General features: G+C 40.0%; 1 protein-coding gene across 3 annotated transcripts; it reads left to right on the plus strand.

Annotated features, from left to right (window-relative positions):
• The first annotated feature begins 7,066 nt into the window (after positions 1 to 7,066).
• On the plus strand, positions 7,067 to 60,054 carry SAMD3 (sterile alpha motif domain containing 3). 3 transcript variants are annotated; one of them, XM_044249040.1, is made up of 10 exons: positions 7,067 to 7,511; positions 8,166 to 8,355; positions 11,424 to 11,531; positions 28,651 to 28,839; positions 29,092 to 29,176; positions 34,728 to 34,895; positions 53,349 to 53,549; positions 58,355 to 58,526; positions 59,262 to 59,344; positions 59,570 to 60,054. In XM_044249040.1, exons 1-10 carry the CDS (start codon positions 7,433 to 7,435, stop codon positions 59,852 to 59,854), a joined length of 1,560 nt encoding a protein of 519 aa, XP_044104975.1. In that variant the 5' UTR covers positions 7,067 to 7,432; the 3' UTR covers positions 59,855 to 60,054. The 3 variants fall into 3 exon arrangements, with proteins under 3 accessions (XP_044104975.1, XP_044104982.1, XP_044104992.1); XM_044249047.1 differs by having other exon boundaries at positions 28,654 to 28,839; XM_044249057.1 differs by lacking the exon at positions 7,067 to 7,511 and adding an exon at positions 7,940 to 8,001.
• The last annotated feature ends 894 nt before the right edge of the window (positions 60,055 to 60,948 follow it).

The raw sequence follows: 60,948 nt of genomic DNA on the forward strand, positions 1-60,948 counted from the left end.
AGGACTCGACCCCAGGACCTTGGGATCATGACCTGAGCTGAAGGTGGATGTTTAACCGACTGAGCCACCTAGGTGCTCCAAGAATCTGGAATTTCAATGAGATATTCCATTTTTAAAATAAAATAATTAAAACCACTTATGTGGCTGGATATGGCCTAGTGCTTGCTCTTTTGATCTTCTGGTACAGAATTGGTGGATTGATGCCTCTCCAGCAATGATCCATAAATATCACTTTTTATCTTTTATCTTTAAAACCCTAACTTTTGGGATGCCTGGGTAGCTCAGTTTTTAGACATCTGCCTTCAGCTCAGGTCATGATCCCAGGGTGCTGGGATGGAACCCGGCATTAGGCTTCCTGCTCCACGGAAAACTTGCTTCTCCCTCTCCCACTCTCCCTGCTTGTGTTCCCTCTCTCACTGTGTCTCTCCCTGTCAAATAAATAAATAAAATCTTTCCCAAAAAAATGCTATTAAAAGAAATAAAAAAAGAAAACCCTAACTTTCCCAAAAATAAAATTTGTTTTCTAATTTGTTACCCTCAAAATTTTCTCAATGAAAAAGTCTGAGAGTAACAAATTAGAAAACAAAATGCATTAATTCTGTCAAACCAAGGAAACCACTTTTCCCTTTTGGTGCATGTTTTCCCTGTTGTTAGTTCTATTTCTATTTAATTCTATTTCTATTTCATACTCCTAAAACATTAAAGCATATTATAAGCTTATTTTCACTTAATGATATTTCATGGCTATTTCTCTGTATTGCTATTTTTCTAAAACACTATCTTTAATTACTGCATAATAATGCATTTTAAATATAAGTTACCATAATTCAGTACTCAATTTCTATTTATGGAAACCTCCAGTCCAATTTCTTTGCCATTCTAGCTATTGCTAGAGTTCCCATCTTTGTGTTCTTTGGTAATGTCCTTAGGGTAAATTCTTAGAAATGTTATGTTAGGGTCAACTGTAAGAGTTTTTTGATGATTTTTCACTTATCTCAGTAGCCCTTGAAATTGGAGAGATTGGCATTCAAAGCAACTCTTTTCCTTACGAGCTACAGGACTTTAGGTGAATTATGTCTATGAACTTTAGCATCCTCATCTATGGAATGGGAATAATACAACAGAATAAGTTGTAGCAATTTATACTTCCCTCAGCAATATGTAGGAGAAAATTAGACCTCACATTCTTGCTAAACTTTTTTTTAAAATTTTCACCTTTTCCAATAGAGTAGATGAAAATGGAATTTAATCATTTTTATGACAAAGAATGTTGAGCAGATTTAAAATTTCCTTCATGAATTGCCCATTCCTATTTTTTATTGGTGTATTTAACTTTTTAAAAACATTTTTATTTAAGCTCCAGTTAGTTAGCATACAGTGTAATGTTAGTTTCAGGTGTACAATTTAGTGATTCAATACTTCCCTACAAAACATTATATTCCTTATATTTTATGTATGTATACATAAATATTTTTCCCTCTTAGTAGTCAAATCTATCAATCTTTTATTTTGATTTTAAAATCTTATTTTAGATTATTTTATGTCTTTTGTATTTAATTTTTATATTTAATACTTTAGCTCATCTGAGGAATTTAGTTTATAGGTGTTATGAGGTAGTGTCCCAACAAAATCTGTTGAATAATCCCTTCTCTCATTAGCAATTTGAATCAACATTTTTTTAATACTTCCATATGTATTTTTCTGTTTCCAGATTTCTATTCTGTTTCAGTGATCTGTCCTATTTTGCCCCAGTACCGCGCTTTTACATTTCTTATAATTTTATCGGACTTTTGAACATCTGGGAAAGCAAATCCTTTGCCAAGAATTTCTCTTTTTGCCCATTTGTCCTTCCAGATGAACATGAGTACCATAGTTAAGTAAAAACATAAAACAGTGTTTGAATTCACGAATGGGAATTCATAGATTAATTCTGAAAAAATTGACAGCTTCAGACGATCAAGACTCTCAGATACACGTTCAGCTTCTGATAAAAATTAACACCATGGCTCACAGGATTCTTTGGCAAGAACCCAGAGAATTGCAGTCTGCGTTGTTGACCCATTACTCTGACAGTCAAGTAGGCAGAAGCAAGAATGAACCATAAGTTTGATTCAGACACCAAAAGATCGGGGTGTTTGTGACTCAAGAGTCCCAAAAGTCCTGGGACCCTCACCCATTGCTATTGTTTTCATTAGTTTGAGTAACCTCCCAGATAAATTGCTCTTAGTTTCTTTACAAATGTAGAAATATAAAGTTTAAGTTACAATTACTATGTTCCCCACTTCTCCTCTCCCTCAGATTTCTTGGGGGTGGTGTGGATTACAGATGCCTCTGGTAAGTTTTGCTGGGCACAAGAAACCCAGAAAGACTTAGTAATTTTCAGAAAATCAAGATTTTAGCCGGTAAATTCAACCATTAGAAATTACTGATCTGATGTGCTTTTGGGTAGATTGGAAGGGGAGATGAACCATGAGAGACTATGGACTCTGAAAAACAATCTGAGGGGTTTGAAGTGGCGGGGGGGGGTGGGAGGTTGGGGTACCAGGTGGTGGGTATTATAGAGGGCACAGCTTGCATGGAGCACTGGGTGTGGTGAAAAAATAATGAATACTGTTTTTCTGAAAATAAATAAATTGGGAAAAAAAAAAAGAAATTACTGATCTGAGAGTCCTGTAGGTACAAAAACGTCAATTTCATATGGTTCTGCTTAATGTCTCTTGAGATCTACACAGTTAGCTGACACCAAGCCAAGGAAACACATCAACATAAACCACAAACAAACAAACAAACAAAAGCCTGTGTAACTGTGTAGATCCCAGTCTGTTTTTGTCAGAGATTTATGGAAAAATTAAAAATTTTATTTCCATAATTTTTTTTGAAGTTTTATTTATTTATTTCAGAGAAAGACAGAGCTCAGGTGGGACAGAGAGAGAGGATTCCAAACAGACTCCGCACTGAGTGCAGAGCTGAGGTGGGGCTCGATCTCGGCACCCTGAGATCATGACCTGAGCTGAAACCAAGAGTGGGGCGCTTAAGTAACTGCGCCATCCAGGTGCCCCTATTTCCATAATTTTTTGAGAGATAATATAAACATCTGTCTTTTTAAAATGAAGGAAAATTGGTGTATGTAGGAATGTTTAGAAAAGCTAAACCCTTCCTTGTCATACACAATTTACTTCAAGAAAGAACACCCTTTCCTGTAATTTATCTTGCTCGGCTTTATAAATAATCCCTCAAAAGCATGGAATAAGCGACCAAGTCAAAGACTTCCCCAAGCTGACGTGTATGCGTAAGCTGGGGTACAGGATTCCCAGCTCTTCAGTGATCTTTCAGAGCCTGTCTGCTCTGGCCACTCCAGACCGTCCTGTGCACCTACAGGTCCTCAAACATGACTTGTTTTTTGCTGGCTTTTTACTTTTAGTGTGTTCTGTTGATTCCCCTTCTCTGCCTCTTTCACTATATGAACTGTATTTTTTTTTTTTTTTAAGATTTATTTATTTATTTCACAGACAGAGATCACAAGTTAGACAGAGATCGCAAATAGGCAGAGAGGCAGGCAGAGAAAGAGGGGGAAGCAGGCTCCCTGCCGAACAGAGAGCCCCATGCGGGGCTAAATCCTGGGATCATGACCTGAGCCGAAGGCAGAGGCTCTAACCCACTAAGCCACCCAGGAGCCCCTGAACTGTATTTTTTGTGCAGATTCCAACTTAAGATCCATTCAATCCTTTTCCAGGAGAGTGGGGAAATCCAGCCCAGAGTGCTTTTTACAGCACCCGTCATATATTATATTCCGCTTATGAAGACGTCTTGTGTTCTTGGTAAGGCTTCTAGCTTTTTATCACCATTCACCTAGCTCTGAGCTACCTATGCAGCAGACTTTTTTTTTTGACAGAGAGAGATCACAAGCAGGCAGAGAGGCAGGCAGAGAGAGAGAGAAGGAAGCAGGCTCCCGGCTGAGCAGAGAGCCCGATGTGGGGCTCGATCCCAGGACCCTGCGATCATGACCTGAGCTGAAGGCAGCGGCTTAACCCACTGAGCCACCCAGGCGCCCCCGCAGCAGACATTTTGATGACAAAGGCGGGCAAGGTATTCTAGTTAAGTATTCCAGTTTTTATACCTTCTGGTGGGTGATGGTTGGAATGAACAATGCCCCAAAGTGGATGACGTGATTCACTTCACTTTAGTATAATGATGTCATCGCTTCCTGCGGTAGCAAGGCTGCTCCCGACAGAACTGCCTGGACTTTGCTCCATGTGACTACCATATACCTGATTTTTTTGTACCAATCCCTTCCTTCTTTTTCGCTAATAGGATTTGATCTTTCGCTAAATGGCTTCTTCCTTCAAGTACACCCATGGTAAGAGATGTCCTTTGCCATCTTTTGCAGGGAAGCAAAGGGGCCTTGGTCCAGGAGAGGATTTAATGCCCCGGCAAAGCTTTTAAAAATCCTTCCATTGCCTCAGCTTTGGGATGGGAAAAGAAAAAGAAAAATGCGAACAGCAAGAAAAGTGAAAAGATGTTTTCATATTTTAAAAAATTATTTATTATTTATTTTTAAAAAAGATTTTATTTATTCATTTGATAGAAAAAGACACAGCAAGAGAGGGAACACAAATGGGGGGAGTTGGAGAGGGAGAAGTAGGCTTCCCACAGAGCAGGGAGCTGATGCAGGGCTCAATCCCAAGACCTTGGGATCATGGCATGAACCAAAGGCTGAGGTTTAATGACTGAGCCACCCAGGCGCCCCTCATATTTTTCTTTAAAAGTGCTTATTTGTGGTTGATGGTGTTATATGCCACATCACCCTTGAAAGATTATAAACCACATTCATGGCAGCTGGTACTATCTTCCTTTTTGGAGCTTTAACAAATTTATTAAATAAAATTTGCCCTCAAGCTGCTTTAGGTGAAATCTTATCTCTTCCTGGCTTTAATTAGATGTGATCCTTTAATATTTACTACAAATTTATTTTATTAAAGCACAATCTAATCGAATAATGAAAATGCTTTGGCTGGGGTATTCACACAACATTCTTATGTCATTCGTCATTCTCTCTTTATTATTGTGCCTTAAAATATTTAGGGATCATACTTGCTCTCACATTTCAAAATTACTTCAGATGTTTCTAAAACTGCTGGATACGCGGTAAAGCTGCTGGATACATATTCTCTCATTTGACATGTCTTCTGTTCCTGAATGAAGTTTAAGGTCATAAGTCATATATCCATTATTTATGTGAGAGGAAGATGCAGGGTTGCTGCTTAAAGATGTTACCTTGTCTTGGAAGTGATATTATTTTATTTTCTCAAATACTCAGAAAAACTAATGGCCAGAACTACACTTCTTTAATCTGATTATGTACGTATGAAGTTATAATTTGATAACCGTTTTGTTTTTTCTGGAAGTAGAATTAGGTAAATATCTGGGAGTTTAAAAATACGAGATGGTTTCCAAGTACTCACTTTATTTTCAAATTTCCTTTTATCCATTGATGGCCTCAGGGCAGTATCTTCTGCTCTGCATACCTTTTAATCTTGGAGTTTAGAGTATTGTGAGTTTTTTTTTCTTTTCTTTTCTATTATTTTTTTAAAGTCTTATTTTTCACAAGGAAGCCAGAAGTGTGACAGGAAGGTGTGATTTTTAATTTACACCAGAGTCTTGCAAATAATGACTTTTCACACGGTGCTATTGCAGCTTAGCCTAAGGGAGGAGTTCTGTGGCTACTGTTGTCTTAGCAAATTAAATCCACTGCTGTAATTCAACAAGCCAGTCTTCTGTATTTAACCCTTGTTTTCAGTTTTGCAGCTTGGTGTTTGTGAATGCATATGAGAATGTAGCTTATTACTTTGAAGTGGACTTGTTCTCGAGGAAATGGATTTTGAAGACCGCTATCTTCTCAGATGGTTGCAGTCTGAAAGGTAAACATGTTTCCTTCCCCACCACGCCAACTGTGATGCTGGAAATTCTAACAGACTCAAATCCGCAAAAACAACAAAAAAATACAATAACAATAATTTTGAGAACTTCTGGCAATAAAATTTAAATACACTATCTAATAAATATCTGTATCTTTCCTTATGGTTCCATTTCTTTAAGAGTAGCTTTGTGCTGTTTTCATAGAAGAGTCAGCATCTCAATGAACAAGTAAATCTGCATTGTTTAAAGGATGAAAAAGAAAGTAATGCTAAAAGATGAAAATGTTTTGTTTTGTTTTGTTTTTTTTCAGTTCCTCCCTGGTCCATTTAAAGTAATTTGGATGGAATTATAAAAAGCAGGGACTGAGATACTAAGAGAAATTTTAAAAATTACTGAAATTGATATGCTTTTTTTTAAAAAAAATATATTTATTTATTTGTCAGAGAGAGAGAGAGAGAGAGAGAGAGAGAGCATAAGCAGCGGGAGCAGCAGGCTCCCTGCAGAGCAAAGAGCCCCATGTGGGACTTGATCCCAGGACCCTGGGATCATGACCTGAGCTTAAGACAGATGCTTAACGAACTGAGCCAGCGAGGCATCCTGAAATTGGTACACCTGTTAAAATTTTCTGAGCAGTTGCAGAAGAATAATGGCATGTAAAAATAACTGAATAGTTGAAGAACATATCTTGCCAGCTTTGTATACACATCGTTCACTTAACAATTATTAACATATTTATCTTACTATTTTAAATTTGTCCAACTCAATTCTTTTAAAGTTTTCAATGTGCTTCTTTTTCCTAGTTACATTACCAATCATAATGCTGTTTAATAAAGTTCTAGGACTAAATAGAATATAAAGAGTATTAACAGAAGGAAGGAAAGAAACATTCAGATTCTCTTGAGAAATCTGGTTGGTACTTCATCCCCTTGTTAAACCAAAGTAATCAGGAGGACAAGCTGTCTTTCCTAGCTGGGAGCCACAAGGGGTTAAACAGTCTTGGTTTACTAAGTATCTCCTCGGGCTTTTATCTGATCCTTCCTCCCTTCCTCCCCTGCCCACCCCTTTTGTAAATGTCAACCACTTCCTGATGAGCCTAGTAGTGGTGAATTTCACACCTTTCTTTTCTTTGTGAGGAGACCTGGGTGTTAATGGTACAGGATTGGGTACCATTATACCGCTTTGGCGGGCTGTTAGTAAAGCTGAGGGATACCTGTGGAAAAAAATTCGGAGAAGGTGAAGACATTCGAGAACTAGGAAATAGGTAATAGGTTCCAACTGGTCTCATTTTTTAAAAGAGTATTTGTTTTATTAGCAACTTTTAGATGTGTATTCAGGAAAGAGTAATCTTAAAGAAGCTTTGTGCTGAGAGTCTCAAAGTGTCTGGCAAAGGGAGGAGCTGAGATTAGAGAGCTGATTGGGGAAAAAAACAAAAAATAAAAGAACAACAATCCCAGAGAAAAACGGAAGAATCCTTCTCTGACCTCTCATTCTACAGGTGTATTTACAGGACACAGCCATGGAAACCTGGTCAGTTGATCAGGTCTGCAGTTGGTTGGTGGAGAAAAACTTAGGAGAGCTAGTTCATAGGTTTCAAGGTGAGTTGTTTACACTTTGAAAAAATATTAACAGGGCAGCCTATCTAATGAGTGTCCTCTGTTACTGGTAATTCGTTACTCTTGTTGCCTAATGCATGCGAATGTGGGTGTGGAGTTGCTACTTTGGGGAACTTCCCTTTCTTTACTGATTGTACCTAACATCCAGAGGAGGATGTAATATTCGAAAAAGAAATTGAAATAAAGCCAAGTAGGAAGAGCTAGCCAAAATACACCTTGGCTATTGGCATTTGATATCGCTTTTGTCCTTAAAGAATGCAGCTTGTGCTCTGATCAGTGTTGGATTTACAAGTATTGGATATTACCTGGGAGTTACTATTAAGAAGGATTTTCAGAGAAACCTTTTTTCTTATAAAAACAGTGCCTCTTACAGAGAATAATCAGAAGTGGGGAGGCTCCCTGGGGAAGCAAAAAGTTTCTTTGTGACTCAACGTTCTGATACTTTCCTAGGAGCAGACAGCTGTTGGGAATGGTAAGGTGTCAGTGTTCTTTCTTTGTCAAAGAGAGATAATTTTGTAACTTCAGAGGGTAAATTTAGATGATCCTTTTAACACCAGAAGTGACTTTGCCTGTTTAGAGTGTTGTGTGTTTGGACTGGACAAGCATGTGGAGACTTTTTTTTTTTCTTTTTCCCAGAGGAAGAAGTAAGTGGGGCCGCTCTTCTAGCTCTTAATGATCGGATGGTTCAGCAATTGGTGAAGAAAATTGGGCATCAGGCTGTTCTGATGGATTTAATTAAAAAATATAAGCAGAAGAGTCAAAGACTGGAGCCCCTTGGGAGCCTTAGAGAAACAGCCCCCCTCGCTCAAGCAGGAGCAGCCCGGGAGTAAGTCTGCTCTTGAATGACCTTAGTTTTGATGCTGTGCTTTCTCGATGTGGACTAGAGCATGACATGTGGGGGTTAAAAATGTTTTGAAAACTGTGACCATTTTCAGCAAATTTGTAGGCACAGTATTTCTAGTATCTTCGTTAAGGACACTTTTGCAAAGTTTCATGAGTCAATCTACATCTTTTCTTTTCTTTTTTCAATACACTGCTTTTTGAACAATGACCCCAGTTGTTAGGGAAGTCCCGTGAACTGGGAGTTCCTACATAGAAAGCTCTGTAGCAGGCGGTTGGAGTGTACGTAGAACACAAGTGCAAAGGGACTCCTGCAGTTTGGGGTTTTTTAAAATCAGGTTTTAGGAAAGGCATCTTTTACTGTTCCTTTGCTTTTCCCCAGAACTGTTTATTTATTCATGTGTTTATTTGCCAAGAATTTCTTATAGTGAGTAATTTATATTCTCCTCTAGAGGCTTTCGCAGTATCATTTGCTGAAGACTCTTGCCACAATGAGTTTTCTAATTTCTCAGGGGGTATTCTTCGAATCCTGAATGCTATGATCACATCCCACAGAAATCATGTCGAAGAATTGGTGGTGCCTTTGAGATTCAGGGATGGTTTTGGTTTTTTGTTTGTTTGTTTGTTTGTTTGTTTTTGGTTGTTTTTGTTTTTATCACTGACTTCTGCAATGGAAAGAAGTGATAGCTGGAGTTACCAAATTAAAATGTTCACTTTACAAATCTATATGCCCCAGGATCATTTCAAACATTCTGACTTGGTTTTTCTGTATTTGAGACTTTTTGCCAAGTTTCAAAGGTTAAATAATTGCCACAGATCTATTATTCATTAATTTTTAAAGTAAGATTATGGTGTTTGATGATATCTATTCTGTGTCTTTGGTTTTTCAGCTTAAATCTGTAATAATTGCTGCCTTGCTCTGTGATAAGCAATGCAAGGTTAAAGAGACTTGGCCTCAGTAATTTAATTTCTAGGATATTTGGGTATTTAGAACACAGAGTGGGGCAGGTGGTCTCGAAGGAGTGGTCCGTGATTGCTCTGAAGATTCTACCCTCTGATTTATTTCAAGGATTTCTCCTAAACATTGTTTTGACATATCTGTGTAAAAATCACACTCTTCAATATGTGACTTCTGATGCAGTTCCCATAGCATGCTTTTACGCCATTCCAGCAAAGGGTGGGTGTGAACCTTAAAGTAATTTCCTGGCATTCTTGGATAGGTTAGACTTCTAAGTTGGAAGTTCCCTTCAGTTGACTGGAATCTTGATATTGCCTGAGGCACAGCTTGGAAGAAAACAGACAGCCTTGTTTCCACTGCGGATCAATTTACAGTGTTCTCCAGTAAATGAGAACTAGCTGGACTGCCAGGAAATCTGGGCTGCATTCCTGGTTCTACGACTGCCTTGGATTGATTATGTTAAATGTTGACATTCCTGTTGCTTCATCTGTAGGTTGCGAAAAGTGATACAGTACCTAACTTTAATGTTAATTCACACTGATGTTGGTTGTATCATAAGCTTTGAGAAAATCTTTCCTCCTTCAAAGCAGTCTCATGTTAAATTCGAAGCTTTGTTACCCTGGTAAAGAAAGCCATTTTCAAGTGTAGCCAAGACTTGAAACAGTGGTAATCCAGGAACTGATGAGTGGGGACTTTTCACTCCAGTGGTAAAGAGCTTAATCACTTAAAGGACTGGTTAAATTAATCTGGTACAAAGCCACAGTTGCAGGTGGGGTTATTGGTTATACTTGGTTTAAGCTCTTATTGGCTATATTTGCTTATTATCAAATAATATGTTGTTCTGTGACAAATATATTGTTGCATGCTATTTAATTAAACCCTTTCAGGAAGTGCTTACTAAAGCTAGGAAACTGGGCGTAGTAACCAGAACCCTGAAGCTAGGTTTCAAAACACTTGATTTCAAACCTTTCTTCTGATGATAGCTACTCATCTAACCTTGGAGATTTGCTTGGCTTTTTTTAGTTTCAACTGCAAAATGAAGTAGGTAGACTAAACGATGCTTAAGACTCCTTCTAAAGAGTCGATAATGGCGTTCTGGATCAGAGATTGCAGATGGGGTTCGACTCGAGTGCAGACTTCTTTTAATGGCTAATGATTGCCCAGTATGTTCTTTTGAAAAGTATTTGTAGGCCACATCTGGCCAGAGTATTTGGCATCCTATTTGGACTTGAGCAAATCACAGGAACGTGTAATAGGTGGGAGTATTTGCAGTTGCTTTTCCGTTGCTGTTGTTGCTGCAGCTGGTAGAGAAATCAAAGAAAGTCAGAAGACTGAGGTCAACTCCTGGCACCGCTACTGAGGAGCCTGAGGCTGTGAGCAACTTGCTTTTCCTTCCGGGCTTCAGCCATACCAGCTGTAAAGGGGGGCAGTTAGTGGACTGTGGTTCTAAGGGTATTGGATACCACAGAGAAGAGACATTCCCCCCTCCCAAAATAATGGCAGGGACTGGAGAAGGAATCTGATGTAGAGCTAATCACTTTGTTTCTTTGGCAGAATAGGGATACTAACCAATAAAGATAACATTTTAAAATATATTTTATTTATTTATTTGAGAGGGAGACAGTGAAAGAGAGCATGTGAGGGGTGAAGGTCAGAGGGAGAAGCAGACTCCCCGCAGAGTGGGAAGCCCCATGTGGGACTCGATCCCAGGACTCCGGGATCATGACCTGAACCAAAGGCAGTTGCTTAACCAACTGAGCCACCCTGGCACCCTAAAGATAACATTCTGTTATCACCATCATTTCAAAGAAGAAAGGATTGCCATAACACCATTTATAATATGACCGATTGGAGCAAATAGCATGGTGAGCAGGTATCAGTCTGCATCCTGGCATGTAGGAACCACTGTGTGAGATGATTCCAGAGTGTCCTTTCTTTTCTGTTCTCTTAGTTGTAACCTCAACATGGAGCTGGAAGGTAGACACAGATTATGGTGTCACTGTGGGCTGTCTTCTACCCTCAGGGCAGCCATGGGAGTCAACAGCTGTGGCTCCTGTTGAACAGGTCCTAACCTAACTCTTCTTTCTTGGTGACAGGGATGAACGATTCCCTAGTCCAGCCAACTGTGGGCAGCAGACACCATCTTTCTATGCAGCTGAAAACCTTGAAAATGGACTAATCGACCAAAGAGTACTGAAACAGAGGTAGGGTTGCTGACTTCTAAACATTTTAAAGCTGAATGATAATATTTGTCTCTATTTTTTATGAGATGTCCTATGTTTAAATGCATTTCTAAAGCAGGAACCTTTTGTTTTACCAGAAGGGAATCTTTAATCAAGTGATGAAGAGATTTGGTAAAAGATGGACATAAAAACTTGTGATCTTTATATTGGAAAAGTGAAGTTTGGAGATGATAGTAAGCATCTTTCAAGTACATGTCAAGGAGAAAGAGGATTCCTCTGTCATAAACTGGGATGATTGGCCGTAGCCACAAAAATGTCATTTATTCAGGGAATAATGCCCCATAGAGTATGCTTTTGTGGTGTCTTTGCTTTTGTTTAGAATTTTGTCATTGTAGTTGATTTAAGTTGGCAGTTCTGATGGAGATGCTGCTTTGGCAAATATTTCTTTGTATTTCTACACTGGATTTTACGTGGTGTAGTATTTCCATATATGGGCTACATTGGAACAAAGGGAAACCATAAACTTAGAGAATTAGACCCAGGAATATGAAAGTCAGACAAAGCCTCAAGGGCAGATGTAGGTAAGATGTGGTACAGAGTCATGGCGGCTTACTGGCGTTCCCCGGCCACTTGGCCTGTGTGGTTTGTGCATCCGCCATGATGCTTATGGTTTTCAGTCACCCACCAACAAATGTTTTTCTTTAAATGTCCTATCATTGAAAGGAGAGACGTCAACTCGCATAGGAGAATAATCAGGCAATAGTCAAGCTGGCAGGGGTGGGGGTGGAAGGGAAGAGTCAAGCTGGGGAGTGGGGGAGCTTTATAGTTTCCATTCAGCTTTCACATTATCATCTCATTCAGTCCACATCAGTCCTGCAAGGCGAGCATTATTCTCTCTGTTTGATAAATGAGTGAAGCTGAGACTTAGACAAGATCAGGCGTGTTCAGGGTGGTATGGTCGTAGACGAAACTGAGACTCAGAAAAGTCCAAAGGCTTCTGGCTAGTTTTCCTGAATATGTCATTCTCACTTTAGGCAGGATCTACTGCCTTCAGGGGAGGGTCTCAGGGGACCGTGGGCAGTAGCCTCAGGGCCCAGCAACCCCTCAAAGTCAGGAAAAAGCTGCACCTTTGATCAGGAGCTATTCCAAAATAGGCTTTGGCTCTGGACTGTCCTCCCTGTCCTCTTTCTTTCTTCACCATCTTCAACCTTGCACCCCACCCCTGGGCACAAAGACCCCAGCTCCTGAAGATCTCTCGGTAGTAGAGCCCATCTTCCTTGATACCATTGCCTTCTGCTTGGGGAGGTGAACAAGAACGTGGATGGCAATGACAAGGTGAGATGTAGCCCCAATGGTCTTCCTGGTCTGAACTATGGTTCAGGAGATGTTATTTTAATGAAGGCTTCATTTCCCTGCTTTCTGCCCATGGGTGCTTGTGGATTTCGAGTGTTTTCCTTTGATAGGCTCTGGGTGCATGGGATGAACCATGAGTTCTCAAGTACTCCTTTCATCAGCTTCAGCTTCCAGAAACAATCGGTCCCTTCTGTAACTGTTCAGGTGTGAGGAGAGAGAGGAAGAGTGATGATAAGTCTCTGTTGGCCCAACCCTAGTCCCACGGTCAAGCAGTATCCAAATCTGCACAGCGGGGAATCGTAACGATATTACTCTCTTCATGGTGCTTTTGTGGGGACCATTATGTAAAAACGGATAATGCTTGCCGAGTGCTGAGCGCAGCAGAAGCCCATGGAAAGCACTCAGGGCACTGCTTTAGGCTCCTGGAACACAATTCCAGGTAGTTGTCCCACTTCTCATAGGACTTTTCTCTCCTTATTTGCTGCCGGTTGGTGATGAGGCTGTTGCCTTCTATGGGTTCTGTAGGTCTTTTCTCTTTTCTAAGTCTTTTTTTTTTTTTTTTTTTTAAGAGAGGGAGCATGAGTGGGGGTGGGGGGCTGGGTAGGGGCAGAGGGAGATGGGGAGAGAATCTTAAGCAGACTCTGTGCTGAGCCCAGAGCCTGATGCGGGGCTAGATCTCACAATGCAGAGATCATGACCTGAGCCAAAATGAAGAGTCAGACACGTCACTCACTGAGCCACCTGGATGAAACCTTCAGACGACGTTTCATCCTCATTAACGGTTCTGTGATACCAGCAGAGAAGGATTATTACTGCATTTTTTTCACACGGCTGGTCAGAGGAACACGGGTGGCTCTCATCCCTCATAGCGCTTCACAGGGGCGGAAAAAACAGGAATGGCTTAGAAATGGAGAGACATAGGAGGGTTTGGAAAGCAGAGCAGACACTCCCATGTCTTTCTCTGTAGCCGGCAAGTCTCTCCTAATCCCTGGGACTGCCTGTTGCCCTCTCCATCCACAAGCACCTCAGAGTTAAATATGTTCAAAAGTGACCTCATGTCCCTGAAGTTAGTATATACTTCAGTGCAAGAGATACAGATCCACTCCAACGAACCCCAGACAGGGGGAGTCTGTTGTAAGAAAAACATTTCATATCATATGCCGAGACAAAGCCTGTAAGTTCCCGGGGCAAAGAGGAAGCTGCCCCCCCTCCGCCCCCCATGGAGCCGTGTGATGGCCAACTCCATCTTTGTTCTGCTTTCTTTGTCGGCCTTCTTTTCTTGCTTCTCACCACAGGGATGAGTTTATCCCACTACTCATGGCTGTCCCACACTGTTCAGACTGCCTGGCATGTGACTACCTTGCCGTAGCACTGACTTCAAAGAAAATTCTCCCTGAAAACTGCTCATACCAGCCAACAGACTCAGTCTTTCAGTGCTGCTTTGTTCGGTGTCTAAGGGAGAGAAACTAAGGGGTCCAGCATGGACCCCATGTCCCCTCTTGGGCAACCGACTGTGTTGTGGACAGAGGCAGATTAAAGGCCATACGCTTATTTTAAATATTTTCACTCTGGTCCTGCCTTTTATCCAGAGCCTTGCTTATGCGGGGTGGCGGGGGCGGGGGGGGGAAATGGGGGACTGGACTGAAGATTCCCTTCCCACATCCTGTCTCAGACAGGGACTCTGTCATCCAGCTGTGTGAGTTAAACTCACTGGAGCCCCCCTGCCTCCCTTCCTCCTTCCCCCTGCCCTTCTGTCTGGGGTGCTATTCCTTCAACAAGTATAGAGAAGGACCTGTTGCAAGGCTTTTGGGTCTGGGTTGTCCCCTTCCCTTTCCCATCATCCTTGAGGATTCTGCTCAAAACCTCTCATTTACAAGCCCCTCCATTTTATTATTCCAGGCCATGCAGAGAGCTCTTTTTCTATGTGTAGTACCCTCCTCTATGTATCTCTTGCTTTACTTTTAAACAGAGATAATGGAATTGATCACTTTAACATCTTTATTCCCTCATGAGATGGAAAACACCTTCGGCAAAAACCACACCTTTTTGTCTTTGTAAACAGGGCGCTGGCACAGTCCTCATGGTCCTTGGCACACAGAATCTAAGTAGGAATTTTTAAATTGAACTGAAGATACACCATCCAATGAAAGACTTAATATATCTCCTTGGGGTGGGATAAATATTTGAATAGCATCAATTTCTTTTTAGATCTCGATACAATTCATGCTAAATATGCTGACTTTGTAACAGTTAAACTCCAGAGTTCATGAGTCACTCATCCGGAACAGGCTAGAAAGCTTATGGCATTTGGTTATAAGGCTTTCACAAAGCCATCTGGTCTCAAGAGACAGGGAGAGATAGTGGAGTAAGTGTCTGCTTGGGCATACACAACTACTCTGGAATCCTGACTCTTCCATCTACTTGACAGGTGGTCTCTGCAAGATAGGAACATCTGCCTACATATGTAGTTCTTGACGTCCAAATGGGATGGCATATTCAAGTACATGGCAACCATTATCACACCATACAAGGGTGGCTTGAATTATTCCTGTGATATTTTTTCTACTGTCCCTAAAACAACCATGTGCTTTCCACTCAGATTATTTGCAAACAAGAAAGAAAAAGAATGCTCTAGAGGCAAGCTGACCACCTGAGCTTGGCCCTTGAAAAGTCTCTAGTAGAGATGTGTGTGTCCCAGTGGATAAATTTTGGGAGCCAGGGAAATGCTAGGACACTGTGATATAATGCAGATTTTTCTGGTAATAGGTGACTGAATTGGTTAAATGCTCTTCCTTGATTATGAAGACCCATCTTCAACAAGCACTGGTGACCCTTTGGAAAGAGATTTTTTTTTTTGCAACGCCATCCCTTGTTTTTCATTTACACTATTCGCTTCCCTTTTAGTGTTTAATAAGGCATGAAATCAAATAAGGAGGTAGAGTTTTCCTAAATGTTACTTAGAAACACTTTGCTTAAACTTTAAGTATATGTGTGCAGATGTTTTTGCTTCTCTCTTTGGGCATAATTATAAATTAGTCATGGTTTCATGCATATTTAAAAATTATTTTAATGATTTGTGTTGTTGGTCTACATTTCCTTGGAAATGCAGAATGATCTTACCCGACTGTCTGTGCCCAGTTAGGCAAATGACAGTGGGTCCCCACTTGATATATTGTTTGTCGGCTCGATCACTCAGATAAGGGGCATCGCAGTCATCAGTGCATCTTAATCAGTGCCCAATAGAAGGAGGTTCAGTGAAGTGCAGCAAAGACAATACATGTAATCAATTGTCACAGGCCAGTAGAGCAAGGATCCCTCAGAGGGAAATGCAGGAGCGCACCTTCTCCCCCAACCCCCGGGGTGTCTGAAATAGCTGTACCTAAAGGGTCTGAGCTTTGGAAGAGTCACATTGTAACTCTAGTCCTTAATAAGCGATGTCCCAATGTACACAAACAGAGTAAATGCTATGAGGAGTCCTGCAGTGAGAAAACCCATTTAACTTTGTTCCACCCAGAATTCTTTCTCTGGGTCATATCTATTAACATTACAAAACAGATCTGCGGGGACGGGGGAATACTGACTTGAAGATTTCTCACCCAAGCCAGGATTCATTCATTGATCTCATACCTAAATATTTACTGAATGCTGATTCTGGTCATGCTGTGTCTGGGCCAGCAGACCTAACCTCCTGCCCCACGTTCTAAAGGAGGAGAAAAATAGCCAATAAATGCGACATTCCATTATAATATATTTAAGTGCTATGAAGATCAGTAATGCAAAGAAAAAAGGAGGAGGCATAGAGAGTGAGCAGCTCCTATGTGTGGGGGCTGGGGGGGTTCAGGAGGGTTCGATTTCAGATGGTACTTTTAGGAAGTCTTTTGACTTTGAGTGTGTGATGCCTGACAGACCCAGATGAAGTGAGGAATGCCGGGCCACTACGCTAGAACCGAAACTTCCTTCAGCAGAGGGTACTTGCAGGCCCGGCCAGACAGGAACTGCAGAATCAGGGGAAACTGGGCTGAGACCCTTGGTAAATGCTTCTCTGACCCTTGCACATTCCTATTAAATCTAGTATGAAGTCTTCAGAGATCTGAAATAAGCTTGAGTTCTAATCATTTCCCCCTTTTTGTTCAGTACGAAAGTGACTAAATGTACGCCGTGAGCTAGGCGTGATTTAGACCGTGAGGGAGGGGAGTGAGGGGTCTTGTAGTCCTCGTCCAGGGGACCCCTGCCTCTCAGGGACAAGAACAGCATGTCTGCTGATGACTGCCGTGCGGGAAAGAGATGCAGAAGCGGAGAGGCGCAGGGGACAGACATCTCCTTCTTTCTCTTACAGAAGAGAAAGAAGTAGACTTTCAGGGAAGCAAGTCCATGGACAAAGCCTCTGGGGGATACCTCACAAAAATGGAGTAAGGATTTTGAAAGGTGATTAGAAATCCAGCTGAATGAAAACAGGACAGGAAAGGAAAGGGACATTCACAGTAAAGCAAACAAACCCCTGAAAGGGTAGAGGGGATCCTGTGGAGTGTTTTGGGAAAGTGAGAGACAGAGCGGAGAAGATGGAGTTGCGGGAGGGGTAAGAGGTAAGGAAGCTCTGTGCTCTGCGCATGAGCTGAGCAACTGTACTTCAGGTTCCCCTGCAGGGTTTCAACAAATGATACCAGGGCCCCAGACCAGTCCTCCTCAAGCTCTTCTGTACTTGAAAATCACCCGGGAGTCTCGTTAAATTGCAGATTCTGATTTCATAGGCCGGGGGTGGGGCCCGAGATTCAGCGTGTCTAACGAGTTCGTAGGGAATGCCAAGGCTGGGGCCACCCTTGGGTAGCAAGCAAGGCACGACACCAATGAGAACTTCTGGTGACATGCAGTGCTGTCAGTGTCACTAAGTGTCTGTGTCCCTCCAAATTTCATGTTGAAACTCTAATCCCAAAGTGATGGTATCTGGAAGGGGGACGTTCGGGGGTAATTAGGTTATGAGGTTGGCGCCCTCATGAATGGGATTCGTGCCCTTGTAAGAAGAGGCCACAGAATTTGCTGGCTATCCTTCTACCATGTGAGGACACGACCAAAGATGGACTTTGTAAACCAGGAAGAGGGTGTTCACCAAGCACTAGCTGTGCAGGCACCTCGATCTCAGACTGCGCAGAGCTGCGAGAAGTCAATGTTTGTTGATTCAGCCACCCAATTCTAATTTGTTGCAGCAGCTCAAGCAGACAGTGTGAGACCTGTGCATCAGTATTTTTTTTTTAAAGATTTTTTTTTTTAATTTATTTGAGAGAGAGAAAGAGAGGGAGGAGAGGCAGAGGGGAGGGCATCTTCAGGCAGACTTCCCACTGAGCACGGAGCCCAACCCAAGGCTCAATCCCACGACCCAGAGATCATGACCTGAGCTGAAACCAAAAGTTAGATGCTCAACCTACTGAACTTAGGTTGCCCCCCACCCTCAGTGCATCAATATTTTTTTAAAGTTCCACTCACAATTCTAGTTCATAATGAGAATCGAGAACCACTGCTAGAGATCACAGGGATTTTTTGTCATTTATTGTGATAGTGATGTAGGGAATGGATTGGAGAAAGCATGAGAGGAGGAAGGTGCTGGACTAAAGTTTAAGCAATAGATGATGAAGGTCTAAGACAGTGGTAGTGGCTAAAATTATATTTAAAATAAAATCAAGAGGACTTGATGGTTAATTAATCTGGGGGAGGGAAGAATCTTGCTTAGTGGTAAGTTTTCTCTTGTATTTTAGGCTTGAGCAACTGGGTGATGGTGGTGCCATTATCCAAAATAAGAAAACAGTCAGAAGAACATTGTGAAGGAGATGTCTAATACTCTATTCAATAGAATAGAAGAAGCCTGGGGCTTCTCACTACATTTTGTCTTATTTTGTTTCTTCTCTTCTCTTCTCATTTCCTATTTTCTTTTCTTTCTCTTCTCTTTTGCCCCTTTCCTTTCCTTTCCTTCCTTCCTTTTCCTTTCCTTTATTCTCCTCACTACTTTACACATTAGCATTACATATAAGTAAACACCAGACAGGAGTCACTCTGAGCACCATTCACTAACACAACATCTCAAGGAGAGGGACTTGCCATTTTTGTACAGAAGTCTGGTTTTCTCCATTCCTCAGAGAGCCACGGAATGCCTCTACAGTCATAGTCAGTAGATAAATCAGATTACCTGAAACCTTTCAGGTGCCGAACTGAGATTTTTATGGAGCCATATAGTGGATGGAACTGGCAAACCCCAGCCCAGGTAAGCAGGGTTGGGGAAAACCAAGTCACTCAAGGTCTTGCCCCATGAGGCACGTAAAGCCAGCACTCTGGGCCAGATTTCCCCCCCGGGCCCCTGCCCCACCGGCCCCCGCAAAAGTTGTTCTGGGGACATATACTGTTCTCTGTGAGTTAGTGATCCAAAAGTCTAGCAATATGAAGGTGGATTTTTTTTTTTTTAAGCTGCCTTAGATCCATTCAGTCCTGAGAGATCAGATTTTGATACTTCTAAAGTAGAAATGGTAGTACTGAACCATTTTGCAACAACGGAGTAGGTAACGTCTCATTACTTTTGCTTACGTGTGCATGAGGAACAAAAACAGAAAAGAGGGACTTGGACATGATAGCTCTGTGAGACCTATCTGTGAGTTCTTGTGGCTGTCATGCTTGTAAGTATAAGTAGTAAAGATAAAGGCTAGAAGTTTCTGGATTTTTTGTAGGTCTGTCAATATCACGAGGAGTTGAACAATGGGAAGACATAAAATATTTGTTTATTCTAGGCTTCTTTTTGTGATTAGTCAGAGCCCCAAGGCTGCTGGGTCTTTGAATCTCACACTGGCAGCCAAAGACAGGGAGAATTTGAGCGGAGTCTCTCTGTCTGTGCCACAGCACATGCCTGATGCCCTCCACATCTCTACCCCCTTTTTAGGTCTGACTATGTGTTCACACATGCTCTTCAGAAACTAAATTCCTCTGGAAGCCTGACAGTTTAAATGGCAGATGTGAAAGCCCGCAGCTATAAAACACAAATTAAAAGCAAACATCAGGATGCTGACAATGTGGAGCAAACATTTTCTGTATTGGTGGTGGGTATCATCAGTTCAGCAACAGAAGAGCATTTTCTTCATAGTCCAGACATGTCTTGTGGTGGCATTGTTCCCTGTTTTCAGAGGTGGCACCATAGCTTGTTCATTGGCATGTATCTCTCTAATGAGCTTTTTCAAACTTCTTGTTCACCTTGTTTTCTCAGCAGTGGAGAGTCTTGCTGAACTAAAGTAAAGCAGGTGATTTCCAGAGCACTGGTGTGTAATAGAGCGACGTTTCTGTGTAACTTGTAGTTGTGAAGTGTGATCACTATTTTGAAGAGACATATCCTAACATCCTCTTCTTTTCTAGGCTAAGATGACAGCAAGTTCTTTAAACAGATGTCTGAGCCTTCAGTGGCCTCCTCCTTCTTCTTCTAGGTTCCAAAAACATGTCAGCCTTTAGATGTTGTTGTGGTCACATGTCACTTGGCTTCAGCATGTCAATCAATAACACAGGGCTGGGCATGGCAATCAATAACACTGTCAGTGTATGAAGTCGGTGAGCTTGGGTGTGAAGAAGAATAAAATGAAAAATGAGATCTCAAAAGAAAGTGGCTGTTGGGACACAGTCTTTCAGTCCGGTCCTTGGAGAGCATAGTATTTGTCACCACTTTCTCTCCCTATGGTGGGAAGACTACCCCTGGAGGTACTTTGGATATGAAGACCAAGTCCTGTAGCCATAATGGATATCTTCACAGAAAAGTACCCCATTTTTCCCTTGTTCTTCTTCCTGGAAAACGGGAAAGCCATATTATTTTGTAAGATTAAAAGAATATCACTGTACCTGAAGGTGGCAGATGATCTCTTCAGCAGGTGCCCTTGGAGAAAAGTGTCATTGGGGCGCTGAAGTTTAAAAAAGCAGGGATGATTCATGAAATGACTGTGTCTCCGAAAGTCAACCAAGATTCAGATGAGTGTGGTGGGAACTCTGGTTCTGTAGAGAAGCCTTATGGGACACAGCTGAACCTGGGTGAGACACTGAGAAGAACGTCTTTGGGAGGATTTTTTGGGGAAAAGAGGAGTGTGTTTGATCATTTGGTAATTCTCCACAGCCACAGCCTACTTCTTTTGTACCTTTTGTGTCTACAGAGGATGCTGCTCCAATCCCAGATCTGCCTCTCCAGGATCTGGGTCCCATTGGTTTTCGTATCTCAAACAAAAGGACTTGTGTGGTCTTTCTTTTTGCTGGCACATCAGCTTGATGCCTTGCTAGTCAATAGTTCCTTTGAGATAGGTTGGGAATTTTTAATGTAACAGAACTCTCCTTTTGGAAAGATGTCAATTTTTTGTGTGTGAAAACACAAATGCATGGAATAGAAGACTGTATTTATCATAGAATATTAAATTTTATATCTTTCTCAAATGTTCCTAAATCATTTACAACATTTTTATTACAAACTGTTCCACTCCACAAATTCACAAGGAAATCAAAGCAGATAAGGAGGTAAGACTTAGTTGAGTACCCATGGGGTCAACACTGGACTAGGCCATGTGGGGGGTGCAGACAAGGAAGACTCCTCAAAAGCCAGAAGAGTGGAGGAAAGTCCACCAGAAGAGAGGGCTTAAGATGAGCCTAGAGGAAGGAGGGGAAACTTCAGATTCTCAGGGTGAGAAAAAAAACGCTGACACATGGGTAGTGTGTTCTGGAGACAGAGAAGGCTGGATCTGAGAAGTCACATTGGATGATAGCTGATGATAAGGTAACCCCCAAATTGGACCATATGATGAACGGTCCTAATTATTATGATGATGAATTCAAATTTGGGATGTTCAGAAGTTACACACTATGAATTTTATTTTTGTTCACAGAATCTAAAAACCCTATCACCTGCTTTATTTGTGGAGATGTACAAGGGAAGAATGAGAAATTTTCCTTTCTGGTCTGGAGGTTCAAGAGTTTATATTCTCCCTAAAGCAAGAGTATCTGCTTTCAGGGGGATAAAATAGCTGCCAAGATTCAATAGCTCTAAATGGGGTTTTATTGCAGGGAATAGTTCCAGGTCTTTCCTTCCAAACATACATTTTTACATTCAAATATGTTAATAAATCATAGTCATTTTCTTCTGGGAGAGTTCCATGAACCCAAAGGGCTGATAGCTGAAGGATGGACCTTACTCAGACCTTCCCTTCGGAAAAGGCAATAATCACACTGTTCTCAGGGAGACCAGATACTGAAGGTGCTATTGGTCAAAGAGATGATCATAGTGCACTGGGTCCACGATGGCCTGTCTATCCTGTTCAGTGCTTAGTATCTGATTGCTAGGGACAGAAGAATCCTGAATCATCCATGTCACTCAACATATAGGTTACACTGTAAGTAAATAGGAAGAGTATCAAGCCTATAACAATTAGGAAAATGGTGAAGTTCCCATGAAGAATCAGAATGGGCAAAACATTTAGTATGGTCAGGTGTTGAAAATGAAGTTTCAGCTCTCCCATACACTTGGTCTTTAAACTATGGGACTTCTAGATTTGCAGTGAAATTTCCACATTGGCTTCTGTCTAATCCCAGCAATCTTGCAGTACCTAAAGTATTTTTAATTCTTTTGCAGACAAGAAATAGTACCCCCCAGAACCAAATGCTGGATTCTTGGGTATTTGGGCTGCATGTGGCTCATACATGATGTCCAGTTATCAGATCACATAAGCCCAGAGACAGCTGACCTCCTCTGTAGACTCCAGGCACTGTGACAGTTGTCAGTCACAGACAACATGAGTGGTCCTTCAGAATAAACTGCTTCAAAAGACAATGGTTGAAGTGACAGTCCAAGGGTTCATCAAATTAGGGCAAAATTTGTTATGTGATTAGGACAAATGTGTGAGGCTAGCAATAGCCTACTCTCCATGTATATAGGCTTCTTTTCCAGCGCTATTTCATGTCTGAATATCTTGTTTGTCTGCTCTCTGGAGATAGTCTTCTTATGGATATTCCTCTTGGACATCCATTTCATTATCATGACAGGGCAATAGGGTGCTAGGAAGAGCTTCTCTATAGGAACCTGGGAGCCTGGCAAGCTACAGAGAGATGTTACTTTCAAATATCATCATTGACAGCTTTCTTTATATGTCCAGACCTCAGATGACCAGGTCTGAGTTAGCATAGTTTGCTGTGGTCAGTCAGTTAGATCAGAAGCCACGGGCCTAGAACCTGAGTTGCTTCGTTCTCTTGGGCATGGTTACTATGTCAAGCAAGACTGGTGTAGTATACTGGGTCCCTGGGCTATGTCTTGGGTCAAGGAGTAACCTGGAAGCCATTAACCAGTTCTAGCTGGCTGCTCCCCTGACATGATGATATCAGTGTTTATGTAAAATTAAAGAGAATATCAAGAGGAGAAGGTTTTATGACTATCTACAGGGATAAAATATGAAAACACAGAATTTTAAAAATGAACTATTACCGTATTGTTTTTCAGTCTCTTTTCTCATTTTTTGGATTAGACTATTTCTTTTGCTCTGCCTTCAAGCTCTATATAATGTCATATAATGTCAATTCTACTGATAATCCTATCTAGTACTTTTTTTAAAATTTCAAATTTGTGATGTCCTATTATTTTAATCACTCTAGCATATTTTCCTTCAAGTCACTGAACATTGTTATAGTAGGTGTCTTAAAGTCCTCATAGACATCTAGATCATCTCAGCATTATATTCTATTAAGTGCTTTTATCTTGAGAAAGGGTCACACTTTTCTGGGGTTTTTGTTTGTTATGTTACATAATTTTGGATGGTATCTTAGACATTGTGAATGTCACAGTGTGGAGACTCTTGATTTTGTACTATTTACTCTAAGAGTGTGGAGTGTTGGTTAGTTTGTTTTTGCAACGCAACAAAATTGGTTGGACTTGAACTGAAAACTGTCTTGGGGATCAGCCCAAATCCAAGTTTAGTTCTTTTATTCTTAGTTGGGCTATGCACATGTGTAATTCTAGATCAGCCAAAGATTTGGACAGTTTATTCACAGAATTCGTAGTTCCTTTTGCTAGCTATCTCCTTTCTACAATTCTCTTAGAGAGGAGATTGCCCAAATTCTGTCCACTAATTCAGTAGTCCAGAAAGACCTCAGGTTTTCTATTAGAGTTTTGAGCAGCACCGCCTGAGGCCGGCCTTCAGGCCAAAAGTCATAAAATGGAAACTCATTCTATGTCTTTATTTTCTTCCAAGTGTAGATTCTCTTCAGAATCTGCCTGCTCTTTTTCTACTTTCTGGTGTTTTCTGATAATTTTTTAATTGCTTATTTGTTTATTTTTGTATGTTGTCCAATGCTAATAGCTATTATTCATAGGATAATTTGTCCAGTGTGAGCTAATTAGGCCATTCCAGAAGCAGAACTCTGCTAGTTAACTATCAGAGTAGTCCACATTTAAGTGGTGAATGCTTGGATAAATGCACTAACTTGGACAATGGAGACAAGTAGGCAAATATAAGAGATAAGATACAGAAATTTTCATGACACCCAGATGTGAAGAATTAAGACATTGAACTCTTAAGTCTGAGTTGTTAAAGAGATACAAAGTGATACAATGAAAGACACATGGAAATTGGAATGGTATCTTAGTCAACTCAGCTGCCATAATAAAATAGACTGGGTGTTTTCAACAAACTGATTTCTTACATTCTGGAGACTGGAAAGTCCAAGATCAAGGTGTCAGCCAATTTGGTTTCTGGTGAGAGCTTTCTTCCTGGCATGCAAATGGCCAATACGATGAAGAAAGAGAGTGTGCCCTCTGATGTCGCTCCTTACAAAGACACAAGTCCTGTATATCAGGGGCTCATTTTACCTTAATTATTTTTATAAAAGTCCTATCTCCTACTACAGTCTCACTGGGGATGGGGGCTCCAACATATGAATGTGGGTGGGAAAGACACAATTCAGTCAGAGCAAATGGAAAAGTGGCTTTGAAATGAAAAGATTATAAATTATTTTAGACATGTTGAATTTGAAATGAATAATGTACAAATTGCTGGAGGTGGAGGATAAAGCATGGAAAAGAGAAGATTATGGATGATTTATAGTCCTTCAACATGTAGCTCAGAGCTGAGGCCGTGGGGGTTGGGTGAGCTGTAGGAGGGAGAAAGCATAGATCAATACTGAGGATTAAGAGGGCAAAGACCAAGCCATGTGCAAACTCTCACAGAGGATAAAGGACAAAAAAGTCAGCAAATAAAACGAATGAGTTCTTGGAGAGATAGAGAGGAGGCAAGTAAAATAGTGTGTAGAAAATGAGAAAGAAGGGAGATATGCAAAAGTGGTCAATTGTGCTAACTGTGATCAGAAAAGTCTTAAAAGGCCCTGGATTTGTAAATTAGGAAATCATCATTGACTCTTGAGGATATAGTCTTATGAAGTGACTGGGAAGAGATCAACATGCAAGAGATTAAGGAAAGGCAGCATGGGAATGACGGGAGGGACATATTTGGAGTGTAGATGGTGAGTTGTCTCTCCAGGCTAGCGAATGCAGTGAGGAACCCTGAAATGTTAACAATATTGTTGAGACCAAATTGAATTCAGCCGTGCACAGATAACCACTCTTTTCAGCTGACCACATTCATCCTTTCATCAGTCATTGTGCACTAACTCCACTAAAGCAAAAGTATCTTGCTGGAGACAAAAGAAAGTCTCTGCTCCCGTGTAACAGACAGATGTCTTCTGCTCACTGCCAAGGCTCAACCTTGGTCTTCTGTGTGTTGAAATCTTTCTTGAGAGCTGCAGCTCAGCCTGACCTGCTCTTACTAGAGCCATCTTCCTTATCCGAGGCGAGCCCCCTACTGTCTGCAATATTAGATGAATTATTTTTAAAGATTTTATTTATTTATTTGAGAGAGAGAGATCACAAGTAGGCAGAGAGGCAGGCAGAGAGAGAGGGGGAAGCAGGCTCCCCGCTGAGCAGAGAGCCGGATGTGGGGCTCGATCCCAGGACCCTGGAATCATGACCTGAGCTGAAGGCAGAGGCCTTAACCCACCGAGCCACCCAGGTGCCCCAATATTAGATGAATTTTCACCGTAATTAAAGTAGTGAGCACTGTGTGTTGTATTGAAGCTGATGAATCATGAAATTCTACTGAAACTAACAATATGGTATATATTAAATTGTATATAAATTTAAAACTTTTTTAAAAATTAAAAAAATATATAAGAAAATTTTTAAAAGTTAGACAACATTTCAGAATCCAATGAGATTTTTCATGAGAACCTCAACTCATAATTTTTAAAAAATTAATGTATATTGCAACAGTGACTCTGCCATTTATCAGATGTATCAACTTTATTACAAGTTTTTGTATTACAAATATTAACTCTACCTACGAGTATTGATTCAGTTAGACTGGGTTCAATACTAGCCATTAATATTGTCGTAGAAGCTTTCCCGTTGATTTTACTGGACACCCAGGTTTGAGATCCATTGGATCAGCAGTTTGTTGTTTTGTGGTATTTTGTTGAAGAGTACTGGCCCTGAGGTGGGAACCGAAATATTCGTGTCCTCAGTTTGGGATTGCTTTCTGATCCCTGCCTTTGCTCTAGGGTGACTTCTATTGGTGTTCTGCTCAACTGTACCTCAATTCACATAAGATGAATAATCTCAACCTCACCGTAAAGATTTTTTTTTGATCCAATGCAAATACCATTTGAGGGATGGTAAATGATTGTGTGTGCAGTTATCTGCTTCCAAATTAGAGTGTATTTTTAATTTCTGGGAAGTCCCTTTGCTTGCATAATATTTGTTTGGACTTGTTTTAGTTGGCATAACTTGTATTCCCCTCACTTCCAGAATACCTTGTTGAATTGCTTTAATTTAAAGAAAAAAAAAAAACTGGTGCCTCTGATTTTGCCTAATGATGCTATTAAAGGGAAAATGGAATAGATGGAGTAACTAGCTTTGATAGAGCTTGGTATGTGTCTAGCTACATTTAGGGAGTTTGAAAAAAATAATGTATAGTCCCTGTACTGTCCCTACCCTTATTTTGTGGAGAAGTGACATATAGGAAAATATATAGAACAAGAAAGTAAACATTGTATAAAGGCCTATCTGATGACATGGAAATACTGAAGTTACCCACTGGTGCAGGACAATAAGAGATAGCAACCTCCAAAGCCTAAAGGCATCATGCAGCTAATTTAGCCACTAAACACTTCTGGGGGGAAAGGAGGTAAGGTGTATGGAAACCAAGTTTAACACCTGCACAGTTACAGCAACTTTTGGAATCATTGGGAAAGCATAAAACTTGCCTTACTTTACACCCCTGCTCTGAGTGGGTCAAGGATAGATCACAGGTGAAAGAAAGAACTTAATGCAATAGGAAAGGAAATTGGGATTGTAGAAAATGAAATGGTATAAGGTAGACCCCCAGTGACGACTGGTCGAAAGATTAAATGAAATGAGAGAAACATACTGGAAGGAGATTGGGCTGAAGCACGAATTTCATCTGGGAATTGCCGGTTGCTTCATTGGATCAAGCATTACATTATCCATGTGGTTCTTTTAGCCAGGACATATTTTCCCCACTGATCCAGGACTGCCAAAGGGGAAATAAAAGACAGAGCTTATCGTGAAAAAGGAGGAGAGTGCCCTCTCTTCTTTCTTTATTGCCTATGTTTCATCATGCCTCATGCACTCTTATAATATATGACCTCAAATTCTAAAAAAAGCCTGGCTTTTCAAAACTCATCAGAATTTTGTCTGGACAACGAAGGATTCCATGGGCGCGCCAGAAAATAAAGCTACTTGGGCTAATTCAGGAACTCCTTCTCTTGTCTTCCACTTGGCTCGCCTCTACTTCTTCGCTTCCATTCCAAGGCAAGCCTGTTGCCTCTGGTAACTTGCTAGGAAATTTTACTATAGATTCTTCTTTTTACACACTTGATGATCAGTTACTAACTTTACAAGTCCTTCTGATGTTTAATTCTATAAATAGCTTTACTGTGGTATCATTTATATAACATAAAATTCATCTATTTAAAAGAGACAGCTCAGTTGATTTTGGCAAATTTATACAGATGTGCAGCCCCCGTCTCAGTCCATTTTGGGATCCTTCCACCCCCCTGAATAATTCGCTCACACCCCTTTACAGTCAATTCCTACTCCGATCTCCAGCCCCAGGCAAACACTGATCAGCTTGATTTGTTTTCTGTGGCTATAGTTTTCTGTAGTTCTTTCTAGAAACTTCATCTGAATGTTAGTATCTGATATGTACTTCTAATTTAGAAACTCAGTTTACCTTATTAAAATGGCCAAAGGCCAACTAAATTAAATGGATCCTGTATGTCACTATAAACAGTAACAGAGTAAAGCAGTTAGAAGAATTTCCTTGATCATGTGCTGGAAACTAATTGTGTGCCTCATTTGCTTTGCTGAGTTGGAACTTACTCTCTTTTAGTTGGGCCTTTTGTTCAGTTTTGAGCTATGCATTATCTATTATGTCTTCAAGATGAATGAATCAGTTTTCTTTCCAACTTCAGGCTTTATTCCATGGTCAATTTTAGTAAGACACGTTTTCCAGAACTACAAATATTTATGTGTGTGCGAAGGGAAAGAAAACAGAGATACCTAATGAGCCCTCAACCATTGGCGGATAGATGAATGGATGCAAGATGGATTGATGAATTCCATATTTAGCCCTCAGGAAAGTAGTTGATATTATAAATTCTCAGGATATAGAGAAGTCACAAGTTCCTTCCCTTTGAAATAGAATTTCACTCTCTGTGTGTTTTTATTTAGCAGAAGGAATGTGAAACATGTTCTAACAAGGACAAAAGCATTGCAATGGACTCAGTCCTATGTTTTACCAGAGTTTCCCTATGACGTCAAATGCATGTTAGCAGAACAGAAGTGTCCCGATCACAGCATGAGGATAAGGATCATTGAGTTTCTCCAGGCTGACATGACTAAGTATCTGGAAGGCTCACTGTGAGTAATACGGGAGGACGTGCTGCTTTGGGAGAGGGTCTGTTTTCCGAGTAGAGTAGAACTGATTTGGATCCAGTGTGCTTCAGATTTTGGATGACATACTGGTCATAAGCCCCACGTTGCCCAATATTTGAGTATCTACACTGTTATATAGAAGGATCTAAAGAACAGTGAGTGTAATTTGGACTTAGCTTGTAGGAAGGAACGTGGGCTGTTTGAGGTGAAACATGTCCCCCTTGTCGCACTCATCAGGTATCCCAGCACCCAGCAGTACAATGATGTGGTCAACGCCCTGCTGCAGGCCCACCCTTTCCTGGACGAGGACGGTTGTGGCTTCGTAAGTGACCACGTGGCACCATACCATTCATCCCAACCCATCTTAAAATAGTAGAATTGTATTTTCCGGTAATCGTATGTCCCATTCCCCTTTCCTTAGTCTCTCTCTCTCTGTCTATGTCTGTTTCTCTTCCTCTGTCTTCTTGGACCCATTGTCTCTGTCTCGTCTCTCTGATTCTGTTCCATTAGCCTGGTCTCATTCTGTCAGTCCCTGTTTTTTTCTTAGCTTTGGTTTCTCTCTCCACCCTCCTCCTCTTTTCTTCCTCCATCCACACCCCCCACAACCCCCACGCCGCCCCGCTCTGCTCTTTTTGGATACCTTCTTTGTCTCTCTGTGTGTTCCTTTGCCTTTAAAAAAAAAAAAAAAACTTTTTTAAAGGGCAGTTTTAGGTTTACAGAAGATTGAGAGGAAGGTACAGAGATTTCTCATGTACCCCCATCCCCACATGCGTGGCCTCCCCCATTATGAATGTCCTCCTCCAGAGTGGGACATTTGGTACAATGGGTAAATGTAGAGCTACACATCATAATCACTCAAAGTCCATAGTTGACATTATAATTCTTGCTTGTGGCTGTACGTTCTACAGGTTTGAACAAACGTATAATGACACGTATCCATCATTATTGTATCTTACAGAGTATTTTCACTGACCTAAAAATCCCCTGTGCCCCACCTGTTCACGCCTTCCCCATCTCCTTCCTTTGTCTTCTTTGTCTCTCATCATCATCTTTCTGACTCTCCCTCAAAGCAGTTTGGAGGCTTATGTTTACTGTTGAGTCTCCAGGGAGGATCTTGAAGGGATGTAATACACAGAAAGAGAAGGACATGACCGCCCTACTTCACTGCTGTCTTCACTGGAGTGTTGCTTGCCTTCCTCCCTTCTTTCCTTCCTTCTGTTTTCTTTCTGTATTTTCAAGAAATATTTATTATGTATGGATAGAATGAGAATTTTCTGAGTGGGAGAGGACCATATATATTCTTTTTTACCACCCAGACTCAGGAAAGGGATTGTAACTATTGAAGTAACTATTGAAGCCCAGTCCAGAATTTAGGTATATTTGCTTCTAGTTTGACATCCTTCCTAAAATATGCTGCTGCCTACAAAAGCACACTGTAAAATAAACCAATTTTTTCTAAAACAAAACAAACCCCACTATACAAAAAACCCCCAAAAACTACAAAATAAACAAACCTATTTGTCACAACATTGATAATCACACTGATATGCCTGAAAAAATTGATTAGAAAAATGCCTTCTACACTCAAGATATATGGTCTGGCAACTAATCAGTGTTACTGTGTATAGAGCTAATTGTGTCTTAAAAAATAATTTGAATTTGCTGTTTGAATAAGTTACCTATTCACAAAGTTCAAAATTCAAAAGCGACAATAAGATATAAATGGAAAAGTCTCCCTCCTACCTCTATCCCCCAGCTACCTTATCTTCTCCCCCAGAAGAAACTAACGTTATTAAAGATTCCTTCTAGAGAATCTTTGCATACATATAAACACATACATATTTATCCAATTACATTTTGACCTTTAGTTTCATAGTTATGAAAGTGAGACAAATAGAGAGTAATGAATAATGCTGATCTTGTGTGCATTTTACTCACTTCTATCCCCAGTGGCATTAACGAAAGATGGTTAGCTGATAAGACTTGAAAAATTGCTTGGCGTGTTATGGCCCGTGTTGACACACATAGGATGGAAGGGGAAACTCTGGTGCATGGTAGAAAAGGTTCATGTGTGCGCGTGTGTGAGAGAGAGAGAGAGAGAAAGCGAGACAGCGCACAAGCGAGCAAGCTCTTAGTTATTTTTTAGGGCTAATTTTATTCTCAGCTTCTTATTTCATGTCTACACAGAAGTTGAAAGGTGCTGCAGTGAACACCCATATACCCAAGAAACCCAAGGTTTTCTCCATCTTGGCAGTACTCAGAATTTAGGCTGGCTGAGTCTTTGTGCTGGCGGCTGTCCCCTACATTATAGGCTTGTTGGCAGTATCCCTGGCATTCCCTGGGTGTGAGGAGCACCCAGCCACTCACCCAGACCATGAGAACAACCATCGTGTCTCCAAAGATTGCCGTGTGCATTCTGGGAAGAGGGCAAATCCTGATACTTCAGAATCACTGATCAAGATTCACTAGGTATTAATAGTTTGTCACATTTATTTTTACTGGCGCATATTTATTTATTTGTTTGTTTTGGCTGAAGCATTTGGAAACAAAAAACAGGTTTCAGATGCCGTTCCTAAACACCTCAGCAGATGTCTTGTAAGGACAGAGATGAACTCCTCTCTAAGCACTATGCCATTTTTACACCTAAGCCAATGAACGGTAATTGCATCATATCATACGCAATAACTGCATAAAGACATATATAACCCATATTCCCATTTCTCCAATTGTTCCAAAAGTGTTTCTGAAATGGAGTTTTTTCTATAAAATCAAATCAAGGATTATTCAATGGATTTGATCTTGCCTCTTCAATTTCATTTTTTCTCAGAGAGTCTCTCTGAACCCTCCCTCTCCCCTTTTTTTCCCCTGATATTTATTTTTTGCACGAGTCTAGTCCAGTTGCCATGGAAGATGGTTCATATTCTGGGTTTGTCTGAATGTTTCCTAAGGATTATATCTGGGTTTAAAATGCAAAGCAAGGACCCGCTGGAGGTGCCATGGACTACTTCCCCTTTCAGACCAGGGACCCAAAATTTCAGTGCTATTTTGTATTTCAGAGGGGGTCGAAGGAGAACCTGTACCCACGCAGCTCTTCCCACTGCACTGCCTACCTCCTCCCGCGCCCCAGGTGGAAAAGCAGCCAGAGGGAGAATGATTATTCAATGACGGGGGTATTTTCTATTGAGGCATCTGGAAAAGGCACAGGCAACTTAAAAATGTCCTAGCAGTTGATGGCTCTAATTCTTCCCACCAGATCAGCAGGTTTAGAAGGACTTCAGAGCTGTAGAAAATAAGAGGGGAAAAAATGCATTTGCATTCATTCATATTTAGAGCTAGAAAAACACAAACCATCCATTCTTTCTGTGCTGTTGTAAAACAGCGGTGGCAGAGGGCAGAGCCGCAAGCCTGTGGGAGGTGAGGGAGCGTCTATGACTCATCCATACCGAGGAGCTTCGTCAGAGTCTTAGCCGCCTGCCAGCCTCCGCCCACAGCAGTCCTCTGCGGGGCCGCGGAAGTGTTTATGAACAGCACTCTGGTTTACAAATCACTTCCATGAGGAGCGGTCATGTCAGTGGACAGGACTGGGCTTGTTGTTCCATTTTATACTTGAAGAAACTAAGACTGAAGAGGTACTTGCTGATTTCTTGGCTAAGACACACTCAGCCTAGACCCTGGGTCGTCCCAATGTCAATCCTTCTTCTGAAGGGTAGGGCATGACTCTTCTAGAGACTTAAGCCAGAGAAGAAGGAATGGAAGAATTTAAGTGCCAGACAGTACCAATATGACCTCAGTGGCATTCTTATTTGCCCATGAGGAAACAGTGCTTAGAAGAGGTGCCCCAAATCACAGACTCTTGGACCTGTTCAGGCATATGGCACAACAAGGAAGTCGAGGGACTGAGAAGCAGCCATGAGACTCAGGGTTTTAGAAGTAAGTGAGGTCCTGAGCAAGCAAGGCCAAGACTCAGAATCTTGATTCTAGTCTGTTGCTTCCACACGTGGGTCCCTCTACCTCACAGAGGACTGACACAAGACATCCAATATTTATAGTTTCCCAGATGCAGCAGACCCTGTGCAGACACGAGCCTGTCTTCTTGTGCTTATAGATAAGTGAAAGGAAAGGAAATAAAGAGGGAAAGAAGGAGGGGGATGGAGGGAAGGAAGCTAGTAAGCAAGTGGGGGAGAATGAAGTGAGGAAGAATGAAAAGAACAGAATAGAAAAGCACAGAAGCAGAAACACATCACACACATGAAGGTAAACTCCCGTGTGGTAAGTACAGCCAAGGAATGGTGAGAGCCGATAACCAGAGGACAAGAGCTGAGCTCTGGAGGCAGAGCAAGAGTTAACTAGATACCTGCAGGGCCAGGGAGGAGAAGGATAGAGCTTTCCAGGCCAGAACCAAAGACCCAGCGGAGGAAGACGGTGTTGGTTTGTTGAGAAAGCCCAGCTGTGTCCCTCAGCTGTTGCCCATGTCTTTGATCTCCCAAACACCACATGGCAGACAGATTCTTCCAGGACCATCTGGTCTCCTCTCTCTAGTGGCCTAGGAGCACTTCCTAGCCTGGCTCTGTGGCTGGATTATCCATAAAGCCTTGAAAAATACAGACATCCCAGCTCTGCTCAGACCAACGAAATCAGAATCCCAAGGGTCTGGGCCAGCAGCATCAGCAACACCTGGGAACCTGTAAGAAATGCAGAGTCTCAGCCCTATCTTTGACCTTCCCATCCAGCGCCTCTGAAGCAGCCTCAGCAACCTGTGTTTTAACAGGTCCTCCAGGAACTGTGATTCGGGTTAAAGTTTGAGAACCACTGCTTTAGAGGAAGAACCAAGGATGAAGGTTCCCTCTGAGATATTGACATAGTCTCTCCATGGAGAGAGGTTTAAAAAGATCTGGTTCTTGATTGCAGCAAAGCTCCATATGGGGTAACCGTGCCTTTCAGGATGGGGCTGGCTTCTCTCTCCTGCCTTAGTTTCTGGCCCATTCTCTTCTGGCCCACTTAATCTCCATGTTCCAGACATGCACAGCTCTTGGCAGCTCACCAAGTGGCACAGGCTATCCCTCTACTCCACAGCACAGACTGCTTTATCTGGAACTTCTATCCATGCTTCCCCCTACCTGGCATTTCCCAGTGCCATCTCCATTGTGTCCCCCCCTCCCCCATTTGTTTTCTAACCTTAACATCTAAATCTCAGCTTAGGTGTACCTCCTTCAGGAAGGCTTCTATGATCTCCCAACACAGTGTAAGATAATGCTGTCTCTTCCCCTGTTATAACACTTTTCTTTCTGAATTTAAATTACTCATCCCTCTGCTAGATGGGGTCTACCTATGCTCCCTCTCCCTCCCAGGGCAGGATCCTGGTCTTTGTGTTTGAAACAGTAGATAGATGCTCTACAAAGATGTAGATGAATGAATGCCAACAGTATTCACCAACGTGAATTTCAAGGAATGACAGAAACATTGTTTTTAAGAAAATGCATCCATATAAGCATAAGACAGGATCAGCCCTTCTCTAGATCCCAGTGGAAGAGTGAAATGTGTTGTGGAGACAGCAAAGTGTGGTAGAAAATATCCAATTTTGGAAATCAGAAAATCCAGATTGAAGAGCCGGTATGTTCACTCAATAACTAGATGGTGTTGGGGAAATATTTTTATTTTTCTGAGTCTGTTTCCTTAGTTATGATTTAGGGATTATAGCTTTTATAGAAGTATCACAAGACCATCGTGAAGGTAAGTGGAAGGATAGTTCTATTATTTCTATTACTGTGATGTGAAAATAACTTCAATCCAAGAGTGATGAAGATTTTGTTGTTTATGTGGGATTATTCCAGTCTCCTTGAAGTTTAACTGTCCTGTTCTATTAATTTATGCAGTTTTTATGGAAACGAGCTCTCAAAGATCGCTTTAAATATGTTCGGAGACCCATAGAAGATGACGAACAAGTGATGAGAAATAAGTGTAAATTTGGACACCGGAGAGGCCAGACGAAGAAATCTCTTACCAATATAAGCTTTGATGAAGTTAAAATTGTCCAGATAAAAGTAAGATTGGATATTTAAATGCTCTTATAACTTGTTGATTGATTGATTGATTGATTAAAGGATAATAAGTAATAGCATCTAACATCACTAAAACAGAATCAGATAGTCTTTTTGAAAACTGGAGGTAGGGAAGTCTGTTTGCATGGCTAATAATATGAATGATAATATGTCCAAAGAGGGCTCCCAAAAAGAGTTTGAGCAGAGCGTGTTAATCATCATCTCGTGTTTGTTCTTTCTCAACCTTTGAAAAACTTGGAACCACCCTTGTGTTCTGGGCCTTTGAAAAATTCCGCTTCATCTCATCGTAACATAGATCTTACGTTCTTGCTGCAGACAGTTTTTGGAGATCATATTGTAGGGTAGCCTCTATCCTCAAGGTTTCAGGGAAGCAGGTAGCCCACATGCATGGATACAAACCCCATCCTGCCCTTTCATTGCCCAGAAGGTGTCCCACACCCACCCAGAGGTGACTGCAAGGACGTTTAGGCCTAAGGGCCAGGCAGCGGCTGGAGATTCCCCCACAGCATCGGGTTTGCTGTAAATAATGTGCATGAGGGTTCTAATTACTGAGATCCTATAAATATCCTTTAACTACCTCAGAGCCCCCAGATATGGTCAAAGCCAAAAATGTCCCCTGCTCATAAAGTAAATGAACTCCTTAGGAAGGATGTCCAAAGCTACCAAGTGTAAAAGAAGTTAACCCCCATGACTGCCAATTCTGTTTCCACCCCTGTCCAACATGAACATGTAATCCTAACTCTTCACCACAAGCAAATTTATGTTAGTGAATGTACTTGGTGTGAATATTTCATTTTCTTTTTTAGCTGGTGTAATTATTTGATAGTAATAAAGCAACCCAGTTGGTCATCTCAATTTTCTTCGTACTTTCTATGAGCTCCAGGAGATAGGAAGAGTTTTTAAACATACTTTGAAAATCATTCATCCCTACAACATAAAAAATTTAGATGAAGCTGTATCTTTTAAGTATCTTACTATAATTTTCAATCAGATTTTTCAAGTTCTAAGCCAGTGAAGAGAATATAGTTTTATGCCTGCTCTTTGACCAGAAGACAAAGGAAAGGTAACAATTTAGTGGTGTAACTTGTTAGAAACTTTAACTGCAATATTCCAGTTGCAAACTAAAATCATGACAAGATAGAGTTAGGTTAATTTTAGTTATCTTTTATATTCTGAAAATAAAAAGTCACTTTGTAAAGGAACATAATTATGTCACACATGAATTGGTTTTCTCAAGAAATCTGACTTTCCATATACAAAAATGGAGTTCCTTTATATATAAAGTCTTACAAATTCAGTTTTCCTTCCTTTTCTATGATGCGTGGCTCACCAAAATTCATTAGAAAGAATGAATGTAAGCTTGGTAGATTAAGAATTTCCCTAGCACTAGAACTCAAAGGAATGTTCATAGGGTCAGAGATCACAGGGCCTAAAGGGCCTCGTTTTTGTTGACACATCATCACTGAACCAATTTGTACACTTCCCTACCACTTCCTTCTCAGCACCACCTCAGTTCTTCATGGAATGACACCCTTCATGGCTCTTCCCTTCTCCTCTCCTCCCCAAGACCCCCTGACAAGCCCGAATACTCAGATGAATCCTACTAAGATCCATGGGGGGGGGCTTTTGCTACAAAAACACATCCTTATTTTCCCCCCTCCCCCCAAAACACAGAGAACTGAATGTACCAGAGTCTGAGATGAGTTAAGTTGCCATAGAATTTAGTTTTGACCTTACCAGCTGGGGCAACAAGAGATATTAGAGTGTCCATTGTTCACACCTGAAGAGACAGTGTTTTTTTCTGGCAAACACCTCTAATCAATGAAGATATACTCGTCTCCTCCTTTCAAGCGGAGTCACAGACTGCTGATCTGTCAGAGACCATAACATCTCTGTATGTGACCTTGTGTTCTCTAGAGCGAAATGCTTTAGAGTTGGGGAAAAGTATATCCTAGAGTCTTACAGAAACAATGCGTTTCTGTACTTTGTACCCTGCATGGCAACAAGGCAAATGGTAAAACCCTAAGAAGATTGGAAAGACAAATCCATTGAATAGACTACTAACAGAATTTGACACGTCACATGAATTGCCTAAATGACTTCCCATCTCTGTTTTGAACTTCTGATAGCTCCTTTTCAGTATCTTGAAGATTTCTCAAAATTAAAGACATTTTGAATTAAGATACTTCGGCAACATTCATGTCTTTTAAACGTTCTTGACCAGGCACAGTATTTCCACTATATAGAAAACCGTTATTTTATGTGCTGCAGGGCTGGAAAATGCTGGTGGAGGCTAGAAGTCAGGAGTCAGGCTATGCCCTCAAAGGCAGGGAAGTGGGTTTGGATGAACTAGAGGAAGATTTTAGAAAGGAGTAGTAAGAGAGGGGAAGAGATTTTCTTTTGTTTTGTTTCGTTGTTGTTGTTTCTCTTTTGATTTTTGGGAACAATTTACCAAAGAACTGAAGGTAGATGTCTCAGTGGAGGAAGGAGTTTTTCTTAGCTCTGTCACATGGGCTTCTGCAGATAAAGGAGACAGCAGCAGAATTTGTGTGGGTCTGAGGCTAGGACACGGACATTTTTTCACTAATTTTCCTCCTATCCAAGCTCCGGGCCAGTTCATAACTGCTAAACCTACACTATGAAACCCAAAGCATCTGCAACGCCAAAGCATCCACCTGTGAGTTTTAAATCTACCTGGGTTCCTCATATTCTGTTGTAAAAAGACTCACCAACATGTTATGTGGATGGCTATGCTGGTCAGAATCCCAGACTGTTTCCAGGCCAAGTCTCCAAAATACTGGGCATTTCACAGTGTTTAAGAATCTTTTCCAGGGATGCCTGTGTGGCTCAGTTGGTTAAGCGACTGCCTTCAGCTCAGGTCATGATCCAGGAGTCCCGGGATTGAGTCCCACATTGGGGTCCCTGCTTGGCAGAGAGCCTGCTTCCCCTTCTCTCTCTGCCCACTGCTCTGCCTACTTGTGTTCTCTCTCTGTGTCACTGTCAAATAAAAATAAATTTTAAAAATTGTTTTTCCACACACCTGGGTGGCTCAGTGGGTTAATGCCTCTGCATTTGGCTCAGGTCATGATCCTAGGATCCTGGGATCGAGTCTCTCGTCAGGCTGTCTGCTTAGCGGGGAACCTGCTTCCTCCTCTCTCTCTCTCTCTCTCTCTGCCTGCCTCTCTGCCTACTTGTGATCTCTGTCTGTCAAATAAATAAATAAAATCTTTAAAAAAAAAATCTTTTTCCAACCTCATGACCTCATGTTACTGCTGTGTCTCGCAGCCCAACGCAGCAGCTGTGTTCCATAGCTTGTATGTGTCTGACTTTTAGTTCTAGGTCTAAGCAGTTTGCAGCCCTGTGAATTGATAAATCTATTTCTTTTGTTTAATTCCCTTTGACAATATTTTGTCTTATGTCTAGAAACTGAGGTATAATTAGATTCTCAGAACAGTAGACTTAACTGAGTAATGTCCTAAGTTGCTGACATTATCCTGTTTAAGTGAAGATACTAGTTTTAAGAGCTCACAGGAATTATATAGAACTGCATAGCCATGTGACGGAATTTTACTTTGCAGTATTTTGTTGTGAAAAATCTGAGGTGCTAATTAAAGTTGAATGAGTCCCACTTCTTAATTCATGGCCTATCATGGTCGTTTAATTCATGGCCTATCATGGTCGTTTTCCCATGTGAGGCCTGTTGCTATTCTCTTCTGTCTTTCTGTTCTCACCCCTATCTGTTTGTCCCTCAGCTCTGCCCTTGAGCCACCATTCCAATGTATTCTCTACATCTCTTTTAATCTGTAAGTGTTCTAGAATGGGTACTATCATTCTGGGATACACACACATACACACACCCATATATATGACTTACTATAAATGGTGTTTTATACTTCATTCCTGTTTCACTTTTCTCACTAACACTCTTTATGACTCATTCATATTAGTGTACTTCTAGTCCATGATTGCAATGAATTATAAAGTACTCCCGGCCCCAAGCCCTGCTCCTCCTGACTAGGAACTACAGCATAGAGAACACCATCATCCATGTCTGCTTCTGGACCTACCTATGTGTTACTGCTTTCGGTTGTCTACCCAGAAATGGAGCTCATGGGGTGGAGGGTGTGCATTTACTTACATTTAACTGATGAGTCTCCAGATGACTTTGTCTGTCTCATTCCCACAGTCACGCATCTTCCTGTATTCCTGCCAACCCTTGGCCTTACCAATCTTCTACATTTTGCCAAGTCTCTTAGGTAGCAAGTGTAATGTCATTCTTGTCATGATTTACATTTCCCTGGGTAGCTAATGAGTCTGAGAATCTCTTCACTATGTTCATTAGCTTTTTGAGTTTCCTCTTTTAGAAAGCTCCCTCTTTAGATCCATTGCCCATTTTTTAATAAGTTGGCACCTTTTTTTTTTTGCTAATTTGAAGGAAGCAGTCCTTCCCATGCCCTAAGTCACACAGAGACATTCATTCTTCTACTCTTTGTTCTATTAAATATATTGTTTTCACTTTCATGTTTAGCTCTTTAAGTCATGTGGAATCCATCTTTTCTGCTATTAAGTAGGGATCTCCTCAGAATCAGCCACTTTCTTAACCTCAGTTGCTAAAAATCCATCCTTCTCTCATTGATTTATGGTGACACTTATTGTATATTAAGTTCCCAAATAGACATGGGTATGTTCTGGGCACTGTCTCTTTGTCCCATTCGTCTCTCATTCTGTTTTTATGCCATTGCCACATTACATGATGACTTAGTGTTTATTGCTTAGTATCATGTCAGTGCTTAGTGTACAGACATTTTTTTGTTGCCTGTGGAAGATGGGCATGGTCAGGAAAGTTCCTTAGTAAAGCAGTTTCTGGGGAGATTCATCCTCAGTTTTCAGAATAAGGGGAAGGACAGGAGATCCTTCTCTCAGGAATCATCCCCTGGGACTCACAGAACTGGAGCTTAGGCTAGGGATGCCACATTCAAGTGGGAGGGTTGGACCAAAAGAAGGTTCTGGGGATCTGTCAGCACCAGAAGCATCAGGATAAGCGATGTCTTACTCATGTAGAAAACCTTCTGTGACATGATGGGGATACCCTGCTGGAGGAATCCTGCCCCTGTCTTCCTGTGGAGGAGGTGGTAGTGGCATCTGGTCTGCATGAGGCCCTGGGCCTGGATCCATACAAGATCACAGCCTGATGCTCATCCTTCCTTGGAAGTCTCTTCACCAGAGGATGCTTAGGTGGTCTTCTTGAGCCTCTGCCAGATGCCCCATTTGAAACATTAGAATGTAAATATACTTTTGAAATGCTTAAATTCTTCCTTATCATTTTTTTGACTATTGCATGCATTTTTAAATTTTATTTATTTATTTTATTAACATATAATGTATTATTTGCTTCAGGGATACAGGTCTGTAAATCATCAGTCTTACACAATTCACAACACTCACCACAGCACATACCTTCCCTAGTTTCCATAACCCAGCCATCCCATTCATTCCCCCACCCTCCTTCCCTCCAGCAACCTTCAGTTTGTTTCCTGAGATTAAGAGTCTCTTATGGTTTGGCTCCCTCTCCTGTCCCGTCTTGTTTCATTTTTCCCTCCCTTCCCCCACAACCCCCCTCCTACCCTGCCTCTCAATTTCCTCATGTGAGTGAGATCATGTGATAATTTTCTTTCTCTGATTGACTGATTTTGCTTAGCATAGTACCCTCTAGTTCTATCCACGTTGTTGCAAATGGCAAGATTTCATGTTTTTGATGGCTGCATAGTACTCCATTGTATGTATCTACCACATCTTCTTTATCCATTCATCCGTTGATGAACATCTAGGCTCTTTTCATAGTTTGGCTATTGTGGACATTGCTGCTATAAATATTGGGATGCATGGGCCCCTTTGTATCACTACATTTGTATCTTTAGGGTAAATACCCAGTAGTATAATTGCTAGGTTGTAGGGTAGCTCTATTTTCAAATTTTTGAGGAATCTCCATACTGTTTTCCAGAGTGGCTTTCCCAGCTTGCATTCCCACCGACAGTGTAGGAGGGCTCCCCTTTCTTGGTATCCTCGCCAACACCTGTCAGTTCCCGACTTGTTAATTTAAGCCATTCTGACTGGTGTGGGGTGGTATCTCACTGTGGTTTTGATATGTATTTCCCTGATGCTGAGTGATGTGGAACACTTTTTCATGTGTCTTTTGGCCATTTGTACATCTTTGGAGAAATGTCTGTTTATGTCTTCTGCCCATTTCTTGATTGGATTATTTGTTCCTTGGGTGTTGAGTTTGGTAAGTTCCTTATAGATTTTGGATACTACCCTTATATGATACGTCATTTGCAAATATCGTCTCCTGTTCTTCAGTTGTCTTTTGGTTTTGTTGACTGTTTCTTTGGCATGCAAAAAGCTTTTTATCTTGATTGTATGCATTTTCTTTTAAGTTATTGAGGTTTCCTTCACCCAGCAGAACCCTCAAGCTATTATCATCAACTTTTTGCTCATGGGATATAAACCACTTTGATAAGAAGCTTTCTTCCAAAATTTTCTGAAAAAAATTTGGCTTGACTTTTTCAGGTATCCAGTTCTTTACAGTTATGACTGATCTTTTCATTTACCTTGAAAAGATCCTCCTCTGTCTTTATGAGGTAGATTAACTCTAAATTGGATATTTGGTGAAAATGTATTCTGCTTTCTTGAAGCAGTACAGAAAGTTTCTACAGGAGCTTTGAAGTTTCTACAGAAGCTTTGGCTTCTTTCTAATTTGTTTTTTCTAATTGCAATGAGGTTCTCTGAGTCGAGAGAATTTTAATATGATCCTTAAGTGCATAGGTTGTTTTATCACTTAATTTGACTTATGTTTAGTTTCTTTTTAAGAGTTTTCAACAAATGACTTAATTCCTTTTTTTAATAAATGACTTAATCTTTAAATCAATTTCTTCAAAATTGCCTTTAATACCATCTTCTCAGAGGTCTTCTTTTAATGATGTACTTGTTATATCCAGTTCGGTGTCCCTACAATCCATTTTGTCTTCTCCAGAAATAACAGTTGTTCTAGTCTTCTAGTTCCTTATTTATCATCTGCTTAGAGGTTCTGTTCTTTATTGAAAGTGGGGTATTCAAGTCTCCAACTACTATTATTATTGAACTGTCTCTTTCTCCTTTCAATTCTGTTTTTGCCACATGAGTTTTGGGACTCTGTTGTTAGGTGTATGTAAGTTGATATTATTATATCTTCTTGAGGGATTGGTTCTCTTTCATTATAAAATATTTTCCTTTGTCTCTAAGATAATGTTTTGTCTTAAAGTTTATTTAGTCTGATATTAGTATAGCCATTCTATCTTTCTTTTGGTTTCTGTTTGCATGCTATATCTTTGCCCATCTTTTTTTTACCTTTAAACGATTTGGGTCTGAATCTAAAGTGTGTCTCCAGTAGACAGCATATATTTGGATCATTTGTATAATCTATTCTGCCAATTATTAAATATAATTACTTATAAGTTAGAATTTATGTCTCCTTTCTTATTTGTTTTTTATTCACTTTTTGTTAGTTTATTCTTTAATTACTGTCTTCTTTTGTGTGTTTTTTTTTTTTGTATTTTCTAGTATACTAATTCATATGCCTTATTGTTTCTTTTAGTATATATACATTTTTAGTTACTCCCTTAGTGGTTGCCCTGAGAATTAGAACTAACATCTTAATTTTTAAAGATCTAGCTTGGATTAATATCAATTTAATTACAATAGAATACAAAACCTTCGTCCCTGTATAACTCTATCCCTTTCCCCTTTTGTGCTGTTATTGTCACATAAATCACATTTTATATACTGTATGACCATCAACACAGATTTATAATTATTGCTTCATGCAACTGTCTTTAAAATATGATGGAAAAAAAGTTACAAACAGAAAATACATTTATGCTGTCTTTTATATATACCTATGTAATGACCTATACCAGAACTCAAATTTTTCATGTGGATTTGAGTCACAGTCAGATGTCCTTCTATCTATTTGCGAGTGACCAAGTATTTCAGTGTTTATTTATCTGGGAATGTCTTAAATTGCTCTTTCATATTTGAAAAGTGTTTTGCTGAATATAGAATTCATTTTGTTCATTGTTCTCTGGCTTGAGAATTGGGTGTTCTTATATCTCAGTTAAATGGTTTTGGCTGCAGTAGACAGACAGCCTTGTCTAAAACTGGTTTAAATCATAAGGAGAACGTTGCTCTCCTATTACAAGAAACTTAGGGGTAGAGGACTGAGAACATTATAGCTCCTCACCAATTAACCATCTTGTTTCCTTATGACAATCAGTAGGATTGTTACTTCTCCATTATCTTGAAGTTAGATGTGGCCTTTAGACTGACTTTATCCAAGAAATGTGAGCAGAAGTGCCATGTACGTTGGTCATCCAGTGTGCAACGCCCCGTCTTCCCCCGTTCTTTATCAGTGATGCCTAACAACATTGCAGGTGGTGGAGTCAGGTCCCTGGGTGACGAGGATGAGGACCTGGGCCCCAAGATGGGCACGTCACATAAGCTGCAAATAAACTTTCATTGCTCTAAGGTTTGGGGGTTGTCAGGTACAGAAGCATAATTTTGCCTATTCTGAGTGACACCAGGGGATCCCAGTATAGTATTTCAGGCTTTGGATCCACACCTCAGTTATTCTCTTTGTGTTGGCTCCACGAAGTTACAGAGGCATTTTTGAGGGTCTCGCTGATCCTACCATCCTTAGCCCAGGGATTTCATAGTCCGTATCTTTGTTGTCTATCTGGATTGGGGAGCTCTAGGAAAAGTATTATCATATACGATAATCAAAATGCTTACAACAGAGAGAAACTTTATTTTGCTTTATGTAAAAAATACCCAATTTTCATTTTTTCAGCTAATCCACTTGGAGATTCTTTCTAGTTCTCAGGATGGAGCAGATCATGTCCATTGTAACCTTAGTTAAAGACATTTTTCAGAGTCTGAAACATGGCAGAAACAAAACTAATACCTTGTCCCATCTGATGTGAACTGTCCTATCAGACATGTGGTGACAGTTTCTTTCAAGAGATTAACTTGTGTTTTTTTAAAAAAACAACAATAAAAACCTCTACCTAATGTCCAGGACAGTGATGCAGGCATTCAATAAACCTTAAAGGTTCTTATATTCCCAACTCCTCCAAACATTTGCTAAGTAAATAGATAAATCTGCCAGGTGCTAAATTACTAAGCTGACTTAGTAATTGATTCATTTCTATCTTACATTTTCTTTTCCTTAGTAATATGATTCATTTCTTAAAACATTTTCTTTTCCTCCTTATTGGGTATCCTGTACTTCCTAACTTTGAAAGTCATGCAGTAGTCTTGTGTGTTAGCTTTCCTTTGCTTAGAAGTGAAATGGAATCAAAAGTTATGCAAAAACTGCTGAAAGGCCAAATGCTTAAGAATATCTTGTAGGTTTCTTTGGATTTCTTTAATGGCATTTACTGTTTGCTTTTTACTGCACCTGACACATAATGATTTATTGAATAAATACTAATCATTTTTATAGGCTTTTGAACAGCTGTTTCTCTCATGGTGCAGAACTGAGCACAACAGCAAAAGTTGAAGAAAAATGTTGAGTTAATTGCATTCGGGATATAATGCAATGACTGCCATCAGCAGGGGGCCCATGCGCTGATGCTGTGAAGTTTTACAAGTCAGCTGTGCTCTTAGAACCCTGGGCCAAGTGGCTGCCATTTCCCTGATGACTGACTGAGCCCCACACCTGAATGCTAAGCAAAGAGACTTTTCCAGTTACATAGAGGAACATCATTTCCACAGTCCTTGTGATGACCATGGAATTGAAAACAGGGATGATTGGAATGTGATATGTAGAAAACCCTAGCCCCTAACATAGCACTGTCCAGCAGAAATAGAAGACAGACCACATGTGTAATTTGAAATTCTCCTGTAGCCACATTAAAAAAAATAAAGAAAAGTAAAAAGAAGCAGGTGGAATTATTATATTAGTATGTTTTATGTAACCCAGTATATCCACAAAATTATCACTTCAACATTCAGTCATTATGAAAAATTGTTAATGAGGTGTTTTATTTTTATTTTTATTTTTTGGTATACTAAGTCTTTGAAAGTCTGCATTTTCAAAGTCTACATCTCAGTTGGGACTAGCCACAGTTCACTGTCCAGTTGCCTCCTGTGGCCACCAGACTAGGTGACTCCAAGAAACACTGACAGTCTCTTGGAAATACTCTAGTTGGCTGGGACCATGATCTGGGACCATAACAGACCATTATCTGTTGATGATGTTCAGAGCTCCAGACCCTGAATCTTAGATTCAGGACCTTTCCATCTGGCCTTTAAAGTAGATTTTTAAGGATATACATATAAGAATTATTAAATTGACACAACTAGACACCTTCTTTGTAAACTTATTCAGATTGTAGGATGCCGAACAACATTGTGTTCAATAAAAAAAGTCAGGGTGAGTTTTTATTCATCTCTGTGTGGAGATTAGTTATAACTATTTTGAACCATGCTGTGTCTTACTATATCAAAAGCAGTCTCAATTTTCTGTTCAAATCTCACTTAGAAAGAGTGTCCTCCTTATTTCTCTCTCTCTCTTTTTAAGATTTTATTTATTTATTTGACAGGCAGAGATCACAAGTAGGCAGAGAGAGAGAGAGAAGCAGACTTCCTGCTCAGCAGAGAGCCTGATGCAGGGCTGGATCCCAGGACCCTAAGATCATGACCTGAGCCGAAGGCAGAGGCTTTAACCCACTGAGCCACCTAGGCACCCTGTCCTCCTTATTTCTCTTCCAGCCGTGGGCTTAGATGACTGTGCTCTCTGCTACTCTACCCAGATCCCCCAGAGCTGCAGGGTATGGTGCTGTAGGAGCCGAGGGCCCACTCTCTGTTACCAGCACTTGTGTGGTCAAGGAGGTGTGGCCTAAGCTCATTACCCATTTTGGATCCAACTGAAATTAATGTTCTCGTTCATTTATTCTTATTCCTTTGAAGTCACAGATCCTACACTGCCCTTCATCGTGTCTATTCGTTGGGATTCCTTGGTGTGATCTGTTCCCTGCTTCACGGTTTCTTCTTTCCATTACTTCTTGAGCACGTTTCCCTCCTCCACCCCCGCCCCCCACCCCACCATCTTTACTGCTGAGACAGACATGTAGCAGCCAACTCTGCTGCTGCTCTGTAAGATTCAGCTTCTCTCATCCCCTGGTTCCCTCTTGTCAACGTGTATTGCTAAGGAAACCAGCCTGTCAGAACAAGGCCATCCATTGTGTTGGAGAAGTCGGGGTTACACTAAGACCGGAAGCCCTGCACCTGGCCATCTCCATGCTTGAGAAAGTCACTTCCCCTTTGAAAGTCTTAAATTGCTCATCAGTAAAGTGAGAAGCACAGGCCAGACATTGTCCAAGTTCCTTCTGGCTCTAATGATACATGAATCATTAAAAGGTGAGAATTTGAAATTCTGAAGCAGCCTGCTATTCCTTTGAATACAGTACTTCAATCTAAGATAGGATTTTCTGACATTCTGTGGGTCCAGTCAGGTAGAAGCTTTCCAGAAACTCTGCTTTCTATGACATATCATGAATTGGGTGGGGGTGTTAGGGGAAGCCATTCATTATGTGTATACTTATCTATAAATGTCAATAGTAGCAATTTTAGAACTCCCACTACAGTACAATAAAATGAAAGCTGTTTATAATTACAAACATTCCCTTTTCTTTTTAAAAATTAAGATATTCCTTTTTATTGAAAAACTTCTCATTATATACATTTGAGGCTTACAGAGAATCCTATATGTATAATTTATGAGACAAAGGAAATGCCATGAGCCTCACATTCAGCTTTAAAATCGGAACACTGTCCATACCTTTCAGCCTGTCCATGTTTCACTGCCCTGTACTTTGAATTTTAGTTTTCTCATTCACCTGTTTTTGAAACATATGAATTTGCCACATGTGTGAGGTGACTTATTTAGTTTTGCTTGATTTTGCTTCTCATGTGATGATACATAGTATGTCATCAATGACTTTTTTTCTCACTCAATATATTGACTCTGGGATTCATCCAGGCTCAGTTCAGTTGTGTTATTCATTCATTTTTATATTTGCTTAAAATCTACTGTGACAGGAAAACAGAGTTTATTTGGATATTCTTTTATTGGCAGACATTTGCCTGGTTTCCAGCTTTTGCCTCTGTGAGCTATGCTGCTGTGATCGTTCCTTTTTTGTATATATCTTGGTGTATATGTGCAAGTTCTTTCCAAGGGTGTATTTGTAGGAGTGGAATTGCTGGCACATATTCAACTGTATTAGACAATGCCAATTGTTCTCCTGGTCGCTACAGACATTTAAACTCACTGAACTGAGTTTAAACTGCCACATCCCCAAGTAAGATACCCTTTTGATCAGATATCAAGATAACTCCCTCCCACCTCAAGTAAGATACCAATAGGTTGGGAGTAAAATGTTACTTGTTCCTATTTTCATTTTAATCACTTATGAGCTTTATCATCTTTCATATTTATGAAATATTCAAGTTTTCCTCTCTGTAAAATGCCCAGTCATGTCTTTTACCTATTTTTCTGAGATTGCCCCTTTTTCTTATTTACTTGTAAGAATTCTTTATATACTCTGTATTCTACTCCACCAGTTTGATCATTGTAAGTATCTTCTAGTTCGTGCCTTGCCTTTTGAATTTCTTTATGAAAGCTGTTGACTGAAAGTTTGTAATTTCAATGTAGTTAGATTTATTAGTCATTTCTCTTATGATTAGTACTTTTAGGAACCCCTCTCCTACCTTGAAATGATAAGAATTATTTTTATATATATATTTAAATTTAAAGCTCTGCCTTAACATTTAAGTACTTAAGCCATGTGTAATTTACTTTTGTATAAGGTGTGTGGTATAGATCTGTTTTCTTTTTTCCCATATGGCTAGACAGTTTTCTGTACCTTTTCTAAAACAGTCCTCTTTCCCAGGCATTTGTGTTGTCATCTCTGTTCTTTCCAGAGATCTGTGCCTAGAAGCTCTGCCATGTTGCCCTAGTAACGTCATCTATCCCCGCATGTTATCTATTCCCTGTTTACATATTACATAGTTATAAACGTCTTGATAGTTTCCAGTCTCTATCACTAACTAATGGTTATTTTTTTAAGAGTGCCTTGGTTATTCTGGGCTTTTTAATCTTTCATGTGAATTTCAGAATCATCTTGTTGAATTCTTAAAACATTAATTTTTGGTTTTTGATAGATTTTAGATTTTGATAAAAAATATTATTGAATCTAGATCTCCATTTGAAGGAAGGCGATACTTCCTTATGATACTGAGTTTTTCTAACAGTGAATATGGTAGATCTATTAATTTGTCTCATTAGTATTTTCTAATAATTTTATAATTTTCTCCATAAAGGACCTACATATCTATTATTAGTTGTATTCCCAGGTGCTTTTTACTTTTTGTTGCAACTGTAAAAAATTACGTATTCTGTTTGTTAACAGATTTTTAGTATTTATCTTACATTCAGTTGTTTGTAAAACTCTCTCCCTAACTCTAATAAATTATATGTACATCATTTTGAGTTTTCTCTTAAATAATCAGATCACAGAAACTATGAAAGAGGACAGTTTGTTTCTGTCTTTCCAATATCCATGCCTTTTGTTTCTCTTTCTTATCTTACTACTCTGGGTAGGATCTCTAGTAAAAGGCTGAGTAAGAGTAAAGCAGAGCAGCATTGTCTTGTTTCTGATTTTAAGGAAAATTCTTTTAAAATTTCAACATTAAAAATGTTAGTTCCTGGGTGGCTCAGTGGCTTAAGCCGCTGCCTTCGGCTCAGGTCATGATCTCGGGGTCCTGGGATCGAGTCCCGCATCGGGCTCTCTGTTTGGCAGGGAGCCTGCTTCCCTCTCTCTCTCTGCCTGCCTCTCCATCTACTTGTGATTTCTCTCTGTCAAATAAATAAATAAAATCTTTTAAAAAAAAAATGTTAGTTCTAAGTTTCTGGTAGATAACTTTATAAGTTTCAAAAATTCCTCTTTTTAATTTGATGAACATTTTTTCCTTTAATTTTAAAGGGATGTTGAATTTTATACATATTTTTTCAAGTTGAATTTTATACATATTTTTTCCTGCATTATTTCAAATGTGGTCATTTAAAAAACACTTTGGTTAATGCAGTATATGGTATTTATGCATATTTAGATAATCCAGGCTAATTACAGAACTGTTCATATGTCAAAATTCTCAAAACCTATTTATTTTTGTTTCTATCACAGTGACCTTAAAATTCAGATTTCAGGGGTGCCTGCGTGGCTCAGTCCATTGAGCATCCAACTCTTGATTTTGGCTTAGGTCATGAAATTGGGGTTGTGGGATCAAGTCCTGCATTGGGCTCCCAAGTTCAGCGGGGAGTCTGTTTCCTCTGTTTTTCCCTCTCTGCCTATTTCCTCTGCTCATGCTCTCTAAAATAAAAAATCTTTTAAAAAAATTCAGATTTCAGTATGAAAGGTATGTGAAATGTAATGGGTAAATCAATCATATTTCCCTTTATTTACTATAGTTCCTTTAGTAATGTCAGACCATTGTTGCGTTTCTGGGATAAGCTTAAGTTAGTTGTTCTTTTTCTCAATATTTATAATTTTGTTCATGAATGAGAATGACTTGTAGTTTTCCTCTTAAAGTGTTCTTTCAGGTTTGGGGAGTCTTAGAATAGGTTGGAATCCTTCATAGAATTCCTTTTGCCTCCCACCTTCCTGACCCCGACTTCCTTATACAATTTGCATAAATTTGGAACACTCTGTTTTGAAAGTTTAGTAGAATTTGTCTATAAAACTTCCAGGACTTGGCATATTCCTTGTGGCAAAACTATTTTCTATTTATATTTATGTAAGATTATAGGGTTTTATTAGTCTGTTGGTAAGTTATCCTTTTCTAGAGATTTGATCATTTGGTCCGTCTTGCTAGTCATCCTACGTTCATAGAAAGTGGATCTACCTGAAGCTCTCTTATGTTCTTGAAAAGCCCTTATGTAGGAACATTTTAGGCCTATTTTTTTTTTCCATTTTTTATAAATGACATCTGCTCACATTCTGGTCAGCTAAACAGTTTACCAACTTGTTAACTCAAGTGCAGTTCTGCTGAGTATCCCCTGAACAAATTTTTCTTTCTTTCCTTCTTCTTTCTTTTTCTCTTTCTTTCTTTCTTGTGGCAGGAGACAGTTTGTTGTTTATTTATTGTTTTAAAATATTTTATTTACTTTTTAATTTTTTTAAGATTTTATTTACTTATTTGAGAAAGAGGGAGAGCACAGGTAGGGTGAGAGGCAGAGGGAGAAGCAGACTCCCCACTGAGCAGGAAGCCTGACATGGGACTCAATCACAGGACTCCAGGATCATGACCTGAGCTGAAGCGAGATACCCAACTGACTGAGCCACCCAGGTGCCCCTTAAATATTTTACTTAAATTCTAGTTAGTTAACATACAGTGCAATATTAGTTTCAGGAGTAGAATTCATTGATTCCTCACTTACATACAACAGCCAGTGCTCCTCCTAAGTGCCCTCCTTCATACCATCGCCCATCCAGCCCATCCTCCGCCCACCTCCTTCCATCAACCCTCAGTTTGTCTCCACCTTTAAGAGTCTCTTTTATGGTTTGCCTCTCTCTCTTATTTTCCCCCTCCCATATGTTCATCTGTTTCTTAAATTTAACATGAGTGAAATCATATAGTATTTGTCTTTCTATGGATGACTTATTTCACTTAACATGACACACTCTAGCTCCACTCGTGTCTTTGCAGATGGTAAGATTTTCAAAAAGGTTTTTTTTAAACTGAATAATATTCACATATATATTCCCATTTATATTTATATATACACAGACACACAGACACAGACACAGACACAGACACACACAGCACACCACCACCACCACCACATCATCTTTAACCATTCATTTGTCAATGGATATTTGACAAATTGACTATTTCCATAGTTTGGCTATTGTTGATAATGCTGCTGTAAACATCGTTGTGCATATATCTCTTCGAATCTGTATTTTTGTATCCTTTAGATAAATACCTGGTGGTACAATTGCTACATTGTAGGGCAGCTCTATTTTTAACTTTTTGGGGCACCTCCATACTGTTTTCCAGAGTGGCTGCATCAGTTTGCATTCCCACCAACAGTTAAGAGGGTTCCCCTTTTCTCCAAATTCTCACCAACACCTGATTTTCTAGTGGTGTTAATTTTGGCCATTCTGACAGGTGTGAGGTAGCATTTCATCCCGGTTTGATTTGCATTTCCTTGATGATGAGTGAGGTTGAACATCTTTTTATGTGTCTGTTAGCCATTTGGATGTCTTCTTTGGAAAAGTTTCTATTCATGTCTTCTTCCCATTTCTTAACTGGGTTATTTGTTTTTGGGGAGTTGAGTTTGGTAAGTTCTTTATAGATTTTGGATACTAGTCCTTAAATGATATGTCATTTGCAAATATCTTCTCCCACTGCATAAGCTGCCTTTTCGTTTTATTGTTTCCTTCATGGTGCAGAAATTTTATTTTGATGAAATACCAATAGTTCATTTTTGCGTGTTTTTTCTCTTGATTCCAGGGACATGTCTAGTAAGAAGTTGGTATGACAGAGGTCAAAGTTGCTATGGAAGGTCATAAGCTACCTATGTTGTCCTCTTGGATTTTGATAGTTTCCTGTATCATGTTTAGGTCTTTCACCCATTTTGAATTGTTTTTGTGTATGGTGTAAGAAGGTGGTCCAGTTTCATTCTTCTGCATCTTGCTGTCCAGTTTTCCCAACACCCATTTGTTGAAGGACTGGTTTTGTTGTTGTTGTTGTTTTTCCCATTGGATATTCTTTCCCACTTTGTCAAAGATTAGTAGACCATGTACTTGTGGGTCCATTTCTGGGTTTCTATTATGTACCATTTATCTATTTGTCTGTTTTTTTGCCAGTACTATACTGTCTTGATGACTACAGCTTTGTAATATAGCTTGAAGTCCAGAATCATGATGCCTCCAGCTCTGCTTTTCTTTTTCAGGATTGCGTAAGCTATTCAGGGTCTTACAAATTTTAGGATTATTTGTTCTAATTCTGTGAAAAATGCTGGTAGTATTTTGATAAGGATTGCATTAAATGTATAGATCACTTTGGGTAGTACAAACATTTCATTTATTTATTTATTTTTAATATTTTATGTATTTATTTGAGAGAGAATGAGTGAGAGAGAGCATGAGAGAGGAGAAGATCAGAGGGAGAAGCAGACTCCCCAAGGACGTGGGAGCCCGATGCAGGACTCAATCCTGGAAGTCCGGGATCATGACCTGAGCCGAAGGCAGTTGCTCAACCAACTAAGCCACCCAGGCACCCTTGGGTAGTACAAACATTTTAACAATGTTAGTTCTTCCAACCTATGAGCATGGACTGTTTTTCCATTTTTTTGTGTCCTCTCCAATTTCCTTTATACATGTTCTAAGGTTTCAGAGCACAGAACTTTTACCTCTTTGATTAGGTTTATTCCTAGGTATCTTATTGTTCTTGGTGCAGTTGTGAATGGTATTGATTCCCTGATTTCTTTTTCTGCTGCTTCATTATCGGTATATAGAAATGCAACGGATTACTGTATGTTGATTTTATATCCTACAGCTTTGTTGAATTCATATATTAGTTTTAGCAATATTTTGGTGGAGCCTTTCAGATTTTCTGCATAGTGTATCATGTCATCTGCAAATAGTGAAAGTTTTGAATTCTTCTTTGACAGTTTGGATGACTTTTTTTTCTTTTTGTTTTCTGATTGCTCCTCAACAAAGTTTTCCAGAAACACTTGCTTTTTTGGCTACTAAAACTGATCATTTTGGATTTATAATATGCTAGGCATTTCCTAGTCATCCACCCCACCCAATGTACTCAAATTTATAGTAAATATAATTGATGGTTTGATGATTCAGTGTTATAAAATACCCACTGTTATTATTTTGAATTTGGATTTTATGGCTTAGTAGTGCAGTTATAAAAAGGCATTTAAAAAGGAAAAATACAAACAGTAGCAATAACAAAACCTTAATTTAAAACCTCTTTATCTCTTTTAATATTTAAATGAGCAGAAATAAAAAACATTCCTGTTAAGTGTGAACCTTGTAGATAATCTAGGTTTCTACTAAAAGGGTGTGTAGAATATGAAGTAACTCTTACATCTGTCAAGAGAACAGACTGTAAGGAATGATAGTAGGTAATGAACTATCTGATTTGCTAAAGACTTTCCATTTGTTACCCACAGTCAAGGCCAAGTGTAATCACACGTGGTAACCCTCACCTTAGGAGTCCATTACAAGTGCAATAACAGACTATGATTCAAGTTCTCACGAAGTGTTAAGCTGCCACTTGAAAGATGAAACATATTGATATTTCGAAAATATTTTGCAGGAAGAAACTGTTTGCTTAGATTCCGAGACAGATGAACATATTAACTGGTTCCAGCAGGAATATATGAAAACAGAAAAGAACTGGAAAGAAATTGATAAGAGGATGAGTCAGACTTTGGAAATAAGAAGAAAGTTGATTGGCAGCAGAACACCTCTGAAGGACGTTCTTAAAATGTTTCCTTTCCTGAAGTGCCCTTATCAGGTATCTTTATTTGCTTATGATATTCTCTAATTTTAATGTCCAAATGGATTTTCTTTTCTTTTGGAGTATAACAGCACTATGTAGCAAATGGTGGGTGTGAATCTCAGTAGGGTGTGTGAGACTCCACAGGCTGTAACTGGGACCATTTGGTAAGAATTTCTGGAGCCATATTCTAATAACATACACTGCCTGCCTTCAGATTTAAAGATTTCCCTGTCATTGAACATACTGGGGAGGCTGGATGGACCACTACTTAGGGGTGTTTTGACAGTGTGAAACATTTTCCCTTTGCATACATTTAGACAATCAAGATAGTTTACTAAGGAACTGTTAGTCTGCAGCATTACTCAAAATCCATTTCCTTTATGATCCCAAATAACTTTATAAAGTGGAATATATGAAATTTAACAAATAAATCAAATACCCTTCCATTTAGTTTACTTACAGGGGCCTTTAAATGGTCCTATCACAATCTTAGTGTAATGTTAGCTGAGTACATAATGAAAGATTCATTGAAGTTTTTACCTGGGAACACATTTCATGGAAGAATTCTGTGGGCGCAATCAACTGTTTGGAAAATAAAAGTTATCCATGTTATTTTTCCTCCACAAAATGAAAAAGAACTTGCCTGCATATTTTATTTTCATAATCATGCCTATAGCAAACATCTGAGTGCTTACTACATAGGGGGCGTATTTTCGGTGCTTCACACAGATTATTTTATCTGTTTGTCTCTCAGCAACACTACCTTAGTTATTGGTTGTTTTCTCTTCATCTTTGGGTTGCTAGCAAGAGTAATAGCCAGGAGGCTTTGGCTATTTCAAGAGTACACCAGATTGACACACTTAACAATATATTGTTTTAAAGCCAAACCTTGTCAAACTGACAGCCCATAAACTCCGTAAGTGTAAGGAGCATATTTTAAACATGTTAGTAGTTCTCCAAGTGCCTTGCAGAATATTGTGTGTGCAATACAAATGAAATATTGATTTTTTTTTTTTTTTTGAATGCTGAATGAGTTAGTGAATGGTGGGTGTCTTTGTCTGGACTGCTGTAACAAAAATATCATGGACTGGGTGGTTTATAAACAACAGAAATTTATTTCTCAATAGCTCTGGGGTTGGGGTAGTCCAAGATCAAGACACTGGCGGGTTTGGTGTCTGACAGTCTGCTTTCTGGTTCATGAACGGCACTCTCTAGCTCTCATTTCACCGGCTGAAGGGGCAGCGTAGCTATCTGGGGACTCTTTTACAAAGGCAGGAATCCCATTTATGAAAGTTCCACCCTCATAACCCGTCCCCTCTCAAAGGCCCCATGTCTTCATTCCATCACATAGGGCATTAGGTTTAACATATGAATTCTGGGGGGACATAAGCATTCAGCCTACAGCAGTTGGTGAGACTGTCTGGACACCGACGCTGCAGCCTTAGGAGGTCTTCATGGGCGTGTGGCCTGCACAGGTTTAGTGATTCAAAGAGATAAGCTATGGTTCAGCAGCCTTTCAATGAATGGTAGAAGAGAATGAATCTGAGTCAGGGATAGAGCAGGTTTTAGACCTAAGACTGGGTGTCTCGTGTTTTGTCTTAGGTCTCTTTTTTTCCCATTCCCTCAGGCATTTCACTCGTTATATCCAAAATATGGATTGGGATATGGTTTTTGTAATGACTGTGTTACTGAATGAATAAAGTTGTCTATCTGTTGTTTTAAACAAAAGGGTTGAACGTTTCCGCTTTCTTCAGGAAGTGCCTGTCTAGGCCTTAGCCAGCCAGCTGGGATTCACAATATTTATAAGACCCTTGTTGTGCTTCCTAAAACAAAAGCAAGCTCAACCTAACTTACAAACGCCCAGCTAACAAACAATCCCTAGAGCAGGACAGCTGCCCCTGCTCCAAACTACTCCCACCACTTGTTGCTGCCATTGTGAAGCCCTGTGAGCCTAGGGAGCTTGTGCGCACAGGTGTGGCGGAAGAGAAGCAGCCAGCATGGGACATTGGACTGGAGAGTTTACATGGATCCTTCATCACCACCTGCATTCATCACCCTCCTCCCCTCAAAACACATTCTTTGAACAGAAAATCAGAATGATATTTAGGAACAAAGATTTTAGCCCTAAGTATACTCATAGCTACAGAGGTGTTATTGCTCTATAATTTCTCACAGAACAAAGCCAGGATATATACCTTTGCATAGGTGTACATGTGTGTGCGCACACACACACACACACATACACACAAAATCTGTATCTGTTCATATATCCATATAGCCATGAGGTTGCATTTATACCTTCAAGTCCAACCCAAACCAGAGGGCTTATTCTAATTGACTCCTTTTCCATACATTCTGACTCACTTTAACAGTACCCATTGGTACCCATTATCCTCAATGTTTTTACTTATTTGTGTCACCTTCCTCAATCCTCATACAGCCAAACTCCTGGTCATGAATGATCAGCCACAGAAAAGTTCCTTTCTCCACACTCCATGTTTTGTCTCCCAGGTTACTAATCTTAATCCACTTTTTTTTTTCTTGTTATTCAGAATAATTTCTATTGCTCTATCTTCAAGTTCATGAAACTTTTCTGTTTCCCACATGCATTTCCCTATTTGGTGATGTTTTCATTTCAGTAAATGTTATTTTCGAATTGAATTTCAATTTGATTTTTTACATATATATGTATATATCCCATTTCTCTGTTGAGATGCCCCACAGTGATGATACATGGAATTCACTGGACTTACCATGTTCCCCACTATCCTCGATTAGTGGTCCACTGAAGGTTGCCTAATAAGAGAGCCACCATGCCTTTATGAGAATGTGCATTCCAGTTTTCTGATAACTACTTTTGGACCTAGTCTTTGGGCAACTGATGATCTACCAAAATGTTCAAGAAATGATGAGACCCCATGGGTAGTATGTAACTCTTCTTTACAGAGTTTTAGGGAAAGAGATGAGTACTTTGATTCCTACCAGTGTGAGTGATGATGAATTGTCTTATAAAGCCACCCTTAAAAAAAAAAAAAAGTGGGGTGGGGCACCTGGGTGGCTCAGTGTCAAATAAATAAATAAAAATCTTTAAAAAAAAGTGGGGAGAAAGGCAAGGGAAACAAAGGCAAAAATGAACTATTGGGACTTCATCAAGATAAAAAGGTTTTGCACAACAAAGGAAAGTTGACAAAACCAAAAAACAACTGACAGAATGAGAGAAGATCTTTGCAAATGACATATCAGATAAAGGGCTAGTATCCAAAATCTATTAAGAACTTACCAAACTCAAGACCCAAGGAATAAATAATCCAATTAAGAAATGGGCAGAAGACACGAACAGACATTTCTCCAAAGATGTACAAATGGCCAATAGACACATGAATAAGTGCTCCATATTGCTCAGCATCAGGGAAATAAAAATAAAAACCACAGTGAAAGACCACCTCACTAGTCAGAATGGCTTAAATTAACAAATCAGGAAATGACAGATTTTGGCAAGGATGTGGAGAAAGGGGAACCCTCTTACACTGTTGGTGGGAATGCATGCTGGTGCAGCCACTCTGGACAACAGGAGTTTCCTCAAAAAGTTGAAAATAGAGTTATTCTATGACCCAGCAATTGCACTACTGGGTATTTACCCCAAAGATACAAATGTAGTGATCTGAAGGGGCACGTGCTCCCCAGTGTTTATAGTAGCAATGTCCACAAAAGCCAAACAATGGAAAGAGCCCAGATGTCCGACAGATGAACAGATAAAGAAGATGTGGTACACACACACACACACACACACACACACACACAAGAATATTATACAGCCATTAAAAATGAAATCTTGCCATTTGCAATGACATGGATGGAACTAGAGGGGATAATGCTTAGGGAAATAAGTCAGTCAGTGAAAGACAATTATCACATGATCTCACTGATATGTGGAATTTAAGAAACAAAACAGGATCACCGGCGAAGAAAGGAAAAATAAAACAAGATGAAAACAGAGAGGGAGACAAACCATAAGAGACTCTTAATCGTAGGAAACAAACTGAGGGTTTCTGGAAGGAAGGGGAGTGGGGGGATGGGGTAACTGGTGATGGACATTAGGAGGGCATGTGACGTAATGAACACTGGGTGTAAGACTGATGAATCACAGACCTGTACCATTGAAACGAATAATACATTATATGTAATTAATTGAATTTAACATTTAAAAAGTTTAATTAAAAAAACAGTGGGGAGGCTCCAGTGGTGGTGGAATTCTTGGACGAGGAGAAATTGGGCAGTGGCAGGAAAAGGTGGTTTTGAGTAAAGGGGTTCCCATACATGTAAACTGGTTTTGCTTTTACTTTGTAATCAGATTGCCTACACCTGTTTCTCATCACTTACTTTTGTCTCTAAAGCTCTCCTCTTTCGAACACTATGGTTAGGTATTTTTAAAATTTTGCTTCCTAAGATCTAACAGTTTTCTTATTTTGCTCTTGTTGCACACCACCTAAAGAAATACAAGGTCCTACAATCTTAGCTGGAAGCCGAATAGCCAAAATACGCATATATCGTTGAACCCTCATTTAGATGAGCCTGTGCAAAGTTTTAATTCTATGGGTATAGAAGTTTGCTATGTCCATTATTTATCTTATTTATCCTATTCATTTCAGATATTTTTCCCCTCCTCTGTCTTTAAATCTTTACTCCTCCACTAAAGCTACTCAGATACCTTGTATATATTTTGAACTAGCATTCAAAGCTTAATATAAGCCTAAAGAGTTATTTACTCCTTACATTCTATACATTAGCTTTTCTTGTGACCTTTTTCTTCTTTTTCCTAGATGTTCAGAGAATTCCAACTTCTTACGAGAACAGATATTTATAAGAAAATAAAGCACATTTTGGAATCCTATTCAGAAAATATACTGACTTCTTTTTCAGTGATGGACAATCCAATCAATATTGCATTGCAAGAAAAAATGAAACAGCACACAGATGAAGAAATGTTGAAACGTTAGTAAACTTGGGTCTCGGGCTCAGTTACCTGGATAATTTGGGATAATTAGAAAAGCTCTGTTTTAGAAATAAGTAATTCAGTGAAACAACATGCAGGATGAAAAAAATTCTCAAATAGGGCAAGTTGAGGTACAGAATTGAAAGTACACTTGAGGGGCACCTGGGTGGCTCAGTGGGTTAAGCCGCTGCCTTCAGCTCAGGTCATGATCTCAGGGTCCTGGGATCGAGTCCCGCGTCGGGCTCTCTGCTCAGCAGGGAGCCTGCTTCCCTCTCTCTCTCTCTCTCTCTCTCTCTCTCTGCCTGCCTCTCTGCCTACTTGTGATCTCTCTCTGTCAAATAAATAGATAAAATAAGTGAAATCTTAAAAAAAAAAAAGAGTAAGTACACTTGATCCTGTAAAATTATATTTAGGGGAACTAGAAAGCTGTTAGTGTCATAATACACATCATGAGGTAAAACATGCTAAAATCTTCCTGGCTGATGGACAGAGAGTACAGGGCTCTTATCTTCTGGCCATGACTTGGAGGGCAGAACAGGAGATCCGGTTTTTATTAGATGGCAGTGTTGGTTAAATAGTTGTGAAACACTGATGCAATAAAGTTGGTTTATTCTCTGTAGAAGGAAATGACTAAACGAACAAACAAACAAAAATCCATGTTTAAAAACTGGCTTTTGCTTATAGTTGGCAAAACCTTATTTTCACTTGGACTTTAAGCATATTTGTTTTGGCAGATCTGAAGATGACAGCCACATGTTTGCTTCTACCAGATGTTTTTGGGGATGATCCCAGCCTTTTTGTCATTGTGAATGAGAAGGTATGCAGTATGTCAGTGATCACTGGGTTTGACGTTCCACATTTCATATAATTTATTTGAAAACAGGGTGGTGGTCTCTTTTGAAGTACGGTTTCATCATATTTACAAATATGCTGCACTACGACAAGTTCATTTACTGTAATATCATGGTTAAATTGAGGCACGTTTTATTATTTAGCTATTATCCACATCACAGAGTGTTGAGTCTATTATCTATTATTTCAGGTGCAAGTTTCCACACCCGTGTTAGAAGTCAAGAACCCTTTCAATGTCGATGTCTGCGAATTTTCTTTGTATTTAGAAAAAGAGAAGCTCACAAAGGTAGATGACTGTATTACAGCCTTGGCTGCCCTCATTGCTGCCTTCCATGTATTTGGAGTTGAGTGTCCAAGAAGACTGTCCCAAACCCTCAACTTCCTAGAGACACTGATTTTTGATATGCCCAGTCCGTGTTTTCCTTCTATGAAAGAAAAGGAAAAGGAAGTAGGATTTCAACACCCAGTCACTTAATGGCATGCCAAATATCGCATCAGAATTAATCTCTGAGACATCTAAAATTTTATTAAAAAAATTGTTTTGACTTAGCGTTATAGTAGAAGTAGGTATTAGAAAATTGTCTTGTCTCAAAGATGCAAATGGATTTCAGTACCTTCTATCTTTATGCTTAGATACTGAAAATTCTTTGTGAAATTCTGTAATAAAATACTATGTTAAAGAGCTGTTGGAGTTCTAAGAAATTCAATGATCCAAGCTACACTTTTTTAAAAAAAAATATTTATTTATTTTTTTCTGAGTGAGAGTGCACACATACACAAGTGGGAGGGACAGAGGGAGAAGGAAAAATAATCTCAAGCAGACTCTGCACTGAGTGTGGAGCCCAATGCAGGGCTTGATCTCATCACCCTGAGATCCCAAGCTGAGCCAAATCTAGAGATGGGCGCTTAACTGACTGTGTTACCTAGGTGCCCCAAGAGCTACACTTTCTAGGGTGCCTTAGCTTTTGAAAGACCCTCCACTTCAGATAACTCAAGTCCTTTGATAAGGGTAATCACATCTCACACTTGGCCCAATATATGCACCCTTGGAAGACTCGATACCCAGGAGCTGTACATTTGTGTCCTGTGGGCTGCCTCTGTGGTCTGAATATGGCTTGGAAACATTTTGGTCTTGAACATTTTAAGAAGATGCACATACTCCCCAGTTCTTTTTCCTCCAGCTGACCTGCCTGGTCCCAGGCATTTTGGTTTCCTTCAGCCACATTTGTTGAGAACAAAGGCTGCTTCATTCCTGAGGTCTCACTGCTAGCTGACCTCGCTGGCCTAGGTTTTGATCGCCTGTGACCTGTGTAGTCTTCCACTGCTTCCCTCCCTTGACACACAGTGATGGCCCCGTTCTTGTCTCATATCATCCTACTTTTCCCTGGCTTTGACGTCAGGTGTTGGTGTGAGCCCTGGCTGCTGTTCGGATTTGTTAGATCTGTAATATGGACCTGGTTTTCCCCTCCCAGAGCCTTCTGGGCACCAGTTTCTAGTGTTTGGCTTGGCCCCTTCCTAGACTTGCTCTGTTGCCTATCTCTGAAGTCCAGGTCCTGATGGCCTCATCCA

The sequence above is a fragment of the Neovison vison genome, chromosome 1 (assembly GCF_020171115.1).
Source record: "Neovison vison isolate M4711 chromosome 1, ASM_NN_V1, whole genome shotgun sequence".
NCBI classification, from domain to species: domain Eukaryota; kingdom Metazoa; phylum Chordata; class Mammalia; order Carnivora; family Mustelidae; genus Neogale; species Neogale vison.

Excerpts from the sequence above, each read along its gene's own strand:
- SAMD3 (XM_044249040.1), top strand. The coding sequence starts at position 7,433 with ATGGAAACCTGGTCAGTTGATCAGGTCTGCAGTTGGTTGGTGGAGAAA. Across the intron at positions 8,356-11,423 it reads CAAGCAGGAGCAGCCCGGGA|GGATGAACGATTCCCTAGTC; the intron begins GTAAGTCTGCTC and ends TCTTGGTGACAG. Across the intron at positions 28,840-29,091 it reads AAGTATCTGGAAGGCTCACT|GTATCCCAGCACCCAGCAGT; the intron begins GTGAGTAATACG and ends CGCACTCATCAG.